Raw genomic sequence first — 60,948 nt, 5'->3', positions numbered from 1 at the left:
GAAATGAGTAGTAAGATTGTAGTACGCTGTAAATAAAACTTTGCAACTTGAACTGTTTCTAGAGAATTCACATATGAAAGCTAAAAGATAAAAGGAAATGCATAATTTATTATTTCAGGTATCAACTGCTAAATTTCTCTTGCCTAGAAACCTGTGAAGTTTGGCATCCAGAACTGCAGCTTCTATAACAAGCTTCTCACTCACATAACATTTTCAAACAGTTCACTAGTTATTTCCTGTATTCTCTGACAGGAATAGCAGCTCAAATGAAATTTGGGGGCTTGGGATTATTTTCAAAATAATCAATGAACCAATGTGAAGTCATTCCAATAAAAACAATAAGCAGCAAGTCCCCAGAATATCAGTTAATTTTGATAATTTAATATGCCATTTATAGTCATCCAAACATCTTACTGAATACGGTTATGTACAAAAACATTGGAAATAATAAAAAAGAACTTTGATGTTATCTTTCAAACATAAAAGTGCAATTAACACAGGAAAAGTGTTTTTAAGATGTTACATTTCTTTATATTAACTGGCTACGTAAGAGCCTCAACAGGTATATTGCCTACTCTAAGGCGAATGAAGATTTTATTTTTTGTTAATTTTGAACAAGCCTGGTAGTTGATGAATAAAGGCTCACTGCCACCATAATTATGGTACATACATTGAAAAATGTATAGCACAATTGTTTTCATAATTTTCAGTTTTTACCAACTTTAACAAAATTAAGTAGAACAACAGTAAGATCCCTAAAGTTCAAAAAATAATTAACACCATAAAACTTTATATCAAGTAAGTGTGCACAAAACAGCCATCCTGAACTGCTTTCACCAGAACACTGCGGACAGCTTTCCAGAGATGTTATTTACCCACAATAAACATTCTTGCTTTACAGTACTGGATGAGTTTTCTGGAATAGGGTTTACATTTACAATCTTCCATGCATTACATATTCACAATTTGGAAAGAAAGGGAAGGCCTTCATACATGTCAGCCTTTAATCTTATCCAATCATGAAACTTCTGCAAAGTCGATTTTTCTTGTGTTAATATTTTTGCAGCTTTTTTCAGTTTTTCTTCATTTCGTTCTAAATAACGAATTCCATCTGTCTGCAGCTGATTGAGTTTCTCTTTCCGACTTTCATCCAGAGGTATGTCTTCATTCATAAGAGGGTTAAATCTGAAGTAAGTATCTGGTGGTAACAGTGCATCCAGCATGGTGTGAACTTCTGTATTTAAAACAAATGTACGAAACTGTTACATTTACAGGAGAGAGACACAGTCCTACAATCTGAACACCAAGTGCTTTGGAGTGACACAATGATTGTAAGTATGTGCTGCTTTGCTAAGTAAACATCTTTCCACAATTGCCTTATCAAAAAAAAAAACAACAAAACAACACACACAAAACACAAAAAAACACCTTTCTCACTAGAATTTTGCAGACAACCCTATACATGGTTTTTTTCTCTGGAAAATGTTTATCTTGTATTCTAGGACAACCTCAGTTATGATAATCAAGAATGATAATTCTAAGAATCTTAAAAAAAAAAAGTACAGTACAGTACCGATGCACCTTAAGACACTAACCTTCTGTATCAGTTGCACTGCTGATAACATTTGTGAGTTTGGCTTTCAGACTCGTGTATGTGACATTCGTCTTTCCTTCACTTTCATATCGACCAGTACCCAGCGATATCAGACACTGCAACGGAACATTTGGCCAAAGGCACTTGCACTCGTGAACTGCCAGTGCAGAAGGATTATTTAGAAGCAAACCTCCATCCTGTAAATCAAAAATAAAGGTTTAGCATTATATATAATACATGGTCGTAAAATAAATTACAATGATAAACTAAACTAGAAATAGCATTAATATACAAAACTATTTCAGTGAAATAGGCATTGATTTCCACCTTCCGTGCAATTGTTCTGTTTGTGCTATGCAGCAGGTTTCCTGGGCTTCTGGACTCTCTCAGAGTACCTCTTAGGTTGCTGGTCAGTTCTACTGGTGTGAGTGTTGTATGGAAGAGAGATGTTCAAACAGTAGTATTCACTGGAAAATCTGAATGAAGTCATGAGTTCATCTTCTGAAGATCTTTAAGCTAAGATAGATAAGCTACTGAGAATTTTTTTAACAACCCAGAAGTCTGCATCTGAAAATGTTTATTACTACTATTACAAGGTTATATTCTGTAACAAAATCCAAACCTGCAGATCCTAAAATAAAAAATGACAAGAGCTAAGGATGCTCTATAAGCACAGTAATTACATAGGATGCTATAGCCTGGATTTAAGACTTGGAAAAACGACAGAATGGTTTAGGTTAGAAGGCACCTATTGAGATCATCTAGTCCAACCCCGCTCCTCAAGCAGGGTCAGCTGGAGCACGTTGCTGAGGGCCACGTACAGTTGGGTATTAAATCTCCACAGATGGAAACTCCAAACTTCTCCAGACAACCTGTTCCAGTATTTGACCACTCTCACAGTCTTCTTCTGTTCAGATGGAATTTAATGTATTTTAATTTATGCCATTGCCTCTTGTCCTTTCAGAGGGTACTACTGGGAAGAATAAGGCTCCCTTTAATTTGTACACATGGGTAAGACACCCTACGTAAGCCTTCTCTTCTCTAGGTTGAACGTTCCCAGCTCTCTCTGTCTCTCCTCATGTGCGAGATGCTCCAATCCCTTTGTGGTCCCACACTGAACTTGCTCCTGTATGCACATGTCTCTCTTATACTGGGGAACTGGATACAGTATGCCAGATGCAGCCTCATCAGGATGGCAAGTGAAGATCATCTCCCCTGACCTGCTGGCACCACCGTTCTTAATGCAGCCCAGGATGCTGTTGGCCTCTTTTGCCACAAGAGTGCATTGCTGGCTCATGTTCAGCTTGTCCACTGGGACCCCAAGGTCCCTCTGCACAGCTGCTTTACAACCAGTCAGTGCCAGCACGGGTTGGTGCCTGGGGCTATTCCTCCCCATACGCAGGATTGCGTTTCTCCTCTTTGAACTTCATGAGAAGTCTCCAGCCTGCTGAGATCCCTCTGAGCAGAGACACAACCATCTGGTGTACCAGTGACTCCACCCAGGTAACGTATGATCCGCAAGCTTCCTGCAGGTGCACTATGTCCCATCATCGAGGTCATTAATGAAAATGTTAAACCATACTGGCACTAGTAGTGACCTCTGGGATACATCTCTAGTGACTTGCTTTCAACTGGCCTTTGTGACACAAACCCCTTGGCCTGGCCATTCAGCTCATCTGCAATCCACCTCACTGTCTATGGTGCTATGGGAAATGATGTCAAAGGCTTTTTTTTTATTGTTAAGGTAAACAATATCCACTGCTCTCCTCTTGTCCACCAAGCTAGTCACCTCATTGTAGAAGGCTATCAGGTTGGTCAATCATGAGACGCCCTTTGTACAGCCATGCTGACTACTCATGAACATGCAGAGGATTTGGGTTTCAAGATTTCTGTAGTAAATTATAGCAGAGACCAAGATTTTTTTTTAGCTATTCAAAAATCAATACAAAAAACCTCAAAATATAGAAGAGAAAGAATATGGACTACTATAAGCATTATGCAAAAGCTCCCTCAACTCCCTACGCCCTATACCTGACAACCATATTACAAGAATAGGAAAAAAAATGAATCAACTCAGCTCAATAAGAGTTTGGAATAAAAACTGTTTTGGAATCAGTGCACGCTTTACTGAAACTCCTTTTAACTACAGCTGTGCTAGATAAGTAAAAACAGGATTACTGAGCTTTGATTTTTTTTTAATTAAGCTTCCATTTCAAACTACAAAAAGATCTTTGAACTCCTTCTGGACTACTGTCCACTTTGCTCAAAACACTGCTAAAATGAATAGTCTTTTCAGTGCCTATTATCCTTACGTTTAAATTAGATTCCACAAAAAAAAACTAAATACAAGGATGTTTTTGTCCTTGATAAAATTCCCCATGAATCTTAATCTGAAATCTTAATACTGATCTTCGTGGTGCTTATTTTCTTTATATCCTAGATGAAGAAATGCTTACCAGATAATTTCCACTAAGTTTGTCAATATAATTTAATTAAACTTGATTTTTTCCACCATGGGAAAGATTAGTGTTATCAAAATACACGATGCAGTTAATACTAGAAAATTACTGCATTTTTGTCAATTTGACAAATAAAAGACCTAAGGAATGTATACTACACATATCAAATGTGCACTATGATGACACTACCAGCTTCATGCAACTACTTCCATACTTCAACATTCTCCAATTTAGGTTTATTGGACTGACAGTAAATATCCACTCCTAGTAATTTTTGGACACCTTTAATATAATTTCTAGCATTTATATAGATATATGTAATTTTTGGCAAGTTTTGAGTAGGACTCAATAAGGAAGGGAACTGATTTCTTTTCTTCACCTGCAAACAGATTACAATTGATAATGACCCAATCAATATCGTGTTTCAAATCAGCTTACTCTGTTAAACAAAGGTGTTCATCCTGTTGCTCTTCTGCTTACAATGATCGACTACTGAAGCAGTAAATAATGTTACTATAAACTGGACTTCTGAGGACTCAATGAAGAAAATACTGCAATAATTTATCTCAGAAAGCTCCAGAAAGCTTAGAACAAATTATGTCAAAGAATGAAATCTCGATGTAAAAAATATTGCACAAGTTGTAAAATTGGTTTCAGTGATCTCACATGTATGTGAATTGTAAGGAAAACTGTAAACAAACAAAAAATCCAGGTCTAAGTTCAAAAAATTGACCTTTCTGATTCTGAATAATTGTTTGCTTTCTTAATCTTCATAAAATTGCACAAAAACTCTTCCTTGAGAAATAAATTGACTATCAATATTGAATGACATTGACTATCAATATGAAAGATTACTTTCTTTAAAATTCAAAGAAATCATGACATATCTTTCTTCGTGTTCGTCCTTGGGACACTGGAATACAATTCCAAGTGATTCAGTCTGCAGTTTCGTACGTAAGATACACTGAGATTACAGGGATCTTCACGGATCTTTGCTAAGGAATTCCCCTGCGTTCAGCCTATCAATTTAATTTGAAGAACCACTGAATTTATTTGGTATCTTTATTTTTTTTCAATTCTATTTAATATTTATATAATTTTATACAAAGTGATACAAATTATTTATAACTGACCAATTAGAATGTTTCTATTTTAAGTGCTTAGCTTTTTAAAGATATATTAACCACAGTGCAGTGTAACCAAGAGACTGAATGGCTGCTAGTAGTATGCAACATCCCTTGAATAACACAATAGCTTCCTCTTCCATTATTACTTTCTATGAGCTTTCTTGCCACTTTGAAAAGTTTCATACAATTAAACAGCTGGAGATAAATGATAAAATAAATTGGCCTTGTTTATTTTATCTATAGGTACAGAGATGCCTGTTGGCCAAAATCTGATTCTTGTCTCTATTTCCAGAAGGACGTCATTCAGTTTATGGGTCCATTCCATTTCAAATGCTATACTTTCTTGGTACAATCTCTCGTCTTTAATCCACCTATTTTTCAAGCTCAGATTTAAGTGTTCCCCACTTAGTAGGAGGGAAGAACTAGGATCTACACAACATGCTTCTGCAGCAGGGAGGAATGACAAACCAAACATGGTAATCCAGAAGGAAGAAGTTTCACCGAGGCATTTAAATGTATTGATGAAGGACATGGACAGAAGGACAACCATGGCTGGGGAATGTACAAACCAAACATTAGTAAAATACTTCGTAGGAAAAACAACAAACTAGGTAGTTGTGATGTGCTATGGGGAAAAAGTATGATATCACTGAAAAGATATGGGAAACTAGGTATCCTAGTGACAAGCTGCACTCAGCACTTCATGTAATGGCAACTTGGATGTGCCTGAGTTTTCACAAATAAAACTATTTACAAAATAATGCGTTTTACAATGTTTGAAAGTATGGCGATTAACAAATGTTGATATTAGCAAGACATGCAAAATGCACTGTGACAGAATGCAGCCTTCAAAGTGTATGAAAATTGTTGTATCCCTCGTGTCCATTATCTATTTTAATTAAACATATTTTCACAACGTTATCTATAATGGAAGAGCAAACATATAATGGATCCATGCTAGGATAGCACAATTCTGCTCTCCCAAAGCCTTCATATAAACAAAATAAAGTAAATAAAAAAGCGTTTTTATACCACATATAGCATCACAAAAATCTTGTTGACATAAAGTGATAGTTCAAATTACACTATAAGCTTCAGATGCGATTCCAGTTCTAGAAAGCAATGCTTTGTGTGGCCCTAAACCTTTTCGCTTCCTAATAAATTCAGTTCCTTTTTGACAGACTAAAGCATTTCCAAGTACTGTGGTGCCCCTTTTATCTACATTACTAGATAAGAGCCATACTACAGCAGTAATCTGTGTACATATAGAAAAAACAATATGAATGGTTTATTAGACATAATACTATATTATCAACACACATTTGCATGCATGAATACTAATGACATATTAGGTTAAAAGCATAACCAGTAGGTCAAGTGAAGTGGTTATTCCCTTTTATTGAGTACTCAGGGGGTCACACTGGGAATATCGTGCCCAGTTTTAGACACCCACTTATGAGATACTGAGAAACTGGAATGCGGAGAGTAAAGAACCACTAAGATGTTTTGGGGGCTGAACATGAAAAGTGAGAAGATTTTGGTTTGCTCAGCCTGGAAAAAGAGAAAGCCAAGAAAGAGTCTAATCAGTCTTTTACTATTGAAAGGGGAGGAACACGCAGCCAGACTCTTTTTAATAAGTGCAGAACAGAGTGCAGATAGAGAAAGCCGTACAATCTCCATTCTTGGATACTTCTGAAATTCAGCTGGGTGAGGCCCTGCCCTGAGAAAGCTGCCCTAACTTTGAAGTGTACCTGCTTTGGAACAGGAGGCTGGACAAAACCACCTCCTGAGGCCTCAACCTCTTTCGATTTTTCCTGAAGTTCTACTCTACTTGAAGAAATAGTACATGAAACATTGTAAAGGCATGTTATTTTAGCTGTAAAATGAACCCATTTTAAAAGCCATTCTTACAAGAAATGGAACTTTGTCAGTACCATCAGAAGTCTTATAAAAACAATATATATGCAAATATGCTTTTTCCACTTGCTGCTCTTAGTTTGGAAATGAACCGAAACTTATAGGAACTCTTTAAATGACTGAAGTGCTGACCGACATCCACAAAAATGTGCAATTATCTGAAGTTCTGACTATGTGCTAGGCAAACAGCCAGAGTAGAGCAGTGCCTCACTGTTTGTTCTCCCATTCTTAGATCGTTTGTCCTTGACTACGTTTCACCGTCTTCTCTCGTTTCATTAGTTCTCAGTGTAATTGCAATCTTTTTCACTTCCCAGACATACATGAGTCACCCCTTTCCTTTGTGTTCTGTGCTGCTGCGGTCAGTGCGCTGGCATCTCCTGTCCACTTCTCCATATTCTGAACTCTGCAAAACCAATCCACACTTAAGGCAACTTCATTTGCTGGCAGCACACTGAGCACAAAGCGCCAGAGTAGGAATGTCACTGCAAGCAAGTGCTGAAGAAGGGTTTATAACTTTCCTAATGACAGTTAACAGTAGAGAAGGCTTTAAAAAAAATCCAGTAAAAATAATTGAGGAATTTAAGAATCAAATCTTAAAACAGAGACATGTATAAACAAGCTTGCTTGTGATAGCAAAGCAATAGTCACTCAGACATTACTTTCAGTCTTTTGCCAAAGGCTTTCCAAGTGGCAAACATACAATTATTATGCTTTACTCAACCTTTTATCAAGTAATTCCTAACTGAAGTTTATGAAATGTTCTCCCCTCCCCATACAGATTTTTCTAGAACTTTCCCAATGCAACTGTAACCTTATTTTTAGGGACTAGTGTTGGTTGGCTAGAGTCTAAAGCTGTAGCTAATATTTTCTACAAGTGTATTTAAAGTTACAAAATAGTCAGGGAAAGCTCCCTTGTCATTTGTCTATCAGATCAAATTATTTAAAGCCCCCCAAATTCTCTTTTTGTAGGCACATGCTCCAATGAAATCTCTTTACTGAAGATACATGGCTTACACAGTTCTAGTGATAAAGAAAAGCCTGGTTAAATATTGTCAATTTTTCCTTCTTTATTTCATAATCAGAAGGAAGACACCAGGAGGTCTCAAAAAAGCAAGTGCTGCAGACCACCTGGAGCCTGGTAACACAGAACCTGCCGAAAGTCCTGTCCCATATAAGTAGGTATGGTGAAAGCACACAAAATCACCACTCAGATATTTATCTCAGTAATTTAAAACCAGTTATTAAACTGATGTTAAATAAAAATCGGTTTGAACCACACTTTACTATGGACTTTAACTGAAATTCAGAATACACCATACGCTCAAAAGCTATCATTACATTTCTTAATTGTGTCAGATTCAAGTTGTGCCTTGTAATTGCTCCCTGTAACATCCTGTGTGCTGAAGTTTCACTTAAGTGATGTTAAGCTTTGTGGAGAAAATAATTTAGCATTGGGTGAAGGATATATGACTTAGGAAAGCCAAGTCTGATATTTGGAAGCCGAGTTTGTTGGCTCCATAGTAACCATTTCACCTCACTGCCTATGCAGACATGCTTTGCATTTTAGTTCACTTTTACAGACTTGCTCTGTTGTTTACTTTCATTGTATTTGTGGAAGAAGTGGAGACAGAATTAGTACAAAGCTATCAGAGGCTAAGACAAGACAGGCTGAGATTCTGAACAGACTTTTTTCAAATTTTTTTCAAAAAAGTGTTTTTCAAATTCCACGTTTAAAATCAACATAATCATGAACAGACACGGATTAAGGCTAGGGCTTATCGTTTCAAATGAGGAGTTTGAAGAGTCTGCACTTTTGCAAGTGATTACTTGGTTGAAAAATTAAAATACTTATTCCAAAAACATTTACTAGAGTTTCCATAGATAAAAAGGTATGTCTTGCCGAGTCAAAAGCAAATTCAATATGTTTACAGGAGTAGCAGCAAATGTTCTCAGAGTAGAAAACAGGAGGGTTGTTTGACTACTTGTACAATCTCCCATACCGGTATCTTCAAGATTCAGATCCCAGTCAGTCCTCTGATTGCACTGGGCTCCCAGCGCTGGCATGATACTATTTGTATATTCACATAGAGAGCGTCATGGCTTGCTCAGCCAAACGTCACTGGGCTACCAAATTACAGTTCTTAATACATACATTGTGAAAAAGGAGAGAGTGTGTATTCAGATTTAACTGGACAATAAGCCAGCTCCCATAGCGTTCAGTACAAGTATACTCTCCTCAGTACAAAAGTTAACGTTTAACAAACCAGGGTAATCATGTAATCTAATATTTCAAACTTTTTTTTGTATTATGGCTTTCCTTTTGTGAGTAATCAGTCAGGGCACTACTAAGGATGACTCCCAGCAAGCACAGGAAATCTTTATGTCCCTGCACAAACTATTTTGACCCTATAAGATATTGTTACAAGCAGTAAAGAGTGCATTAGTAGAACTGTTTCCTCTCTATTGGTAGCAATGGGAGGCAGTGCCAATATTCCTAACACATCTCTAAAAGGTACGGTGTACCAGAACAATTTTGTTTAGCTTCCTTCTAATGGTGGGTCTGATTTAATTTCATGCTTGAAAGATGAGTGAGAAAACTTTTTTAAAATAAATCAGATTATCTCCTGTACAGCATACAATGACGTACAGCTAGCTCTTTATACAAATGCCTCATGCACTTTATTTAAGAAAAGCCACCCTTGCCTCACAGCCATGCTAACAGAGATGTCACTGGGCCATCTATGTACAATTTATAACGTCTTCTGTGCAATGCTGCTTCCTAACAGAGGCCTTGCTTGGTGACAGAGGTTTAATGCACTCCTCTTACACACCAAATTTTTAACTATTACAGAATGAACAGATGTCATTACTTAAGAAGAGGCAGAGATGTTCCCTTAAGTTTCCTCAAATGTCTTCTGGTCATTACTCTATAAGGCTATCAAATTTTTTTTTTCCCCAGACCCTAGAAAAACTAATGCTCAAACAACTGCTCCAGGGGCGACTGGGAAACCGATTCCACTTGAACTGGCTAATAGCAAAAGTCTTTAGAAGGTGCTCGTACAGAAAATTAAAATTAAACATATTTGCATTTATATTGTTAAATGGCACTAATATTACTCCTGTCTTTGACAATTAAAAAGAATTTAAAAGCTGTATTTGTACTTCTGCTACATCAGTTGTAAAAAAGAACACCCTACGCTGAGGGATCACATTACATAAAAGATAAAAATATCTAGTAAAGATTGAAAGTTTATTGAAAAGGTTACTGTTCTCCCATACCGTACTTACTTTTCTAAAAATTAGCAGTGCCATAGTATACTGTTTGTATACACACAAATGTCATGCTAAACGCTTCTGAGAGCTACCAGCACTATTGCCATCACTAAACATTTAGTAATGTATCTTAGGTTTTTTTCCCCCTACACTACCCATGTTTGCTCTTGACATTTCTTTAGAATGAATGGTTGGCTGCGGAAGACTAGGTGATTATCTTAAATTATTAACTCATCCCAGCTAGTCATTAATTCACAGAAAGTGACCAGCTGTTCTGAAGACATTATTGAATTAATGTTTTTATGTCAGATAAAGAAAATGTACTTGCATTGTACTGATGAAGATTTATTAGATATTGGCAGACATCATGAAAAAAATAAAATATAGTCAGATATTTCATTAAAAGCATAAGCCACGTACCACATTTAATTACACTAATTTAGCAATGTCACTAGGATAGTACGTATTTAAACTGGTTCCCAAACAATGAACAAGAGAGGATTACAGACTGCAACCCAAGAAAAAAAAAATAAGCTGTCCTGTGGTTGAATCCATACTAGCCCTAAACACATACCCCAGCTTGAGAAGCACAGGCAGTGTTCAAGATGAGTTTTGCCTTTCATATTGTAATACCCAACTGAAATTGGGCTTCCCATATATATTTTTTTTTTATTTAACAGAAATCTATGCAAGATATCTGAATCATTTAATATAATTTTATTCTTTATTTGTTGACTCAGACATTAGATTTCATTGCAATTGGAACAAAGCAGGTTGATAACTAAAGGATTTGATCTTAAAATGGACAAAACTTGAGAAAAAAGAACTAATTATTGCAGATAATTGCCATGAAGGGTTGGGATTTGGATATGAACTAGTTAGTATTTGCAGCCCCAACGAGGTAGAGAGGGGAGAAAGAACTGAAGGAAAGGTTCTGCACCCAAACAGAAAAATAACTCTTTTGAATAACAGAATCGTATCACACAGAAAACCTGTGGAGAGGGGAAAAAAAAGTACTGAGGGTCAGAAAATGAAAAGGAATGAAAGATTAATTTGTTAGAACTCATAAAAACATTAAGAATTTTTTATGAGTAATCTAAAGACAGAACAGGGAACAACTTAAAAGTGCCTATAACTCATGCTATGTTGAGTTATTTCAGCTGTTCTTTTCTTCATATGTTTTTATAGAGATAGGCACATTGCAGAGGTTGGACAGCGGTTGCAAGGGTCGCTTTCCTTCCCTGTTCTGTGGTAGTATTATGTTCATTACTAATGAAGAGATGATACCATCCTTTTTTAAATAAAGTTTTTTGCAGCTAAACAACACTTTCCTGAGTCCTGTAGGAATTCATTCTCTAAATTAAACACATGCCTGGATGATGAAATATACCATGGATTTATTGAAGGCTTGATACCAAAATTGAATCAGAATTTTTAGATGAAGAAAGTCTGGATTTATCAAGCACCTTACATACCAGACCACTGGAAAGTGATTAAAGAGACTACAGTGGAGAATAACCAGATGGGACAAGAGTCTATGTGAGTGAGGAACTCTTCGGTTGGGGACTGCTTTCTATCAGAAGTACTAGAAGGCTGGTCTGGGTCTCATCCTCTTCACCGTTTTCTCAGAAGTACGTAACTACTAATCAAGTCTGCTACTACAAAGTTAGAGGCTTTGTAAATACAAAGACTTTGGAATAAATACTGAATGACTCTGATGCCTAGGAAAACCCAAATGAGATGACACATGACAAAAGTGCTCATAAACACAAAGCTGTGATCTTCAGAACTAAGCTGGGTTCAGACCAAGAATGAGAAAGATCAGGGTAGAGCACCATATCACAATCATTTAAACCACCTACACGAGGTAGCTGTTGAAAAGGCAACTGTAATTCTACGCTCTATCTTCCTTTGAAAAAAAGGAATTTAATGACACAGCTAAAACATCATCTAGAATACAGTGTTCCAGCTGATCAAATTTGCTTCTCTGAATTTTGCTTCTAATTTAGAAATGCTAATTTTGAATCTGGTGTATCATTCCGCTTTCCACAGTATGTCTTAGGTCATGCCAAAACACACTGAATAGTCCAGTTTCAAGAAACATTACCCAAACTGCAGCAGGTGCAATGAAGGACTATTAGAATGATCAAGGGAACACAGAGCCTATTTTGCAAGACTGAGACAGCTTGGCATAGACAGACTAGCAAAATAAAAAAAGGATAAGAGTACTTTCCATATACACATCAGAAGTGTAAATACTACTAAAAGAACAGTAAATTAAACTGGAAAACAGTACTGGCACAAGGAGAACTTGTGTACACTTGCTATGAACAGAGTGAAAACCAGAATTTTTCTGGCCATTAAAAGATGAAGAAATATCCTTCTCTAAATAACCTTCTACTAGGGCAGCAACAGCAAAGACAGCTTTACATGTTTATGAACTACAGTCATCAAACGCAGTCCATATACTTGGCGACTATGACAGAGGACTGGATTTGACCCAAGGGAAACTTGTTTTCTTCTATGCTCTTATCTTTTTCCCCTCCTGAGGAAATGCCAACTGAAATAAATCTAAAGGGTTCTGCAGCCCAAAATCTAAAATATATGTGCTACTAAAACCAGCAATGCATATATATATACCCAGTAAAACAAAAATTGGAAGATAAACAATCTTTGAAGAGATCTCCAACCTGTTTGAGATTTTCAAAATTAGCACTACAGATAATCCTTGCAATGGAAGAGAAACTCAGCACAGGAAATAGGGCTTAGGGTACCCCACTCAACTAACGTAAGGGGACTTGGTATTAACCAACTTCATGCATATTTTCTATACATGTTAAAAATTATTAACATCACCGTGGTAGGACCTGCATCCATGACAATCAGAGGGCAGTCTCCCAAACTATGCTATGGAAGGCAAATTAGAGTGCATGGCAAGTGGCAAAGCATGAAGTGATTGCCTGCAATACGCATCAGACTGCCATATATCATAAACAAGCTTTCCTTAAGGGGAGAAGTTATCGTGTATGAAGAATAACACTACCTTATTAGGCTTTCCTTTGCAATGACTATCAGGAGGCTATTTCAGACGGAAATATGCCCCCCTTCAAGTCAGCATTAGATGAATATTCAGCCTGACAAAGTAAAAATTACAAGCGATAAAAGAACTGACAGCAAGTTGTCTGTATGATCTCCTAAGAAACGATGGTCAGCAGCATCAGAACTAGCGAGGAGCACCCTACATTGACTGGACAAATTTCTGAATTGACTCAGCTCTTACTATTCCATTGTACCAGTCTCCTGATTTTACAAGGTTTATGTACAGTGAATATTAGCTGGTAAACTGTGTCAGTAAAGGTATATACACTCGGGAGTCTAAACAAAAATATTTAAATATAATACAACTTCTTTGGAAGTGACTGTCTTTTCTTTAATAAGCCCTCTGAAAATTACATTTACAATAACAAAGTATCACTGAACCATGGTAGAAAAAAATTACAATGCTTCCAAGTTAAATGCCTACACGAAATACCCTCTCAATTTTGTTTCACTAAACAAATCTTCCAAAACCAAGCCACTTAGCAAGTCCCTGCAGGGAATCCTGCAGGGAGTCTGCTCTGCAGAGTAACACTGGCACAGTAAACAGCATTTTCATGAAGGCTGGTAAACCGCATCATCAGCATCCACCCTAAGAACTGATAACCAACCCTACAGAATCTGTAAGAGAAAAAGAATTGCATGTATCCATGTAGCTAACGCATTCCAGTAAATTCCTCTTCCTTAACCAGTAGGAGATATTACCTCAAAGGCTGTAGGAAAACGTGTATGGCAACAAGTAGACAGAGAAACAAAGAAATACTTGTTTCTATCATTGTGAGAACAAGATACACCTATTAAACCACAGTCTGTATAAGCTCTGGTGCATACTGATCACCGTGGCATATCCTAAGAATGAAAAGAACTCCAATGTGACCTATATTCTACGTCTTCTTAGAGCCTGGGAAGCACCCTTGAATCTAATTTTAAAAGCTACCATGTAAAACCAATTAGGGCAGGATCCACTAAATAAATCACTTTTGAAGCCTCTCCCGTAACAAGCTACAAAGATGAAATGGCTTGGCAGATTTACCATCTCATAAAAGGAGGGGAAAAGATGAAAAAATACAGCTTCTTGTTTTTCAGACAAGGTGAAACTTGAAATTTTAGTTACATGTTATTGTATTGTGTGCGTGTATATATGTATTTATTTATTTGTAGGTCATATTCTCACCATACGTACTGTTACCCTTACACTAAAGCTCCACTAACAGACTAGCTGCCAATTTTTTAACCACTTCAGTATTTGATTTGCTCCAAGGTCAGAAAACATGGTTATTTGAACACTACTGTAAGTCAACACCAGCATTTCATTAAATGGAATTGTATTGCAGCAATGAAATCATGGGAAAGCACCAAGAAAAAGTCGTTTGTGTTAAACTGAGTATATTTTATTTTTAGAAAAATACATGGCTTTGTTAAATTCCTCTCCCTCCTCCTCATTGCCCTTTTAATTAATCCTGCGGTGCAAATTTAGTTTTTGCTGTAAAACCGAGTAAATGAAGTGTGCATAATGATTTTGTTAAATCTTAAAACTGCTCTATTAATTAATTGGCAATTTGCTCAGCATACCACACTGTCTACTGAAGTGACATTATTGAACAGCTAAAAAGGAAATGCTTTTTACACTACAGAAGAAAAGAGGAATCTAAGAAATATCATCCCTCTGTGAGAAGTAGGGAAAAAAATGACTGGTTTTAATGGGACTGGGGAGAGGTTAAGACTCCCTCAATACTTCCTAAGTAGATTTTAATATAAAAAAGCTGACATGTGGCAATACAGTTTCAATACTGTGACATCATGACTTGGTCTCTCTTGACTTGCACGGTTTCTGGAGAAGCATGTTACAGGGATTAAATCCCTTTGAATACTAATGTGTTCCTCTTTTGAACCACAAAGAATATTAATCCTCCTCCCCTCATCTACCAACAGCTGCACTGTTTTTCCTTCTTGACAGGGTGGAACAAGATAGCATGGCACGATTGACCTGAATGTAAATATTGCTATTTGTTTTCTGAACTGCTTAATTTTGTGGAAATTTGACTAACCTGCCATCAGGTTATCAGCAGGACGAACAAGAAGAGAAGGTTTAGGCACCTAGAAATGTATTTCTTAGCAATTAGATCCAAACAATTATAGAAATAATTAGCTTATTAATAAATTAATGCAGTACAATTCTCTCAAACATTGAGAGTGGCTAACACAGGAAGTCAGACTGGAATGTTCCCAGAGAAAGGCCATGCATGTGCGTACACAAATACGCATGCATGTATAAATATATATAGGTATGGAAATGTCAGTGTTAAAGTGAACAGCCACAGTTCAGCCCAGGCATGATTCCAGCATATATGGCTGGTTATTCATTCTTAAGGATTTTATGCATCTCAACCCTACACAATTCTTAGGCATCTTCTTCGTGCAGTTTCAGGAAGGACACCAATTTCAACAAAGGCTAGGTAACAAAAGAGATTATGCAGACTGACCATAAAAAAATCCACTAAGTTCCCATTATCAAAATAAGTATTTTCATACATTTGAAGAGTCCTAAGTCAGGTCAACTGCCACAGTGCCTTTCATTCAGATATAAACGTACGACTGAGTGATAAATTAATACAAAGCCTGGCTTCCAAATAAAATCCTTTAGAGTCCCAAACTTCAAAATAAGAAACAAATCCCATCATATTTACCATTTTGAGTTTTCACAGACATTTACCAGTACTTCTACCTTTCTCTATTCTTTGAAAGATGTAGGAATATCAACATTGCAGAAGTAGATTATATATAGGTTAATAAGGAACTACCATAGTTTATGTTCAGAAGAGATTACATTGATGACTTAATACAAGTTTCCAATCCATTAAAAAATCCACCAAAGTACCATCACCTTTCTGATACCATAGTACAGCATTGAATCCTCTGGCATACAATTAATGCGCACTATGCTGATGCACTTTACAAAAGTCATGGTACCATTGAGAATGCCTAACAATGGTATGCTTCCTTTATTTCTGTAGTTCAAAAAAAGTATTTCCACATAAACTATAGAATTTAGCATCATACACAGTCTAGCCAAAGAACTTAACATGACTATAACAATGCACTTTTGCAATAATGATGCATAACAAAAATCTAATAGTTATATGAACTACAACCCAGGATTGAGTTATCAACATACTTTAAAAATTCTAAACCTGAAATATTACTAACAAAGCCACTTTGGCTAAATACTGCCTGTATTGGCTAAATACTGACTGTATTTAGGACTCCATTAAAATATATTTATGCATACATACTGTTTTCAATTCATCTTGTGTACTTATTAGAGATAAAACCCTTGGTTACCTTACATTTTCTACTGAGGTACCATTACATCCAAGCACGTAAGTGTAACAGTCTGCTAAAGGCATGGAAGCTCTTCCCCAAGGGCTAAAACGAGGTAATTCAAGGTAGCTTGATTGTGCACTGGTGGAATTGAAATCTGAGATACAAATCAGCACACGAACTGTTATGTTATGTATCATTTGTAATATAGCACCTTGCTAGCCTGTCCCCCATTAAAAAACAAGCACATCCCATGTGCTAAGAAAAATGCAATCTGAGGAAACAAAGCCAGGAAGGCATGGAAGTTGACATCCTTTGGACTCTACAAGAATACAAAAGCATTAAAATTTCATGCTTGGGTGGAAGACAGATCTCTCAGATGATACTAGATAGAAAATTTAGCATATAGTTGTACTACAGTAAGTGGTTTTAATACTGAAAACATACTCAGTTCTCTATAGCTTACAAAGGTCAGCACCTCAAGAAGAATACAAAACCTATAGCCTTGGGAACTCATAGGTGTGAATTCTGTAGAATTAATCTAACCACATCCTAAGCCCTTGTTCTCTAGCAATTAAAATACATCAAGTAGCATTTTAACAAAAGAACATCGAGTTTGTGAAACAGTGTTGGTAAGACGATATGGAATGGCTTGGCCAAAGAATCTCGAGTAAGAAAAAGTGAACTAGATGTCATTCTACCTCTGTGTATCTAAGAATACTGTACCTGACCTCTACTAACATTAATCATAACTTCATGTTCTCTGGTCTAGTAAATTGGACATAAAGTGAATACAGATGGTATCAAATATCCACTTTACTGCATTTCACACAAGTCTGGCAATTCAAAAACAGTATTAAAACAAGTAATTGTCTAAGCACTCTGTAAAAATTAAACATACTATTTAGCTATTCTTCATATAGAAGCACACACAAACTTTGATGTGCTCTCAATTCAAGGGAAGAGGGAGCGAAAGGGTGAGAAGAGGAAGAAAAGTGCCTCACATAGCTTAACCCTGACCCATTCCAGCAGTTAAGGAGCAGCTTGGAACAACTCCAAAGACTCCCTTTCTAGCAGCTCCCTTTCTAGTTCTGCTTGGACAGATGGAAGATAACTATGTTTCGGGGTTTCAAACAGAATATCTGTGTGAGACTCCCTGTTTAGCTTTACAAAAATAAAACACCACTTATTTGCTTATTTCAGGCCGTATTTGATTAAAATGCTTTGGGGATAACCAGATGTAGCATAAACAAGGGGGGAAAAAAAGAAAGAAAAGGGCTCTAAACAGAGTGGAAAAGGAGAATATGCAGAAAATGGAAGTGCTCTCAATCTGGTTGATGCAGTAGAACTATCCTGCCCTCCATGCAAACCCTTGTCCCACAAGCTGTATAGACTTTTTACAGAGCTGGATGTAATTATCCCACCTCCTTCCAGAGGTTCATTCAACATATAGCTTAACTTTTGAAGTTACTGTTTTCAAACAGTGTTTAATGAGTATTTAATGTTTTTGGAATGCACACACGAAATTGCCAACATATGAACAGTTTCCATTAATTAACATTTAAAACTAGATAAATTCATCGAATCTGAACAAGTTAAGGAAATTACATTACATAGTAAAAAGATGTGTTATATGAAAAGAAACTTATTAAGGCCTACAATAAGCTTTGTTATCCTTTCCAAAAGCCTCAGCAACTGCAACAATGTATGTAACAAAAAAGTTGAGCACTGAAAAAAAATACATATATATATAAATGACATGTTGGATACCCTCAAACCTTAGTATGATATATGACTATTAAATATATGCCTCATGCTGCTTATGAGTCTAAAAGCCACGTCCTGCACCTTCCTCAAGTATTTTTACCCTCTGATATGGTGATTTAGCTCTCCTACTTTATCAGTCTAGGCAGAAAATACGCAGACTTGTTTTCACTTTCTTAAGAGGGCAGTTGCAGACAAGTTTCAGAGAACTGTTCTCCCAAGCGTGCTGATTTTTTCAGGTTAAATTCTACCTGGTTTGCTTTTGTATCAGCGCTTCTGTTTATTGACTGTTAATATAATGAAATTTTTATTTACATTCCTTATTTATCTGCTAAACTTTGGTACTACTTATGCACCTTATTATGTTAATGAGATTGCAAAGCCTTTTAATGAACACCATGAGAAATTGTGGACGTGATACAGGTACACTTGTTACTGAAAATATGCTAGTACTGCTTTCCATTAGTTAATGCTAATGCCATCATATTAATTAGCATGATAGGAATGTAATAGATGTTTTCTTTAGATTTAAGTGACAGAATCCTACGCTGTCTTTGTTCAAGGTCTGGGGTTCAGTCATCTATCACAGTTCTTTCTGCCACAGACCTGAAATACATCTTTTCTCAAATAAACACTAATATTTGTAAATAAGTTAAGTATTGTAAAAACAATTCCTTTAAACTCAGAGTTATGGAACAATCAAGGGGCACTGGAGGGCAAGAACAGAAAGGTTAAAAAAATCTAGTAAGTAAAGTTCATTTGCCTCGCTCTTCACCACTCAGGGTCACCAACAAGAGCTATAATAAAGTAAGAAATCATTCACTGTTGACAGGAGACATTGCTTTATCCTCTAGGGAATTTCTTTTGCAGTTGTCTTATGATTTTAATCCAACTGCCAGAGCATCTCCTACTTTTTGCTGTTAAGCTCAGAACCAGTGTAGAGCTTCATAAACTATCAGTACAGGGAATTAAAAGTAGCCCATAAACAGAAGTTATTCACTAATAAAAGGAACACTGAAACACACAACTTGAATTTTTCACACCTTACGGTATCGTTAGATAGTAAGCCATACCATCTGTTTAGTGAAATAATGCTCAATGAAATACCAGTTGTAAGCAGGAAGTCAGAGGCAATTTACAACCCGTATAAAGTTTCCTTCCAGGCAGAGAAGAAAGGAACAGCAGAAGAACTTAAGTTTGCATTAATACCACAAAGATTTTTAAGCCAATACCCTTCCACTTCTATAAGGGCTATACAAATCAAAAGTTTCCTTTCTTACTCCTAAACTGCCCTAGATTTTCTTTCTGCTATGAAGGTATTTGCTTAGTTTTGATTCAGAAATTCAGACAACTTTCTTTTCCAGAAATAATGTTGGAAAATATTTACTAAAGGATGAGATTTCAACTTACCTGATGAAGATCATTGCCCAAGACATATTCCTGGAAGTAACCTGGTGCAGCAGATGACGCTCTGATGGCCTGCCAGAGTTTATATTGACAGCCTCCAATATAATGAGACTTAACCCCAGGAAAGTGATTGTAGTTTCTAAAAACAAATGCTTTGAGTGGTGTTCCTCTGTTTACAATGGTGCTTACTGCAGCTACCTAAGGAGTTAGAAGGAGCAAAACTGAATTATATTAGATAATAGTACGATAATGACAATTTCACAAACTATGAAATTCAATCTATAAATTTAATGAGTCTCTGGAATCCTTTGTACATATTTTATTAACTTTTGTTTATAACACTTATATAAATTTTAAGAACTTAAAGAAACAAAACAATACAACCTCCCTAAAGAGAAAGCTTTTTTAAATCTAACATTGTTTCCACTATTTTGTTTCCACCAAAAAATTTCCACCACTATTTTGTTTCCATCTATCCACTGATATTCAAACAAAAGCTAGTGTCATATATGCCATTAAAAAAGTTTCACCTTCACAAATAGCAGTTAATGCTAACGCTACAAAACAAAGCCAATTCTCCTTATGTGTGCTAGATACACATAAAAACCAATACCTGCATATTTATTTTGTTGAATTATTATTTCAAACTCCAAGTAATTCAAAGTGCTCTAAAAGAACAATCCTAATGAAAGTGAAAAGTGCACTAGAAGTAGGTCTGCACAATTCTCACACAGTAACAAGCAAACAGTAACTTACATATGAAATACATATGTAAGAAACATCAATCAATTTCTTTCTCCTAGGAAACAATTACTTAACATTGCAACCTCTGTTAAAGGATTGCAGGAAAAATCTCTTTCAAAGGGGGAAAAAAAACTTTGGAAGACTTTCTTTCAAGGTTTTTTTGTAAGGACATGGAAACATCATTAAGCCACATACATAAGTTTAAGTGAAAGGCCACAACTGTATTTCCATAAAATGCATGACTGCAAAATTCAGCACATTTTACAGATCTAAATGCATGAGGTGGGAGTACCTATAATTATGGGTGAGCATTAGAATTTGCAAGACCTTTTTGTGATGATGCACCAGACTGCCTGGCCCTGTTTAGAACAATACTCTATAGCAGACAAGTGGGTGTTCAATTCTATTTTGTGTACTGTTCTACAGAGTATTTTTTTTGTGTGTGAAACATTACTCAACAGCAGTAGCAGCTGATGCTGTGATATTGCTGTATTCATTTCCATTCTTCAGCTACATAAGTAGATCATTTAATACACAGCAAGTTCACCTTCATAAAAAGGAAAAACGAAAGTATAACTTCTAGATGAAAATGAGAAGGAAAATGTGTGCATGATTTATATTATATCATTTGATGGAGAAAAAAGTTTCCTGTTTTGTCAAAAGAAAAGCCTGGTTCTCATCACTACAGAAAAGAACACTGATAAGTTTTCTATTAAATTTTCCAAACTGATGCTTGATTATTATCATTTTTTTTTAATACCCATATAGCCCGCTTCTTGAAGCGAAAGCGCAACTTGTAAAATGCCGGGCACCTTTTGGAAAAATCCATCTCTTCATGAATTTAACAGCAGCACAGAGCACACAACTGCACATTTTGATTTTACTGGCCCCGTAAAGAGTGCCAGCACTACAAAGTGATTACTGTGAATAACTAGTTTCAACTCTATTTATATTCACTTTTTATTACTGAAGAACATGGAAGGAAGCCAAAGATCCCAGTTCAAAGATAACTTTCAAGTCAACATAGAATAGCTTCTCCCTCAGAAAGTAACATACCACTCCAGCCTTTTCATGTCCTTGTTTTAGGCATGGAGTAGGAACACAATCAGTCAAGCACATGTTTCTATGTTTAGAAAAATGTGAATGTCTTCCATTTAACAGTAAAGCATTGAATATACTGCTATGACACCAAAACACCTGTTAATTACAGATTGTTCTGAAATATGTGCTATTATATTTCCCTTCTTTCTTCACACCCTATCCTTCACCAAAAATACCCGTGCTTTCTCATCTTTCACTCTTGTGCTGCTGCTGAATATAACACCCCTCCAACTAAATGGTGCCCTTTAGATGATACGGAAAGGGTACAGAACTCAAGCCCTACAAATGTGAATGGAGAAAACCTGGTAATCCAGATAAACTGAAAAGAGACTCCTTCCTGTTACTACACACAGACACCGCATTTGACATGATCTCCAGATCTCCATCTGATCTCCAGATACTAGAATTTTCTTGTATCCAAAAACAAATTTTGCACAACTTCAAGAGGCTAACCTAAGTATCTCTCTGCTTACAAACCTGAAACATACTCTATCTTACAGTGTTAACTAAAACCATGAGAAATTGCTAAAGAAATTTAAGTATCTAATTAATTTTTATTCTTTATAAGCATGGGTTATCTTATACAGATGCTTGCAGAGCTTATCGATACTCTTGCTGTTTATCCAATATTCTTCTAGTGATAATACTCTTACTTGAACTCTTAACAAGTACTTGTGGAGCATACAGTTCGCATTGACCTCAGAACACTGTACTTACCTTTGGACATTTGGAATTTCTTGCAGTTTCAATCAAAAGATTTGAGCCCATTTTTTCTCTACAAATAAATGTAAATAATGGAAAGCGCTCCATCAGTTTAGCATGAACAAAAGACATACATTTTTATAAACCCCAACTTTTATAAGAATTTTGTATTTAGAAAAAACAATGCTTGGATTTCACTTTACTAATCAGAATTCCGCAATTAACTTCAAGAGTTAGTGAAGTTAATTTCAGTTAACCAGTACTTCATAACTACTAGGCTGTTGGAAGTAAGTCTGAAGAGTGACTGAAGTCTTGATTCAGTTACTCACTTTTTGCTACATACTGAAACAAAAAATCAGCAGGATTACTCAACTACTTTATGAGAGGAAAGCAAAGTACTTCACAGCATTAAAGAATCCAAAAATCAATAACCTCATTAGGTAGTTTTACAAGAATGAAAGTAACTCTCCTGAATCGTTTTACATTCTGCAAATAAAAACTAAGAAAAGCTAAAACTAAGAAAAGAAATGATTTAGAAGAAAGTTGTAATCTAATTCTCCATAATAATAACTCAATATACATTTCCCATTCATTTTTCAGGTGGAATTTTTTCATATTCAGTTTTCAAATCACTAACTAGAAGGTAGCCCTCCTGCATAATGCAGGACACTGGAGGATATCGGCATACTAGTTAATAATCTCATAGCAGCATCTATTTCAACTTCCATTTGCTTAGAGTCAAGATATAAAAGCCTATTGAGTGGGTGCTCATCCATAACAATTCCAAGGAGGCTTTCATTTAAGTCAGCAAGTTTTTTCTCCAGTATTAGATTTTAGTTAACTTTTCAAAAAAAAACTCCTAGCTGCTCACTAAATTTCTCCAGTTTTCCCTCAAGATAGTATGAAAGGAAAAAAAAAGTGTATGATGTGAACAGACAAAAGAAGACAGAAAAACTGCAACTATACATCAAGTTCTTCTTGTAAATGCAATTCAATACAACATTACACAGAGTGATGTTAAGATTATACAGTAAGTATAATTTTCTTCACAAAGTAATAAAAATATCTGATTAAAACCATTCTTCAAATTGTAACACAAGGAGTCAATAAGAAACGTTAAAATAAGTTAAAATAATATCTAAGACAATCGATTCCCTGTAACACTGAATAAGAAGTTAAACAAAATTAGTTGTAATTTTCAGAAATGAAGTTTATGCTATACCCCATGAATGAATTCAATATTAGCCTTAGCCTAATGCAACACTAGCTGAATTATTTTCAGCAAGAACACTTCTCCTGGAAGTAATCCCATCAAATGCTAAATGTATGCTGCATATCTGAATATTGGAAATTTATACTCTATTTCAAGCAATGCTGACAAACCTAACTACCATTTACCATGGGAAAAAATACCCTCAGCATAGCTAAGATTTGAATTTAAAACAAAATACAAAATAGTTTTCCCATGCAATTACTTAAAGTTAGATCTGAGCTTCTTATTTCCATAAAGAGATGCTATATGTCCTTTCAATTTCTTTCTTAGTTCTAGGCTGTGAGGAAACCTGCATGAAATCCTACTGTTTCAATGAAGTGTTGTGTAGGTATAGCATCTCCCTTCAACACTGCAGAATTGGGTCAAAAAAGAGTAATTTGTTAATCACTGAATTTTATTTTTAATCTATGAATAATATAATTGCCTTGCTTTTGTCCACTGTCCATGAATAGAATACTTTACCTCCTTCGTGTTATATGCAGCTACAAAGAATAATAGCATTTTAATTAAAGGCCCACAAAATACTTCCACACGAGGTAATCCTGGTCTTTGTAAAAGACTGTCTTTCAGTTGGGCAGGGGAAGAAAAGAGGTATTTATTTGCCTTGCCTCTTTTCTGGGAAAAAGAGGAACTTGAGATATCTCAGAAGAAAAAAGACATGATATTGGTATCGTTAACATTTAACTTTCCTAAAAAATTGTAAACTCACAAAGGTAAAGTGCTTGGAAGCCTATCTTCACTTCAACAAAGCAGCAAGACGTTTAAACCTCAGGCAGCACAGGTCCAGAAGAGAGGCTTTCAATCCCATAAAATGCATTAACCACATTTCCAAAGAAACTTATTATTTATCCAAAGAAGCTTTTTATCATTTTACATTTTGCTCTCAGAGTAAATTGTTTCTATTCTTTCAGAATCAGTGTCAGCTAAAAATTATAAACAACTGGACCATTGTCATAGCTTTGGCTGGGATGGAGTTAATTTTCTTTGTAGAGGCTCACACAACACTGCTTTGGATTTTTGATGAAAACAGTGGTGATAACACACCAATGTTTTTAATTGTTGCAGAGCAGGGCTTATACAGAGCCAAGGACTTTGCAACTTCTTCTGCTGCACTGCCAGTGAGGAGGCTGGGGGTGCACAAGGGACAGAACCAGGACAGCTGACCCAAACTGGCTAAAGGAACGTCCCATACGATGTGGCACCATGCTCAGCAATAAAAGCTGGAGTAAATAAGGAGGAAGACGAGGACATTCAGAGTGATGGTGTTTGTCTTTCCAAGAAACCATTACGTCTGATGAGCCCTGCTTTCCTGGAAGTGGCTGAACACCTGCCTGCTGATGGGAAGCAGCAAATAAATTCCTTCTTTTGCTTCACTCTCTTGTGCAGCTTTTGCTTTACCTAGGAAACTGTTTTTACCTCAACCCATGACTTCTTGCACTTTTACCTTTCTGAACCTCTCCCCCATCATTCCTGGGGAGACTGAACAAGTGGCTGTGTGGTGCTGAGCTGCCTGCCAGGGTTAAACCACAACAACTATCAACATGAATACCAATGAATAAAAGTCATAGAATTTGTAATAAACATTAGCTAATTTCTTCCAGTGATTCTTTCCCCCATATATCCATTAACACACCTGTATACATATCTCTGAACAAGTATCTTTTCATTGCTAACTCTAACAAATTGGATATTTTTCATTGCAATCCTTACAGCTCTTTTCACAGGAAGGGGAAGTGGGCCAAAAACCTCAATAGAGCAGCTAAAATTAAAAATCCCTACTACAGCATATTATTTCATTTCTTGCTATGTCTCCTTAAAAAATAAAAAGGCACAGCAGGTGGCTAGTAAAATCTGTAGCAGATCTGTAATGAGTCAGATCAAGCAGAGTTGGCAAACAGACAGGAATATAATCAGAAATCAGTGCACTAAAGCTTACTTTATTCCCCAGAAACAGAAACCATTACATTAAAGGCTTTAAATGTTTTGGTAAATACGAAAACAGATATTTCAAAAGAATGAGAACACAAACTAATCCTTTTTCTTTGTTTTAAGAATTTGCTTACCATGGAAACAATAACAAAAATGAAGGCTCTCAGACTTGCATTAAAAAATCAGGTCAAAAATAATTTATTTTTACTTACTTGAGCATTTTTTCCCAGATATCGCTGTCATAAAAGGCATGGCTCCAACCCATTTTGACTGTTCCAACAATTACATTCTGCTTAAAAACGTCTGATCCTAACTTGCGATACAGTTCTTCACAATCATCCAGAGGAATATGGAACAACCCCAACATAAAAGCTAATATAGCTCCTGAAAAGAAATATTTTGAAATGTTAAATATAACATGGAGTAAGATTACAATGACAGATTACCATTAACACAGTTCATAGGTTAGCAGAATATCTATCTTGAAAAGGGAAGATCAATTGACATTTATATCACTAAATTACTGTTCAAATATCATAAACTGTGCTTTAGAAGGACATATAGGAGACAGGAAGCATCTACTTTCATAAAGAGAATTTTGGGAAGTTGATAAATAGCATTTTGTTTTGCAGATTTCATCCTTGCAAAAACACACATGGCTGATAGCAAATTAATTCCACTGCTTTATTTGGAAAGAAACGAGTAAGAATAATCTATGCTGTAGTATTTAAAATATTTGGAGCACTGCTTGCTATCTTGCAAACTCCTTGATTGACTGAAGAAAAATTCTAGGAAAATTCTGTAAGACAACAGGAATTTTGACTGTTCTCAAATACATTTGGTGGCAGCCATTTACAATCACTCACTCAGAGAGGCCTTGCAGAGGGATCTAGATAGATAGGAGCATTGGACAATCATCAACAGCATGAAGTTCAACAAAGGAAAATGCTGGGTTCTGCACCTGGGACAGAGCAATGCCAGGCACAGGCTGGGAGACGAGCAGCTGGTGAGCAGATCAGCAGAAAGGGATCTGGGGGTGCTGGTCGACAGCACGCTCAACATGAGCCAGCAGTGTGTCCTAGCTGCCAAGTGGGTAAATCGCGTTTTAGGATGCTTTAAACACAGCACAGCCACCCAGTCCATGAGGTGATTCTCCCTTAAAAGTAGCATTAACATGGCCCCACCCTGAAGATTGCATGCAGTTCTGGTCTCCACAATATAAAAAGTATGTTAAGGGTCTTGAAAGTACCCAGAGGAGAGCACCAAAGCTGGTAAAAGGGCTGCAAGGCATGGCCTGTGAGGAGAGGCTGAAAACACTTGGGTTGTCTACTCTAGAGGCTCAGAGGCAACCTCGTTGCCCAACAACTTCCTGAGGAGAGGAAGTGCAGAGGCAGGTGTTGCTCTTTTTGCCCCCATAACCAACAATGGGATGTGCAGGAATAGCACAAAGCTGCGCCAGAGGAGGTTCAGACTAGGTATTAGGAAAAATTTCTTACCATGAAGGTGGTCAAACACTGGAATGGGCTTCCTAGAGAGGTGGTTGCTGCCCTATGCCTGTCAGTGTTCGAGACATTTAGAGAATGCCCTCAATACTAGGCTTTAACTTTCGGTTAGCTCTGAAGTTTTCAGGCAGTAGGACTGGATCTCTGAAGGTCCCTTCCAAAAGAACTTTTCTATTCATACATACTGCCATCTAGTGTGTGCCTAAAAACGGCATGACCTACCCTTGTAGGAACAAAACAGTTTCCGAAAAGGAAGACTGCAGAATACCATTAAAAAGACTTTTGAAATTTACAATCAATACACTGCTAAAATTCTTAGGTATGTTAAACTGAAAGGGGTGTATACAACCTCTGAATCTAATTGTGCAACGCTGAGATATAACTGAAGCATCAAGAATAAACAGGACTAAGGTCTTTCAAATTTGGAAATGAATGCAATACATTTGAGTAGAGTTAATTTCAAAAGGAATAAGTTCTTGAAATGAATTAAGAATAAAACACACATGCAGAAAGAACTACACAAAGCCATAGATGGCTTTAAAGGACGCACAACTTCCAAGCTTCTGCCCTTCTCACAGACCCCATCTCATGATAGCAGCGTTAATGTATTGACAGTCTCAATTTATTAAAGCATAGCACACATCCTTATTTTAACCTGGGGCTACTTGTCACATTAAAGTTGTGTCAAAAGAAACTTACTCGACTGCAGTATCACAATATTCAACTCAGACCAAACATGTATCAGCAAAGAAAGTTTTCCTAAATCACGCAAATCCTCTGCTACTTTATTTTCTTCTTTAATCTCCAGCACCAATTCTACAATATTATGTATTTACTATTTTCATGAATAGTTTCAAACTGAAGGGCAAATTTCATGCCAAATACCTCACCACCACCAGAGAAACAGCACCAAAACCCTCACTCTGCATCAGTACACAAGTGGCAGTAGGTATTATCAGAGTCAAGTTGCATGATAAAGGGCTTTGCCGAAACCTGCTGCATGGTAACAAGACACTCACAGGAGAGTAAGCTTAAAATCAAAGATAGAGTCCAGGCCCTATCTGATGGCCTAGTGAAAGAGCAGCTCGCACTCTCAGTCTTGACTGCCAACACTTCAGGGGAGAAAAAACAAAACAAAAAAAAAATGGGAGGCTAAGGAGCATATCTTGAAGGATGTGGGTAACAGGTCACTAATAAGACACAAGATAGATAAGAATATAACCTGAAAGAAGAAGTATTTCTTCCTTATTCAGCACTAGTAAGAGTTCAACTGAAATGCTATATGTTGACATGCATGATGTTCAAAAAAAAGTGGACAAACTGAAAAAAATCCACAAAAAAACAACCACGCATCAAGGAAATCTGTCAACAAGGAAAGCCTGAATAAACTGGGTATAGCAAAACCCTTCATATGCATAAGTGGCTAATGCAAAGAGAAAGAAAAACAATGTCCCTGGGGAGTCGAGACAAGAGGAAACATTTGAACTGCAACAGTAGATTGACATTACATTTGGAAGTTTTGTGTCTAAAGACAGCAGAGCACAAGTTTTCTGAAGACATCTGTTGTGATTCAAAATCTGACAACTGTCGGCAGTGAAACATACTTAGTTGATCCATCCCTTGGGAAATGAGATAGCCTCAGGTCAATGTCAGCTCTATAATACCATGACTTGACTTATTTATGAGTTTTCCTGAAACTAGATTTCTGTCAGAAAGGTGTTCAAAAAGCATTTCAAAACTGGAAAGAAAATATGAGGAAAAAAAAGAGACTTTAATACAGAGAGATGCCAACTTTGTTCCAGGACGCTCCTAACCTGCAAATCACCAAAGGCTGGGAGAATGCATAGGGGAACCAGCCCCATGTTGTTCTTGTGAATTCTATATTGCACAGGCTTTACATTAACTTTTCCTCCATAAAACAACATTCAGTGGCTATCACTGTTTCATGGGCTTGCGGATTTTCTGGTGCTTCCATACCCAGGGTATTGTGCTCAGCAGTAGGTAAGTGAGCTAAATATGCAGGGCTCGTTACAGCATCATTACAGCGATCTTCCTGTGTGGCTGCCACATTTATACCCCATGACCAACAGCGTAGACAAGTACAGAGAAGCTAACTACAAAGATAGAGTCTGATGTTGAAGTCACAGCAGACTGATTTCTTAACCTCAAAGGCAAAACAGCTAAAGGATTGTAAGAGACGTGAATAGCACAGCAGAAAAAAAAAGAACTGTAGTGCACAAGGGGTATAGCTCTTAATATACTTAATCACTTAACACAGCACTTTTGTAAACCACCATTCATTCAGCTGCAAGCTTCTGCAAATCCAGTTGGTACGTGTACTGTCAACACAAACTGCAGTGGTAACGTACACAGCTAGCACGTGCTGGCAAACGCGCACAACCTTTCCCAGCCAGGTACTGTCACCCATTGCACATTGGACTGGTGCAGACAAAAACTTGCTTGAGGAAACAAAGCTTACCAGAAAGAGTTAAGTATTAGCAGTTACAAACCCCAATATCTGGTGAGAAGGATTAAGAATAAAGTTAGTTCTAATCAGAGTAGTGGAATTGAATTGAGTAAGAACAGCAGGCTTCTCTAGCAAAGATAAAACATGTTTATCATGATTGAAGATGACAGTTTCACTAACGGAACTTTTTTAATACCTTCCAAAAGAAACATCCCTTCACTGCTAAATAAATTTATCAAGAATTTTTTCAGAGACTATCAAAAAAAGTAAACCAGGCAATGACAGCGTGTTTGCAAACAAATTCTGTCTAGTAGACCTAAACATTCAATCCCTTCTCTACTATTTTGAACCTACTAAGCACATCTTTGGAAACATGAACACTCACTGAACAAATCACTATTTACGCATAGTGATCTGCATTTAATACATTTCAGAACTGAATTGTACTGGAGAATAAGTCTACTGAAAAAGAGAATTTGGGTTTCAAAAGGAAACTGAGCTAGTGAACGTCAGCATACCTCATGTTTTAAAACAGTAATATGCCGCCACCAATCTAGCATAACATCTAAAAAGCAATGATAGTCTTTCTAAAATAAGCTTATGTTTACAGTTTCCTACTTCCAAAGGAGAAGTGACTTATCATTGAGTCACAGAGTAATTAAGGCTGGGAGGGACCTCTAGAGATTGTCCAGTCCAAACTCCTGGTCAAACAGGAGTTTCAATTAGAACAGGTTGCTCAGGACTTGTTCATCCGAGTTTTGAGCGTCTCCAAGGATGGATATTCCAGTCTGTTCAGGCAACTCTTCCCAGTGTCTGACCATCCTTGCAAGGAAAATGCAATTCCAGGTACCTAATAATCGTTTCCTGTACTGCAGCTTGTGCCTGCTGGCTTTTCTCCTACCACTGTGCACCTTCAAGAATAGCCTAGCTTCTCTCTATTTTCACTTCAGCTGAAACAGCAACAAGCCCTCCCTTAGCCTTCTCTTAAGGCTGAACAAACCCAGTTCTTCCAGCCTCTCCTCACACGTCATGTCCTCCATACCCCTAACCATCTAGGTGACCCTGTCAGACTCAACCAGGGTGTCAACGTCTGCCAATGCAAGAGCCAAAACTAAACATAAAGGGGCCAGAGACCTTTAATCTGCTAGGTACATTACAAGCCAGTATGTGATCAGCATTTTTTTTTTTTTTTTTTTTTTTTTTTTGCTACAAGGGCACACTGATGATTCATGTTCGACCTGATCCAACAGGACCAGGTCTTTTACTGCTGAGCTGTTTTCTAGCCAGTCAGCACACACCACGTATATTAGATGAGGTTATTCCACCCCAGATGGATGACTCTGTGCTTGCCTTTGCTGAACCTCAGGCAGTTCCTGTTAAACCATTTCAACCAGCCTATAAAGGCTGATCTGAGCAGCGTCCATCCCTGTATTGACCCTAATATGATATCATCCATGGTTTTAGTACAAATGTACTCTGTGCCATTGTCCAGGTCATTTTAATAAAGATAGGAAAAATTACTGACCCAGTATTAATCTATGAGGAATGTCACCTTATTTTTCTGTAAATCCCATAAACATCTTAAGATATTTGTAACCCTGTGCAAAAAATCGAGGTTTCATATTCACTAAAAAAAGACAAATCAGTTGGAAGTTTTAATTAAAAGCAACAAGCATGTCATGAATCACCCAACGTTTTTGCTCAGAAGAAAAAAAACAACTTTAAAATTACACCTGTACTTTCTCAGCTTACACTCAATGTCAGAAACCTGGCAAATTCTGCAAAAACTACATCTATCTTCAGATGTTCTTGCTGTATTCATAGCAAAATGCCAACTTGTGGATTGACAGTTACCTGTGCTTACACCACAAATGTAGTCAAAAAGATGATGAACTGGCTTTCCAGTAAGTTCTTCTAGTTTCCGTAGTGTTTGAAGTGCAACTAAACCCCTGAAACACAAAAAAACACACACACATATTATGGTAGTTTTATCTTATATAGATTTAATTAAGCATACCTTTGATTAATTAGAACTGATAAGTGCAATAGCAAGAAGCCTGAATATTTCAGGGAATGAAAAAGTATTGGTATCAATACTTTCCAGTCCTATGCTAAAGAACTGCGTATGGCTAAAGCTGCATCAAACCAAGCACCACCTTGCTAACACATCCTGCTGAGATCAGCCCCTCCCTGCTACAAATTATTTACCTTAAAACAAGTTTAAATTTGTATATTTTTCCATAAGCACTTAGAGTTTAAATATTATGATAATCATACATTGTATTAACGTACTAGCCCCATATGTTTAAGATACTGCTATCTAGTGCAAACACCAGGTTTACAGAAAATAATTACACTTAACAAGAAAATCATATAATGGTTGAAGGCAACTATTTCATAATTATTTGCTGGCAGGATGCCAGCATGAAGAAGGCAAATTGAGAATAAAAGTCCTTATAATATCACTGACCTAGAAATCTAACAGAAAAATTAGAATTTTATCAATATATATAAGCAAGCATTCACATTTTTATTAAAAAGTAAACACGCAAACATGCATTATACTTCTGCCACAAGCATAATTATAATCAACTGCATTTACTTATTTGCTCAGTGTTGAGATTTAGTTTTACAGCTCATGTGAGCCTGCACTTGTAAGTGAAAGTATGTGACAGAAAACATCCTTGATAGCATGCTGTTATCTGTGAACCATCTTTCTTTCTACTTTGTGGTCCATGATGAACTTTCAGAACCGTCCAAGCTGAAATTTTGCCATATGCTTACTCCTTATTGAATGCAACTGATTTTGATGCAAATATGGAGAAACAAAAAGTTGGTGAAACTATTTCTGCTATGACTTCATACTCCACTCTCTATCAACAAAAATTTATGAATATTTGAAAAGAAAATTTCTTCAAATGTGCCTGAAAACATAGCTTTTAATAAATGTCAGATTTTAAACACTGCATATGCTTTCCCTGCTATTCTTCACAAATTGTGATAGGTGAATAAATTCATGCAAAACTAGAGTACAGGTAACTGAGGATATGTGGTACATCCATTAAACAAAAGCAGGCGTTGGTAGTAGGTAAAGAAATATAAACCAAAAGCACTGCGAGAAGGGCTTTCACCATTACCCTATTCATTCTTTCATGAGACTAGTCCTGCTAAGGTAGATCATCCTCCAGAAGGGTACAAGAAGAGGTTTTGTCTTATTAAGCTGACGTAAACATTAAAGTACAAAATACTACAAGCAATTCCTGCCAATTTTGAATTACGGAGATGAGCAGACTAACTGAAATGACTGTTTAATTTACTCATTTCCAAAAGAAAGGGTCAGTCCAAGAAGCACTTATGTGCGTAGCCAACTTTAAAAGTAATTTCAGAGGCCCAGGACTATTAATCCATGGGAATTTAAGTACAAATGAATACAGAAGTAAGTACCCATCACTTGAATAGTCAAATGCAACAGAACTGTAAATCGGACTTTGCATGTTTAGTCACAAAATTATCAAAGAGAAACTGAAATTCTATTTACAGTTACACTATGAAGAGATATACAAGCATGTATTAAAAAAAGTTTTACCTTGTTCCTCCTCCATCAATAGCAAGGACTCGAATTCCCCAGCCTTTCACAGGGTCTGTATATCCAATTATTGCTAAAGTCTCTCTAACAGCAGCCTGAAGACTTTCGTCATTTGCTTGTCTCAGTCGCAGTAGGCAGGGGATTACTTTTTCCTATAGTTATGATAAAAGATCTTTGTATTTATCAAAATGCTTATACCAAAAGAATTCACACTCATATTCACTAGTTTCACATTTTAGAATTAATGTAGTATATGAGTTACTGGAAAACTTCTTTAAGCCTATATTTACCCACCTCTATATCTAACAAGGGGAAGAAATGACACCAATATTATGTTGTACACCTCTTTTTGTTAAAAATAACCAGCTCTCTCAACTCAACAATCAAGCTGAAATTAAAATCCTTCTAATAACTATAAAAGCTAAGTTTACTGATATTTTAGGTTTTTAATTATTTAGCCAACAGTTTAGTTTTGTGGACATTAATGTCACATTTCCCAAATAGAAACTCAAGTATTGAGCCCATGAAGTACAGCTAAAAGCACAGATTTTAATGAACAAATATCACACTGTTTCAAAGTAGAAAGTGCCTTCAAAGTATATTAATATCAAAACAAAACTTAAAATTCTTCACACTGACTGATTGCTAAATTTGGAATTATTATCACAAAGATATAAAATATTATAATCAAGATGGGAGTAGTGAGTGCACTCTCTCATAATAAAATATTTCATAACTATTCACGTGCACGTCTGACCAGTGCCCAGCCAGGGTAATTCGCCAGGCCTGAACTCCATCCAGCAATTTTACAATCCCTGTCACCCAACTGTCACATCTTGTGGAAAAACACATGGAACTGACAAACACCTGATTGGGCTAGAACAGCCTACCACCCACCTCCTGTCCTCACTGCATGCAGGAAAGAGAACGAACAGAACTAGATTACGTAAACTTCTTTGATTTCTACACTCCACTCGTGTCCTTTCTATAAAGGGAGCATGCAAAGAAGCATCAAAACTGTTACACGTATGTAGATCAACCGTACAGTACATTCCTGTCTGGTCAATTGCGAAAGAGAACACAGTGTACGACCTTCATCTACCACTAGAATAAGCTATATTATCTACCCACATGACAATGCTGCATGCTTCTAAATTAAACATAGCAATCTTAACAGCCTTAGGCTAGACTACTGATAGTTTGCATAATGAATCTGAATGAAAAAGCTAAAAGATATTCACACCATAATCTTTACAAGAAGAAAATATGCCTAGCCCACAAAAGCACAGAAGTTTTATGTCATTTTATAAGAATACCTCTGTCAGATATTTATTGCTCATCTAAGCATAAAGATTATCTGCACCTTAATTGCAACTCCTCTGCTCTCTGGAAATTCCAGAAGATGATAAGTCAGTTCTTCAACCCTGCTGATACAGATTCTTCGATTAGAGGATCTTCGTAGGGCTTGAACTAAAGCTCGAGTCCTGTTATCAATACTCACTCGTGCAATGATCTAAAACAGACAAGAGTTATACACAGAACATAAAGCTACTCTAAGATACGTATACAATTTGTCAAGACTAATTCCAAAAGGTTATTTTAAGATTTCACAGAAGTCCTGGACAGAGTGTTGTACAAGGATTTCTTAAACAGAAGCAGGCCTTGTTTACCAGGAAACAAATAAAGAATTCTTAGAGCAACCAGACACCAAACAAACTGGCGTCAGGATTTCTAACTGGGAGAATTTTCAGGGCAACTCTGAAATGATTGGACCATGAAAGAGTATGATGTTACTGTCACTAAAACCAAAAAAACAGCTACAGCTACAATGTATATAATTATGAACTATATATACACATGTAAAATACACATCTATACAGACGCATTCTTACATAAAACATTAATATGCATAGAAATAAAATATGTAAAAGCAGGAAACAAAGACTTGCCTTTTCTCTCTGAATGGACAGATGCTTTTCCCTGTCTTCTGCAGTCTTACTCTCTTTTGGTTTGTCTTCCTCATCCTTCTCAGACCCTTCTTGCTCTATCGGTTTACTCTTTTCTGGTGCAGCAACTTTTGTTTCCGACCTTAACTTGGGCACCAACCCACCGATGTAACTGTCTACAAAAGCTTGTACACTGTTACTGGGATAGGAAAGAAAGTTTGCAATACTTTTCTTAGTGGAAACTGGAAGAGCAGTACTTGTCTTTTCAGCATCCTGAGTCTCTGTTTCAGGAGCTAAAGTGGCTGCTGAAGTCACTGTCTTTTCTTCAGTAATTACAGTACTTCCTGATGAACCAAGCTTATTTGTCACTTCACTTTTAGAGTCCTGTAACAAAGCATTCCTCTTTTTCTCTTGATCCATTACGGAATTATTACTGAAGTACCAGTTGATATGGTCAGCTACAAAGTTGTAAGTCTCTCCAAAATTTGTAGATAAGTAGCTTATGTGAAAAAGGTGGGTTTTAGAGGCTGAATCTTCTGAAGTATCTTGATTAGCGCCGCTTGAGTTTTTTAACAGAGACTCCAAGCTTTCATTTGCATCAGTGGATTTCCTGGCAGCTAGGCCTCTGTTGCAATCCTCCTGAGTTCTGGCATCTGTAACTTGTTTACCATTTTCCAGACTGGCACTGAGGTTATTTTCACCTGCATTACTTTTAGTTGTTTTTCCTAGAGTACCTGAGTGTGACTTTAACCGAGCTATCCGCGACACCAGTTCACTGTGAGTGCCAGACACTGCCTTTGAAACAGACTCTATAGTATTCTTAATTCGTGACATGCGACTGTTCACTTTTGTGAGTCCTTTGGAAGAAGAAGTCAACAGTTTAGAAACTCTGTAGTATAAGAAGTCATGGCTGTAAATGTGTTTGTTATACCAAAACGTCCTGCTTCTGGCCCATTTACACTGAGGCTCGCTTGTATGGAAAACTCTAAGATGAATGCCATGATTTATCCTCCAGAAGACTTTAGGTCTATACAAACACAGGTATTTGTTTCTTTGCTTCCACCAAAGACTTTTTGGGTTAATCACAAAAAACAAATATGTATCTAAAGACAAATGAACTGTCATTACTTATAAATAATTACACCTTTCCTACGTTGCTTGTCTACTTCATTCCAGAAAATATATTTCAGTAAATAAGTCCCATATCATGGTGTTTGTTACCTGAAAAAAAAAAAACAAAAACAGAAACCAAACAATGGAAACCCCAAACCAGCAACAAGTTAGACTGAAATCTCAGAGTTGTTTAAAGTAGGTACAGCTTATTCATTGCTCCAGTAAAGACAGACAAACATAATTACGTAATCCTGTTGTGATACCGAGTGCTGAGGACATTCAGTACCATCATCCCAACTATTTAATTTTAACACGATCTTCCTAAAAGGCCCGTTTACGCTCATTTTGAGGAATCATAGAATCATTAAGGTTGAAAAAGACCTTCAGGATGTGACAGCTGTCAAAAACACTTTGTGGCACATAGCAAACTGCTTGCTAGTCCTCCCAATAAGCAGAACGCTGTACCTCCTGCTAAAACCACTTAGTGGCATACAGAAAACTGCTCGCTGGTCCATCCAGCAAGCTACACCTCCTTGGCACCTTACCTCGTGCCAAGAGACAGCCTTCCAAGCGGCGATGACATTACACTGCCATGAAGGACTCCTCCGAGGGTGAACGGGCACCGGTTCTCAGCACGACCCTTCGGTACAAAACCCCAGTTAGGCTGGACGAGGCTTTTACCCCCCTTTCAGAGCCCCCTCAGAGCCCCCTCAGAGCCCCCTCAGAGCCCCCTCAGAGCCCCCTCAGAGCCCCCTCAGAGCCCCCTCAGAGCCCCCTCAGAGCCCCCTCAGAGCCCCCTCAGAGCCCCCTCAGAGCCCAGGCCGCAGCCCCACACCCTGTTGCCCACCTCAGCCCCAACCCTCACCCACGTTGTCCCGGGCTGCTATACGCACCCAGGGCGAGCAGCGCGGTTTATTTATTTATTTTTTTCACCCCTCCCCTCCCACCGAGGCCGGACCCGCCGGGCTCCTGCCAGGCCCGGCCCCCTCCCCCCGCCGGCCGCCCCCACCGCGCCAGCGCAGGAAGCAGCTGGGCCGCGGCACTGCGCATGCGCCGTGCGCAGCCCGCCGGAAGCGGCTGAGGCCAGAGGGGGCGGGGCGGTGCCAGGGGGGGAAAGGGTAAGGCAATGCGGGTGGGGGGTGCTGCGCATGCGCGGGGCGGTGACGTGCGGAGCGGAACGGCCGTCATGGGCGGCGGGGGGGGCGTTGTGAGGGGCGGGCATGCTGTAACGGGGCTCCGCCGGGGGTGCTCGAAGTTAGTGGCGCTGGTCGGGAAGGGTGGAGGATGTCTGGGGTGGTTCGTGGGATCGTTGCCCTGGTCGTCACAGAGGCGGTGGTTCCTGCTGGGGTTTGGATTCCAGTCGCCTGTCTCTGCGCTTACTGATTAAAAAGAGTAAAGTGAATTTCTTTTCCTGGAGTTTTCTTTGCCCGGGGAAATTTATGTTATTTGTGTGTTGTAGTTAGTATCAAAATCAAATGGATTGAATTTCCTCCATCACATCATTTCCAGCTCCTGAATATTGGGTGAATCACAGGATATCCCAAGTTGGAAGGGACCCACAAGGATCATTGAGTCTAACTCCTGGCTCCACACAGGACCACCCAAAAATCAGACCCGGTGTCTGAGAGCACTGTCCAAGTGCTTCTTGAACTCCAGCAGGCTCGGTGCTGTGACCAGTCCCCCGGGCAGCCTGTCCCAGTGCCCAGCCACCCTCTGGGTGCAGACCCTTTCCCTAACCCCCAGCCTGACCCTCCCCTGTCCCAGCTCCATGCCGTTCCCTCAGGTCATGTCGCTGTCCCCAGAGAGTAGAGCTCAGCGCCTGCCCCTCTGTTTCCAGGGGCATATAGCACACTGAATAATTTATAGTTCCTTTTTTGCCCCCTCTCAGATTTTTATGATTCTTAAGAGCAGTACAGAGGCAGTTCTCCCAAAGCACTCCCTCTGTGAAGTGCTCAGTGGCTCTGAGAGCTGTTTGTTGTCCAGGATCCCCATGGCACTGCATACCAGCATGTCACACCCAGTTGCTCAGATCTTCTCTCCAAGGCCTTCTCCAGGTTGCTGCTTTCTGGACTGCATCAATCTTCTGCAGGTGTGGCCTGCACTCCCTTGTCCATAGATGATTACCTGTCTGTTTGTATTATTTAGTGATGGCCTACTCCCGGCAAATGTTTTTAAGACTCGTGGGCTATTCTTCAGTTTGTTGTGTGTTTTCACTATATATGGTAAGGTTTGCTTTTAAACCAAATAGAATCATAGAATCATCCAGGTTGGAAAAGACTTAAAGGTCATTGAGTCCAACTCTCAGCCTGACCTGCTGAGTCCCATCACTAAACCACATCCCTCAGCACTACATCCACCCATCCAAGGATGGGGGCTCCACCACTTCCCTGCGCAGCCTCTTCCCGTGCTTGACCGCCCTCTCCATGAAGACATTCTTCCTGATACCCAATCTAAACCTCCCCTGGTACAACTTGAGACTGTTTGCTTGCATCCTAACACTTGTCACCTGAGAAAGGAGACTGACACCCTCCTCGCTGCAGCCTGCTTTCAGGTAGTTGTAACGCAGGCAGCAGGTAGCCCATCGTTTTATGTGTTTCTTTAGGTAAAGGCCACTTGCTGCTATGAGAACAACACAGTACTGGTAGATTTTAGGCTATGGTACAGGAGTAGTTTCTTTGCCAGTGGTGTTAGGCTAAGCAGCCTCCCCTGCTGCACCTGCCCTTCTGCATGCCCCAGGACTCCTCCTTGTTTGGCTGCCTGGTGAACTGGGGTGGATCTTGTAATATGGCTTAAGAAGCAGTTGCCCATCTAAAGCAACAGTCTGAGCTGGCACTTAGTAGGATAAATTACATTCTTACAGCAACAAGGAGTTAGGCAAAACAAGACCAACAACTTCAGTAAGAAGGAAGTTTGGCCACAGGCTGTCCATGCATATCCTGCCTTTCTTTGACTGGCAAATTATGTGGTGAATAATGCGGTCCCTTTTATCTTTACATAGCTCTTCCCTGAACAGTCACCTTTCTCCCATAAGGTCTTTGTAAAATTCCTTTCTGTGCTTGCTCAGGCGTTCATTTTACCACAGAGATATGTACAACATGTATTTACCACAGAGATATGTACAACATGTATATACTACCGAGATTCATACCTCTCCTAAGGAAAAGATTCAGGGATTTCATATTTCAAGTCTAATTGCAAACCCAGACATTCTTGCCACACAGGTCTCCCCGAGGATGGCTCGACCTGTCTGATCTGACTTGTTCAGAGGCCTGTAATTCATCAGGTTTGCAAAACAACCACACAAATCAGCAAAAAAACTAAGAAAACACTGGACAAGTAGGCATACATTCATGTATTCCCAGGCACAAATTCTGCATCCACACCTTCTCAGACAGTTTTACAGTTTAGCCTTGTCTTTACTGCAGAGGTGACCTTAAGAAGAAATGATTTCAATTAATTTATCTTAAAGATAGACAACTCCACTAAGCTAATTTTGTGAGTTCTCCTAATAGTTAAAAGAGAGTTGATTCATCCCATTTGACTAACTGCCTGCTTTTTAGGTAAGAAAGGTGAATCTATCTGAGGCACTCAGAAGGTGGCTATCTCCAATTACAGTACTTTTCATATAATATGTAAATGAACACATTTATCACATTTTGAGATGTATTTTAATTTTAATAGGATGTACATTAGCTATTTCAAAATTACGCTTGCTTCAATACTTTCTATGAAAAGCCTCAAAGAAGGATTTGTTGTGATTATCAAAATTTTGTTTGCTGATCTCTATTAGATTGCATACCCAGCTTAAGCTTTGTCAGAATGGTCACTTAAAATGTGACAGTTTCCAGTTTAGGATAATACTGAAAGTAGTTTGATTTTAATGAGTGCTGTTACTGTAACTTAATTAAAAAAAAAAAAAAAAAAGGCTTTCAAAGAGGAATTGTTCTTTGGTGTACGTGATTTCTGCCATTTCAAAGCCAGACTATCATCTCCATACTGTGCCCATTTATAACTACGCTATACTTTTAAATTTCAGTAATTATTTCTAGCATTTACAATTATATGTGTCTTGGACTGCTGCTTGTGAAGAAAGTCATCACGCATTGCATTATGAGGCAGTTGGATAAAAATTGGATATTTACTAGAAGTAATTGTTCCAAAATTTGTCTTTCTAGGATTCTCTCTTCTGATCTATGATATATGAAAGTTTTCTATTTCCTTACAGTCTCTTTCACTATAAAAGGTGGAACAGATACACTGAAATTAATAAATCCTGGAATTGTTTACAAAATTAAATTTTACTCTTCATTGTTATTTGACGGGCATTTACATAGGTAACCTGAGACTATGTCTCAAGGATATAAAAAGGGTCTGATTTTTACCCCAGATGGAGCTCTCCCTCCTCTCCCTCTCCCTCTCCCTCTCCCTCTCCCTCTCCCTCTCCCTCTCCCTCTCCCTCTCCCTCTCCCTCTCCCTCTCCCTCTCCCTCTCCCTCTCCCTCTCCCTCTCCCTCTCCCTCTCCCTCTCCCTCTCCCTCTCCCTCTCCCTCTCCCTCTCCCTCTCCCTCTCCCTCTCCCTCTCCCTCTCCCTCTCCTCCATCTTCACCTATCTCCCTCCTCCAGTGCTGCACTTCTTTCTTATTTTGAACAGGTTGAAGCTTCACTGGACCATTCGGTCGACTCTTAACTCTTGGACTGAATTCTCAACTCCGTGACACTCCACACCCTGTGGCATGGATCAGCATCGAAAGTGAGACTCTGTCCATTACTTTGGACTGCTTTCTGGACCCACTTCTGGTGGTGATCATCCTCTTCTGAGACTGGCTTCCTCAATTTGGCCTTTGAGGCTGGTATAACCTTGATGTCCTTTCTGGGGTCTGTTTGATGCATTTGGTACTGATGATTTTATGCATATATATGTATGTATATGATCTGTCATAAGTACATTTTTGATAAGTATAACATAAGTATAGGTTATAGTGTATAGTATAACTGTGCTGTTACAGTATATATAAATTTGTAATCCACAAGTATATTCACTGCCATAGTATTACTGACAAGTTTGTTGCACCTATACTACTAACCTATATTTCCTGCTTTATTAGTGATTTTACTACCTCTAATTGCCTCTACCACCCAACTCTTGCTACTATTAAACCTGAACAGAACAACTTCCGGGGTGAGAATTTAATTCTGAGAACATATTTTTGCACATATATGTATATATATATGCACACTTTCACTGTACATTTGATATAAAGGTATTATAAGTACAATTTATAATATATTATAATATTATTATAATATTATAATATATTATAAGTATGTATGCCATTTGAGCATATACAGACTATTTTTTTAATCGCTTGCCTATTGATTATGGATGGCATTCTGGAAATGCAGCACAATCATCTGTAGTCATCAGCACAATCATCTGTAAGACACTCAAACAAACTGAAAAAAAAAAAATCCCAAGGATTTCAAAGCACTAGGACAAATTAACATAAATTGTTAGAGTAGTATTCTGCTAGTAATGGTATCTGAGATAATTGCTTAAATCTAACATCTTCAATTAAGCCTTAGGGAAAATGCTGTTTTCTGTTTTCATCAACGTAGCATGACAGGCAGAAGCTGTGTAGTGCTCCCATTTTTTCAGCTTTCTAAATGCAGAACACAGGCATTCTGCTTTTTAACGCTAGATGGCAGACAAAAATGAGAAAACATTTCATTTTTTTCAAAGATCCCATATTGAAAAAGTAATTTGCAACTTGAATGAGCATACACTGAAAGTTCTCAAAATAATAAGAATGAAGACTATCGGACACAGATACTTATGACAGTTTGGACACTTCCTGCAGCCTTTCATTTGGATGGATTTTTTTGGCACAAATACTGCAAAAAATCAAGTGGAACATTTCTACATTATTTTCTTATTGCTTTTTTATCTCAGTTACATCCCTTCAATATTTTTCTCTTGTCAAAGAATGACTAAAAATTCTGGAAACCTTAAGAAGGCTTAAAAAACTCAAACAGAAGAAAATTTTTCAGAGACAACTGTCCTTGCTAGTTAGTCTCATGCTTGTGTAATTGCTGTCAGTATATTCAAAAAGGAGGCAATATAAAACCTTATATAAAACTTAGTATTTTTAATCTTACATCAATTTTCTAAAATAATTAGGCTGCTTTGCTCCTTATTGAATCCCAGAAAGTAATACAGAAGTAGCGTTTATTAAGGAGGAAGTTCAATTTCATAGAAATTGCTGTACTAAACATTATGTCATTCGCCTATCAGCCAATTAATATTTTGGGCTGTTACCCCATTCCTGTCCCAGATGTGTCTTCCAAAAGAAGTGTTTGGCAATTCCTTTAGCAGGAGGATCAGAATCCCTGAGAGCACATCCACGTTCAATCATTTGTCAAAATGTAAATTCATCTAGCTGTAGCACCACACTAGTGTGACTGCTCGCAGGCCCTGGGCTGCTGTCTGCACCATGGAGGCAGCATTTGCTCTTTGTGTGTGCACCAGGTTCTATTAGTTAACGCGAGAGTCTCAGATTGCTGTGCAGAAACCTGCTTTGCATTGCCTGTTATGCACAGATGTGTGCTGCATTTGTAGGACTAGTAACCAGTACAGACTTCATGGTGTGCATACACAGTACTGGATCTGTAACAGGTCACAACCAAATCAAACCTGATCTTTCCCTCTTTGTGCTGCTGTTGTGGCTGCACAGGTTCCACGCCAGCCTGGCTGCCTTCAGCAATGCATTGTGCAGAGAATGCAACCGAGTAAACTATAATCAGAGAAGACTCAAGTTATTCTCATTGCGTCTTTCTTATAGGGGTTGTTCCAAATGAGAAAAGTAAATGTACTGGAGCAGAAGGTAAGTGCAAAAGTAAATGTGGCTTTTCTGCCTCATCGTTAGGAAGTCACCTACAAGGATGGCCATAGCTTCTGGTCTTGGTTCATCAGATTCTTCTCATTATACAGTAGTTTTTGGTGTAAAATGCACATACAAGACTAAACACCAGCATGGCCTTCCCCTTCCCATGAGAGTGTTTTAGCCACAAGGCTGTAGAGCTATGTCCCTTTCTCATAGAATCATGGAATGGTTTGAGTTGGAAGGGACTGTTAAAGATTATATCTGGTTCCCATGGTTTCTTCTTGGTTCCTTGAATCTTCCATTCTTTTCTGCATAGTCATCTAGTTTCAACAAGAGGTGAAGAAAGCATTTTATGTTCTGCACTGTGCAAATAAAACAATAAACAAGAAATTATCTTAGGGAATCAGAAGTATGTATTTAAGCCTTTTCAGGCTGAAAATAGCACTGAACCAATTCTCTTGCATCACCCGGGCAAATATTCTGTTCAGAATAGTGTTATACTAGATATTGTCAGTGACCTTATTGCTTTTCCTCTTTTCTCCTATTCCTGCTGTTCCTTCTCTCCCTACCCAGGGATCTTCATTTTCTTACACAGTTTAAAGGAACTGGATGAGTCCCAGTGTGTTCCTTGAAGGAATAGTTGTAAGACACCTTTAGAATTACAGGCTCTGCATTTTCAGTGGGTGAAGATACCAGACTCTTGTTGGGAGTTAAGAACTTAGATTATAGTCTGAATATAGATTTCAGCTATGCATCCTTGTGTTCATTTTCGTACTTTGCTACTTCCAAGCAGTTTCCTGTTTCCCACACAATATAGGGAGTTTGGATCCCTAATCAGGGTTTGTGATTCTATTGGTATATAAAGTTCTTTATAGCTAGCTTTTATTTCCTCTGTCTCCACAGCTCATAGTCACGGTCTCTGGCCTTGACCAGAGCTTTTGTGCATGCTAGAAATCAAGCCGCTAAAAATAAGAATGTAGTAATCAAATAATTATATTGTAATTATGAATAATGCAGGAGATTACTTAGAATTTGTAATTCAGTCCCATGCTAGAGGTCATATTACAAATCCTTTCCAGCCCACTGTGATTACTATAATAGTTGCTCTGTTATTTTTCAGCACTCGAGAACTGATAGAAGTGAATTTCATTACTGCTGCATCTGGTTGAGAGATTGTGTAAGTGTCAGACAACACTCTTGGCATGAATGTAAGAGGTCAAAGCACAGTCTCTTTAGGTACACTGGAATTAATTCACTATCCTCATTGTTTGCTATTGCTGATTCAGTATTGTCTGAATCAGACAATGAGAAACAGACTCACTGCTATTTATTTTATTTTTAATTCAAACATTGAAATAAGTCTGACCTTTGCACCAGGCCATGAAGTACTATACTAGGTTCCATCTTAGCATTTCTCCCTTTGTTCAAAATCTCTGTTTATAACTTCTAATCTGTGGAAGAAGTACTTTGTCATTCTTCTTCAAAACCATTCAATCTCTAAACCAGAGCTCCTTCTCCTGAAGTTACACATTATTTCTCCATTTTTCTTAGCTCTGTCCAGAGCCTCAGTGAGGCTCCTGTGGGTATCCGTATCTGTCAATTGTTTTCCACAGCACTGGTGGCAGGTGAGCTGGCAGGCCATTTAGTATCTTAATGAAGAATCCAGACTGTCTGGAAAGCAGCAAATGAAAAAGATAGGTTTTGGAAGAAGCCTACGTACCTAATTTATAATGATTTATTTATGTCTCAACTTAAAGTAGCCTGATGAAAGTTGTCGAAATACTAGTAAAAGCTTAGTATCGTACCACTAAACACTATTTATTGAAGTTGCATGAATTTTTACAGCTGCTATGAGAAGAAGGTGTTATTTAGAGAATAATCTACAAGCTGTGGAAAACAATTCTACCACCGCAATTCAATTACGTGGATTAAGGAAACCGGTTATAGTCTTCGGGCCAAGTGGGACTCACTCACTGCTGTCAGTAACAGCTTTGAAATCAGAAACATGCACAAAGGATGAGGTCAGCACTGTGAATAATAAAGTTTAAAGTTTTTTTTGAAACAGGTTAAAAAGTTATTCTCTCGAACATAATGTCCTTAGGGATTAAAAAGAGGCACGTAGTAATTTACGTAGTTAGTGTTACTGTTCTGTGACGAGTACCTACAATATAGGACTTCCACGTCAGAGGAGGTCAATATCTATTGTTTTTTCTTCAGCTTTAATGCCCATGGCAAATTCCTACTGCACTTAGTTTAGGAGAGTCTTGCTCCAAAATATTGCCTAAGAGTAATAATAGTAATTTGATGTGTTGCAGTCTAACATTTTGAGGATATAAAGACTTTTTTTTTTGTTATGTAGGTTTTAGTCTTACTGAAGTAACTTTTCCTTCCTTTAAATACACCATTAGCACACTCACCTGAACACAGTTTTACAGAAAATGAAAGGCATCCAGGTTGTGTATAGGGAAGCAGCTTTTGCACATACATACATATATGAGCACACACATGCACACGTGCACACGAAACATAGGCATGTGCGCAACTAAGAGCCTAGTCCACTTTGAAGGGTTTGAATTTCAATTTCACTATATAAATAAGTTTAGCAGGACAGAATGTTGTCTCATGTTCACTACCATGTTAATCTGAAAATTTAAGGTAGTTTATAGTATATCTGGATTGAAAATTGATGAGATTTTGGATTGTCCGGACATATTTTATAATAGTCTTTTGGCTTTCCTAAAAGTTCTGCTTCTTGCTCAGAAGTTCTTTTGTCCAAATCAAAGCTTTATTCTTTCTGAGGAATAGAGTTATTGACACTATTCATCATTTTGTGTCTTATCCTGTGGTGACAAGCGTTAGTAGCTGCCTGTGTTGCAAAATTGAATATATACTCTCTGCAATATTGTTTTCAGTATATTTTTCTCTGTCTTTAGTCATCACCTTTGATTTCTCTGTTGCATTTGAGGCTGCTTTATTTCCATAGCCCCTCTCTAATAACTTTCTGACCATATAGGGCTGGAGTGAATCATTATGCCTGGTCCAAAGAACCTTGTGTGTTAATGAAACTATTAAAAAACTGGTGGTTTTCTTTGTTTGTTTGTTTGGTTTGGTTTCGTTTGGTTTTTGTTTGTTTGTTTTAAAAAGAAACCAGAACTCTAAGAGGATGTACCAATACAGCAGCAAAACGGTGTACATAATTTTGGTCCAGTAAAGATGACTTACAATGAAGTAGTTTATATGCCAAATCTAGGAATAAACCATGTTTTAATATTGAAAAAATATGAATCTACCTTGTTCTAAATGCATCAATACTACAAGCTAAATTCTTGAACAGTACTCATATAATTTTCACTCATCTTGTAAGTGAAAGAATCCATGTGCTAGAAATTGTACTACTTCCAAAAGGAGTTACATTTTTTTGCTACTGGTATACATTTACACTACTTAATGCTTTTCCTAGAATGTATTATCTATCACTACAGCAATTGCAGTGCAACACTATGCTAATTCTTTTTATCTCCCCTATAATATATTACTAAGTAATTTTTTTATATAAAAATATATTAAGAAGTCAATATTTCTACTATATTCTTGATAACTGAATCTTTCACTGCACACTCATCTTTTCAATCCTACAGGCTCTAAGGTAGTTGTTTTTTACATTTGGAGGTTTTAAAAGAAATAGAATCACATCACCACTTAGGAAATCAGCTTTGATTTCTCCAAAATCCTTTGGCGATGTAGCCAACTATGCAAAAATTTACTTTTCTTAATTAATTGGTCTTTGTGATTTAATGAGTACAGTAGCAATAATCTACTAGCTCTCTAGATCTACAGAATCTCACAGGGAAAAGAGGCAGACCTGTGTTTCTTAAGTCAAAACAGACAACAGTGTTTTCCACTTGATCTTTTCTTAAATAGGAATTTTTTAGAACTTGTTTATGCATTCCAGAATAAAAGAGTGCAATCCTATTATCTTCACAAATTGTATTTAATAAATAATGTCTGCCATGAGATGAAACAGCTGATGTTTTTTAGAACGCTTTTTTTGTTGTTGTTGCTTTTAACACTGAAATGCACATAATTCTACTTCAGCATATATTTCTTGCCTGGCTTGGCAAAGAATATCTGCAATACATTGAGCAATTCATGCAGCTTTTGGAAGACAAATATTGTTTAGTCTGGCAAAGATTTTTTTCAGGAGTAAACTTATACCAGCCTATAAATGCTTTAAGAGCAGCTACAGAATTAATGGAACAAAATTCTTCTCAATGGTGGCAGATGATGCAACAGCAGCCAATGTGGGAGTCTCTGAATGAGCATTATGAAATAATTCGTCACCAAGAGCACTGGAAGAAGCTTTCCATAGAGGTAGATTTTCTGTACTTAATGGATTTCAAGACTTGAGTGAAAACTGTGTCTGACCTGAACGAGTGATAATGCCACTTCAATAGGCAGTTATACTCTGGAGAAAGACCTCAAGATGTCCCTTCCAACCAATGTTTCTGTAATTCTGTGATTTTATGATTAAGGTACTCAGGCTAGTACAATCAGTATTGTTGCCATAGGAGAAATTATGGCTGAGATTTGCCTAATCCTAGCTTTGAAAATATCTTCTTAAAAAACAAAGTGACTTGAAGTCATTACCCAGCTACAGGTACAGAAAAAAATGCTTACCTGACTTACATCTTATATAGCCTCAATAAATTAGGATGGATTACCTGACAGTACCACAGATATAAAGTATCAAATGCTAGAGGAAGGATAATGGAAGGAATGATTGTTTGAATAATGTTGGAATTTTGCAAATCACAGAAATAACAAAACAGTGGGCTATATATCATTTCAAAGATAAATTTGAGAACTAATACACTGAGGAAAGTACATGAAAAGATGTTAGAAAGTTAAATATTTCCACAGTCCTTACACAATGGTAGGGTAAATCCTATGCTAAATGAATCTTGGGCAATGTCACTAAGGAAACTCAAAGGGTACTCTACACCTATGTTACTTAGCTGAAGGCTTGATATGTTTTTTGTATGTGATGGGAGTTGAGAGACATAGCTCACATGTAATCCGTAGGTCAGAGGAATTAGTTATTCACCTTTACTCAGCACTTTTTATACTGTGTCTGGAATACTGCCACCAGTTTTGGAGTCCCAGTACAGGAAAGATGCTGATGAGCTTGAGTGAGCTTGGCATGGGCCCATGAAGATGGTTGGAGGGCTGGAAGATATAACTTGTTAGGGGAGGCTGAGTGTGCGGGGCTTCTTCTCTGCACAGGAATGAGGGGGAGAGAGGTGATGCTGACTCCTCTCTTGATCTCAGTAAAGCCCAACAGTAATGGATGTGGTCAAAAAGCTGTTTTAGTAAGGTAGGATATTGGGACTGCAGGTAGCAAGTAAATCTTAAATCTTAGTCCCTTCAGATGTTGGGAACCCCTCTTCTGTGTCGTATCAGAGAGATCTTCCCTGAGCACATTGCACACATCCTGTCTGTGAAGAGGTCCCTCCTCTCTTCCATGCCATGGAGCCTCGTATTTTGTGTAACAAATCATCACATATCTTCTTCTGACAGACTGGAACATCATCTGCATCATACATTCACCACTAAAGCACAGGCTTTAAGTGCAGGGCCCAGTAGAGCACATAAGGAAAGATTTTCCACAGTGACTATAATTGTTAGAACAGGCTACCCAGGGAGGTTGTGGGGTCTGTGCTCTTGGAGGTTTTCAGGACCTGAGTGGACAAACCCTAAGTGAACTGGTCTGAATTAAGTGTTGACCCTGCTTTGAGCAGGAGGTTGGACAAGAGGCCCAAGAGGCATTCCAGTCTGAAGGACACATTTCAGCCGTGTGATTCTGGAGTTGTGAGCAGACACCTCATTTAAGTGCATTAATCTGTGAGCTGAATCCTTCCCTACTAGCTAGCTGACAAACATTAGATGAGAGCCCATACTGAGAAAATCAGCAGAAGTTAATTAAAATGTGTCTTCCCACACTACTGAAAGTAAATAATTTAGGGAAAGAATTTAACTTGGACAGATATGGTTGGGAATGAAGCAAAGCTGGGCAACAGGAGAAGGAACTATCAGAGTAAAAGAACAGCTAAGACTGCTTAAACATTTTCATCTGTTATTCTGTTTTTCTTTTCTCAGAGAGTAATATTCCCAGAGTGGAATCAATTTCAGTATAACATTATCCTAAATGTCAGCTAGCATGGATGAAAAAACTGGAAAGGGCACAATTATAAAGTTATGAAACCATTAACATATATTGAACTAATTATATGCAAGATGGAGTGGAGTCTTACATCACTAGGACAGTTTGTACGAGGAGCACCACCTCCCCTTTTATAAAAATGTCAAAGGCTGACGTGTTGCAGTGTGCTTGCCCTTCAGCCCATGTCCACATACTGGGTCTGACACCCATTACAGCACATGTGCTGCCCAGATGGTGTGTGCTGTGTCCATGTGCACACCTCCGAAGAGCTGTGTGTTCCCAGGGATCTTGTTCTAGGTGTAGGTGATAAAGCACATTTGCTCGAAATACATCTACCCGTACAGTAAGCCCTGTGAAAATCATACAGATTTGATTTGGGTACTATCTTCTGGTTAGTCTTCCGATACTATCCCAGAAGTGACTTGTGTTTCATATTCTATTCTTTTTACGTATAATTCCTTCATCATCTTTCAGATCACAGAGTGTAAATTTATATTCCATGCCTGACCCTGGGCTTGGTTTTTGTTCAGCGTGTTTCTGCTTCAACCCACTTAGTCCCAGCACTGCCTGGATGGAGATGTTTACCCTGTCTCCTGCTAGAAGAACAAAGACAACACCTGGCTTTTTGTTAACTCATGGAGTGAGGATGCCAGGGTAAATGATTTCGGAGCACACACCTGAAATTTTGTCTCCATCTGAAGGCAGAGTTGGAGATCAGCCAGCCTGCTCTGCAGCACAGTGTCTGCAACCAGAATAATTGCCAGGGATTCTTGGGCTGTGGCCAACTCAGTTATTCTCCTGGAAGTTACCAAGTGAAGGGAGTGTGAGGGTAAGTGCAAGAACATTTGTTCACTTACTCTCTTGCCATGCTGTTTTCCGCTAATTGGGATGGATTACAGACCGGGGGGGGGGGAAATAAAAAGAAGCAACCTTAGGAATCCAAGTTTGTTACAAACAGGTTTCTAGTTATGAAAAAGTAATAATAAAAAATCAGGTATATTAGATTAAGTTGTTATGATTCATAGCCTTCACAACACAGTCATAAAGAAAAGCTGTTGTAGACTCAGGCAGCTGCAGCAGTGTTCAGATAAATCTGGGATAAGGACTCTAATAGCTGCTGTCAGTGGCGAAGTTTACCGAAGCTGTTCTGCTTGTCTGTTGTCTGCTCTCACAGTCTTACTCTTGCTTGAGATATTAACATCAGTCCCGTGCTAGGATGGAAGGGGCAAAGAGACGGAGAGAAAAGGGATCTCACTGCCCTTATAAACCTTTGTAGTTCAGCATCCTGTTTATGAATTTTGCCCTACCCCTGTCTGTTGATATGTGAACACATTCAGTTTCAAGATGTCTATTCATCTTTCAGCTGCTTTTATAACATAGTCATGATCACAAAGATAAATCAGTATAGATGTATAGCGTACTATACATGCAGTGTGTATACTTTTAACCTTATCAGTTTCCTCTTCAGAAGAACTTCAAATTACCAGTCCCCTGACCTTATCCAAAAGGATATGAGTGCTCTAGCTTCAGACAAGGTTGCAAACCAATATGTGTTATCTTTCATATTGAATTAATTCCTTTTATTAAATCCATCTTTTTGTGATTAAGAGGACAGACTAAGGGAGAACAAATGAAATTAAATCAAAATTGTTATTCTTATCTGCCACTACCAATATGCAAAAGTTACACTGGAAGATTGAAGAACAATGAAATTCTTGTGGTCATGATATGACTTACTACTCAAAGATAAAAAGGATCAGATAGTGAAAAATGACCTCTCAGCCTTTAGCACTAGGAGTATAGAGACCCTAGGAAACCGTTTCCTTGTACAGACCTTTTCCTCAGTTGGATTTCCCACTGAATTTTCACTTATTTTCCTATTAAATTCTCAGTAGACTCACAGTCCCATTAAAAGTAACTTATTTCACATGTGTTATTTTTCATTTTGCTGAGAAAAAAAAAACAAACAAACAAACATCCAAGGCTTGACCCCATTCTTGAAATAAAAAGATTATTTTTAGGGCAGTTAAAAGCCTTTTTTTTTTTTCTTTTCTTTTCTTTCTTTCTTTCTTATTTTTTTTTCTCAGAATAAGGTGACTTAGATACCCCCCCTCCAAAAAAGAAAAAAAAAAAAAAAACTATGGAAAAATGTATCTCTTTGTCTGTGCTGCGTTTAGGATGTGGTCTTGCCCCAGGAGCCCAGAGGAGCGCAGTTACGATGCATCTGAGCTCAGGGGCCCAACTTTCCATCTACGTCCAAACATTCCTTCTGATTAAGCTGAAGCACACACTCCTGGGTTGCGTAAAAAATATCCGAGCGAACTCTCATGAGTAATATCGTTTGAGCATGATTTTGGCCGCAGCTATTTACAAGTTCGGCTTTTGACTGAAGTGAGTAATTTAATTATGTCGAGCCTGTGAAGTTCTCCTTTTATTTATGTATTTCACCCAATTGTGTGGCTCGCGTTGCTATTGGCTCGGGTCCCTGCAGCCTACCAGATGACTCTGGAGTTACATAAGGCTCGACTCGGAGCCTATATAAAGCCTTTTTGCACTCCAGCAAGAGGCAGAATTTTATCGAGACACAGGTCCAGTGCTTTGGTTCGCACAAGCAGGAGGAGATTCGCTCGAAGATATCCTGAAACCTGAACCTGTGCTGGTTTATTCGCCAGCCAGCACTTCACAGCTGTCAACCTGAGTCGCAAGTAGCAGCTACTGTGAGTAGCTTCCGTGCACTATGAAGAATTTTTCATTTCCTATGCAGGATAGCACACATCAGACTGAAAGTCCTTCTACTCACAGATTCCTGAGTTTGACAAATAAGTCAGATCCCGTTGGAAGACCAGAAAGAGATGAGCAATTAGCTCAAGTAGAGATTGCTGTACTGGGGGTGATATTTCTGACAGCGTCTGTGGGCAATTTTATTCTCATTTTGGTGCTGTGGAGAAGAAGAAAGAAGCTCTCTAGGATGTATGTATTCATGCTTCACCTCAGCATAGCTGACTTAGTGGTAGCCTTTTTTCAAGTACTGCCTCAGCTTATATGGGATATTACAGATGTTTTCATAGGGCCAGATTTCTTGTGCAGAATTATCAAGTATCTACAATTGCTGGGCATGTTTGCCTCCACTTACATGATAGTGGTCATGACAGTGGACAGATATCAAGCAGTTTGCTACCCTATGGTCACTTTCCAAAAGAAGAGAGCTCTGTGGAACATTCCCATTTGCACCAGCTGGTCTATATCCTTGATTCTTAGCCTACCACAGGTATTTATCTTTTCTAAGACTGAAATATCTCCAGGTATCTTTGAATGTTGGGCTGAATTTATTCAACCGTGGGGCCCTAGGGCATACGTGACTTGGATTTTTGTAGTTATATTCTTCATTCCCTCAGCCGTCCTTATCACATGCCAGGTTAAGATCTGCAAAATAATCAAAAGAAATATATATGTGAAAAAACAGAATGAATATGAAGTAACAAATCAGAAGCAAGTCCTGCCATCCCGAGCAAGCAGTGTGAACTGTATTTCAAAGGCTATGATCAAGACTGTAAAAATGACAGTGGTGACAGTTGTTGCATATGTTCTCTGCTGGTCACCTTTCTTCATTGCACAGCTGTGGTCTGTGTGGTTCCCAAGTGTCATTACTGAAGGTAAGATACTCTCCATCCTCATTAATAACTTCATAGCAGGCTAGCACATAGCTTTAGATGTGGACTTTGCTTTTGTGTAAAAGTTATCTGTGATCATTTGGCTATGATTAAAAATAAATTACCGTATTGTTTATCTACTGTATAGACTTAGATACAGAGAACTTCATATATTATGTGTTGAAAACATCATGTAAGTAAGGGTGTGTGTGTTTTGAGTGGTGAATGATTCTGTGATTAACAAACAGCACAGTGAAAGTAATGCTCTGGCAAGGGTTCAGTTCAGACTTTTGGAGGTTTCAGATACTATCACGGCAGTATTTGGGGCTCTTGAGATGAAAAGAAATGGTTAATTATTCAATGTAATAAAATAAATATTTCTTATTTAATGTATAGAACAGTGGTGTTCTAAGAAATCTGATTTTTTGAATGTTGAAATCATGTTGATGAGTATCTGTAGTACACTATAAGACAATTAAAAGTCATGAAACAGCTCTTTATAAAGAAAAAAAAAAAAGCCTAGTAGATGTATCAAAGAACACCATGCTGGAAACAAGATTAATCATGTCAAACTTATACTTGCCTCTTTGTGAAAGGCAGGCTCTCTGGTAGGTGAGTTTATTTAAGTTCACCTATTGAAAACTTAAAGATATTAACCCTAAAATATATAAATAATAGCTGTGTCTGATAAAAAAAAATAAATCTGATCTTTGTTTTAAGAATTCTTTCTATCAGTGTGAATTTGAGTATTACTCTACATATATTTATATCAATATCTGTTTGTATGTGTCTGTATAGCAAGTTAGCAATTGCTTTTAAATGTAATGCAGCTACATCAAAAAAGAGCTGTAAAGAACTATTTAACTCTGAAATGCATACAATACAGTATGCTTTATACCTTAGACAGTTAAAAATGGCATTGAAAACATGGGATTTTCCCAATATTACTGTAACATTAATATATGAGCAAGTACACCATAAAGCAGCAGATTGTGAAAATGTTACTTGCATGAATGCTTTATTTACTCTGTTATCCCTTTAACTACTTCATTCCAGGTTCAGCATTCACCATTATCATGCTTCTCGGCAATTTAAATAGTTGTACCAACCCGTGGATTTACATGTATTTTTGTGGCCACATCCCATATTGCACAAATAAGCAGCTGGAGAACACCTCAGCTCAAGAAGAGTCGGTGATCACAGGAAGCATTCATCTTGTAGACAGAGACCCTGAGGAAAACATTACTTCTGCATAAATGTTGAATGCTTTTTCTTGTTTTGTTACATTTGCCATGTTTGCAGGACATATCAATATTTCACCATCGTATCTTGTTTTGTGGATAAGGAAGCTGGAAAATTGCCTTTTGTTGTATAAATATATTTTTCTGCAGTTCTGTAGCATATGCAGAAGTTTCTGTGTTGTGCAAACTTGAATCAATACTTCCATCACCACTGTGTTATCAAAATGAATTCTTGTAAAGACTGGCAAAGATACATAAAGTATCTCAGATATTTCACGTCAAAAACTACTTCTGTGATTCTGGATTTCTAAGTAGCAATTTTCTATAACTTAACCCAACAAACTGAGACATACTTGGAAAGGAATCTGACATAATTAGACTTGAATATGTTTTTAAATTGAATTGTTTGTCATTGTAACGTGATTGGGGGACAGCTTGACAAATCTTGAGAAATAAGCAGAAAGTCTTTTTTTTTTTTTTTTGCCAGCTGTAATTAATACCTGTTTTTATTAACTCCATATATACATGTATAAAATTCTGAGTAGCTTACTGTCCTTTTTAAAAAAGAATTCAGTTTCCTTGTGACACTGACAACCTACTTCAGTGTCTGATGCTGTTGTGAATCACAGAAGGTCAGTAGCACAGTGACGTTCCAGGTTTGTGGCTTCCTATTACAAAGCCATCAACACGGGATTTGATCTCCCATGCATTTCTTGATGTGCAAGCAGTTAGCTGAAACTCTCCACACATTTTAAAATGTATACATGCCTTAAATAAAAATAAGCACTAGGAGTGTACACTCCCATTTGGCATTCTGCGTATTTTTATGCAGGTTGTATTCAGACCTGTTTGTTCTGGCATGTGATTTATTGACAGAATGTGCTCAGAACCTCTTCAGGTTCTAATTCAATCATTTCACCTTTGTGGTAAAAATAAATCTGCATATCTTTATTTCAAAACGCCATTCGCTTGCTAGTGTGTGGGTGTTTTATGCAGGTAGCTATTTATTCCCCTCCCAATGTCTACAATCTAATCCCAGCAGAATGGAAGGAATATTAGCAAGGCTCTTTCAGGTGTGACCAGAGCTGCATTCACAGAGATTATTGGTGATGCTTGCATATCATCTGCCTACATTATATCAATGCTATATCAGTGCTATTCATGCATCATTTTTATGATTGCTAGCAATCTCAAACTCGTATTTCAATGGAAAAGCAAAAGTTTTTTTTTTAATAACCTTTGAGTTGTACTCAAAGTAATACTGAGTAAATACTGATTGAATTGTGAGAAGCGGCAATGTATAATAATAGTTACACTTCAGGTTAATATGTGCTGATATGATTGAATATCCTCTCATTTCTATTTCCCACATAGTTAGACCAGAAAGGGGTACCGCTGTTCTTTAAGGTGGAGAAAGCTAGTGTCCCAGTCCAAATGGCTAGAAAAGTCTCTAGCAAGAAGGAAGAGAAAGAGGCTGGGTGAAGATAGTGCCAGAGCCAGACAGGAATGGGATGAATCTGTATAAAGACTCTATTATAACTGAAATTTTAATTTTTTATTCACCATTTTCCTCCCCTCTTTTTAATTAATGTTTAGTAATTCTACCCCTCAACATGTTCCCAGTTAGATCAATTACCAAACTTAAGTGACAATTTCCTTATTTGGGGTACAAAGGTCCAAAATGTAATCCGTACTATTGATGGGATATTTGTTGTATTAAACCATTCTCTTTCCAAGACTTTATTTCAAATTAGCTCTCAGTTAGGTTGTCCCTGTTGACTTAATCCAGTGGTTAAAGATATATTTTTTTTTGGTCTTTCTGCTTCCTTCAATTACAGTTAGTTATATAGTAAAACATGCAGTGTTATAGTGAAGTGTAAATATAAATGCTTCAAGGAATGACCTGTGTCCTAGTTCTACTGAATTTGCAGCAAAACGCATTGAAAGCCTCAAAAGGTATATATTTTCATGGAAACATGTATTCAGATTATGTGCAAATAGTCACCCAGATCCAGAACTGACATAAGTCACAGTACTGTCCACAGACTGCTATGGAGCCATTTCCGTTTACACCAGGTGAGCTGGTCTCTGAGAGTAAAAAAATGTAACTTCTGCTGCTTACATTTCTGTGTCACTCATATACTTGTTATTGGATTTATAAATAATTTGGTAGAGCTTGATTTCTCAAATAACTAGCTCAATGTCTTCTATAAAACTCTTAGAGCAATATTAGACGTCAATATTTCAGATATCTTGATCATGTACTGAATGAAATGCCACAAATTCTTTAAAACAATCAATGAAGGATCACTGTCTGTAATGTTCAAAATAATGATATTTTAGGCCCTCAAATGTTTTATTTCTCATTTTTTTAATTCCCCCCCTCTCCCCCCCACAAGGATCAGTCCAGATGCTAAGAATAGAAATAAAGGTTATTGTACCACAATGTCAAACTACAGGATATGAACACTTCTACATTTATTCAATCATGATGTATTTGAACAGCAGTTATTCCTGCTTATTTATTCATTCATTTATTTATTTATTTATTTATAGCAAAGTGGATTTGGCTGCATTTTCCAGATCCTGATCATCATCCACTCTTTGCTTGTTCACCTATACTTGGGGGAAGATAAACTAAAATGAACTGTGCAAGGGAGAACCCCTCAGAAAACCCAGACTGCCCCAATGGCTTGCTCTGCCTGCCCCAAGGGCATCACTGCGCCCTGACTGATAGCTTTTTTTTTTTTTTTTTTCATTTTTCGCCTGATTAAGTTCTTTGCAGGACTTCCTTTACATTTTAAAGAAGAAGACATTTAAAAATATTATAAACTTTTTTCTTTTGCAAATTTGGCAATTTTTTTCTTGAGAGTTATATTTTGAATATCTTGTGCTCTCATTTGCCTTTGCATTTTGATTCTTTAGCTGGACTGTATCTTTTCTAATTCACTGTCACTTAGATTTCCAATAGGCATCAGTGTCTCATTAAGAGGGATGACTGACACATTCCCGTAGTCTGGCCAGGGTGTTTAATCCATACAGCAGAATCAGAGACTTGAATGTACAAGTCTCTTCAGGCACTATGGAAGCACATGAAAATGAAAAAAATCCAGTTATCAAATGAAAGCATTCCTCACCAATGCTTAGATTCTAATTTCTCCTGTAAATAATTTCTGAAAGAGAAATGCAGAGTTTACAAGTTCACACTCCTAAAGTAAATAACTATGTTGTTGATACAGGCAGTGCTATATAGCTTCTGGGTATCTGTTTTTTATTTTGCTGTTGTTGTTTTGTTTTGTTTTTTAACTTGCCAGGATTTTATTACCAATTAGGAAAGGTGCAGTCCAGTAAAATACTCAAGTTCTTTCCTAAAAATGATTGTGTTTTGTTACACAGGTAACAAGAATCCAAGATCTATCAATTACATGTGCATTTACTACAGGAAAAAAAATAGAAGGAAAATCCAGCATATTTTCCTGTCTTCATGGTATATTTTTATAATTCGGTTAGTCTACAGAACCACTGCTGTGTTTTCATTGCCTGTCTCAGTTCAGATACTTGAAAGTGGTGAATACTGAAATCAGAGGTTTTGGACATTAATATTTATCTTTAATTTTGCAATAAAATGATGCTGACAAATTTTAAGGGTGGTGCCAAACCAATGTCCTGCCAATTTCTCTTTGATCGCGTAGTTCTGACAATAATAACTGATTATCTGGTCAAATAAAGTTCTCCTGTCTCCATGTTACTGGGGGAAGACTGGCAGCATAATGTACAGACCCAAGCTGGAATTGGCAGAGTTTGTTATGTGAGGCAGATGTGGCATGCAGACACGGCTGTACTGTCTAGTTCCCAAACACATGGTTGGGATAAAAGTATCCTGAGGAGCAGGCACAAGTTAGCTATTCTTAGCTGAATAGTATCATGAGCAAAGGCAAAGGAAGAAGATCCAGCTACTCAGTTCTTGAAAACCAATTAGTGTTGGATTATTCAAAATAAAACAAACAAAAAAGAATAAGCGAGTAAGCCACTTTCTGTTGTCTTCATAAGCTAGGAACTTGGCCCTGAATAGCCTGGGTATCTACGGGAAGCGTACATGATTGCAAACCAAAGGAATCATATATGCAGTGACACAGGATTGCAAAGGAAAAAACTTCAAATGGCAATTGTATGAGAGTAACTGGTCACAAATTTATTTACTACTGTATTGGCTGATCCATACAGATTTGAACTGAAGGCGAATTGCATTGTTAGAAAACCAGAAATAAAACCTGACATAATTTACACCACCACACCAAAACTCCAGCTGCCGTCCTAAAACCCTGCTGCCCAGTCCAACGTGTGCCAACCACAGGCTTCTCTGCGCCCTCATGGTCCCAGGCAGGGCCTCGTGATCTGCAGTACTGTGCCTGAACTGTACCTGCCCAAATCTCTTGTAAAGGTGCCTCGGGCTGCTTTCACTTGACCTCTCTGAAACAAAAGGATAAAAGCTGCATCTTATTCTTGGGCTTGTACAAGGCTTCTGCTATTGACACTTGAGGGCTTTCTGAGGATCAGCTCACTAAGAAAGCAAATTCTGGTCATCTTTACAAGCCCTCTGTAAAATCTATATTAATTTGTACTTCATTTTTACAGGAACAAAAGAAATAATGGGCTTTGAGTGAAACTAAGCAAGCCATAACCCCCCTCCCTTCCTGCTTTCTTTTATTGCCAGCACAGCAGACCAAAGCATATGCCTTCTACCATTAAGTGACAGCAACTAGCCTATTTTATCACTCAGTCAATAATGAACTTTGGATGTAATGAAACTTTAACGCTTCTTGAATTTCCATCCAAGTGTTGGATGGAGTGTTGGATGGAGTCTCTAGAGATGCAGTGCAAACATATCCAAGTGCTATAGCAGTCATCAAATGCTTTTTATATCATGTGTGACACTCTGAAAGAGCTTCAGAATTGGGGATTTATGCTTCTTGTATCCCCTGTTCTGTACTCACTAGCGCTTATGATTAATATTTAAAATTGTACATTACTCATATTTGAGCAGCAAATCTGAATTCTGATGCAACAACCCAGGAATCAGTGGGACCTTGTGGAGGAAACATCTCAATACGGTCCTGAAAAAAAGTTTTGGAAAAAAAAAATTGGTCCTGAAGCTCTATGGAATTTTTGGCTGGGAAAATGGGTGCTACTAGTGACAGGATGCATCACTGTGTATCACAGTAACTATTTTTTCAAGAGAACTGATGTAGTAACAGAGAGAAATAACAGATATGAGAAAGATCTGATATTATTGTAATCATCGGCATCAGCATCATAATTATCATAACTATTATTTAAATGAAATCAGCATATAACCTACCTTCAGTTTTAAACAAAATACAGACTTGGCAGAGTACAACATATTTAGAGCAGTTCTGAAGCTGAGGTAGTATGAAAGACATGATTTCAATCACAAAGGCAACTTTTATCTCTGATGTTGCTACTTTATTTAGACAATAAAGCATGGATATTTTATACTGTTCCAAGATTAATGTTCTAGTCATCAAATTCCATGAAGCTACACAAAGGGAAATTTTGTCACAAAACACTAAATTTTTTTTCCATGTTTTTATACTTGGTCATGTACACGTTAAATCAAAGTTGTTGCTTATAGATGCTGGTCTTGTACTCCTTAGTTTATTTTTGAGTTCAGTTTTTATCTATATCATCACCTTTGAAGGGAGACTAGGAATAAATTATCTGCTAGCTATCACAGTCTACTGGAAGTGTTTGCCCATGTCTCTAAGTGTGTTAATAGATGTCTGGCCTCAAATGATTTAATGCTAAGTGGCTCCAGCTTTTGACTTACTGATGGGAAAAATTGTACTTCATCATAGAGAATACAAGCCTTCTGGCAAGATGTTATGATGTGAACACGCTGCTTATTGATACATTTAATACAAATTCCAGTCTGCTGGTGATGTGATTTATATTCCCAATCCTCTGTTGACAAGATTGATACAATCTCATGTTCTGAGGTGGCATGTATTCAGCTGTAACTATCTGTTCACAAAAAATGTTAGCAAAACCTCAGGAAAGAAATCCACATTTTCTTCTCAGCACCTGGGTATCTTGGAGTTTATTGCATTTGCTGTAGAAGAAAAGATTAAAAACTCCACCGTAACATTTGAGCTTGATATGTTTTTCCATTCCCACAGAGTAGTAATACTGGATTGTATGACACACACACATAGACTGTATTAAAGGAATGAGATGATGGAAAATCTAACACTTAGAGCTCCAGAAGTGCCTGAATGTCAGTATGCACAGGCTTAATGCACTGCTTAATCACATGGAGCTGCTGTTAGGCTGCTCGGCTGCTGCTCCCGCAGACTCTAGATGGAGCATGCCCAGCATGGAGAATTTCCTGGCTGTTTCTCTCTGATGAGGATGTGTGAGATCAAATAGGAGTAAGATACGGTATAAAAGTCCCCCTCAGCGTGCAGTAAAAGTGCACATGCAAGAATGGTACACAGTGGATGGTGGAAGCATATTGTGTTTATTTAGACTGCTAACAGTGACAACAAAAGATGATCAGAAATGGACCACATGTATTACTAACGAGGATGTCTGCCTGTAGACACACGCACTCAAACA

The 60,948-nt window shown here is 37.7% G+C and overlaps 2 protein-coding genes and 1 long non-coding RNA gene across 10 annotated transcripts in view; 1 reads left to right on the top strand and 2 right to left on the bottom strand.

Moving 5' to 3' along the window:
- Window positions 1-359: 359 nt before the first annotated feature.
- Window positions 360-37,362, bottom strand: PNPLA8 (patatin like phospholipase domain containing 8). Of its 6 annotated transcripts, none has more exons than XM_048065920.2 (11): window positions 37,215-37,361; window positions 36,867-36,961; window positions 35,212-36,429; window positions 34,626-34,775; window positions 33,263-33,414; window positions 31,531-31,625; window positions 25,920-26,091; window positions 22,521-22,578; window positions 19,962-20,156; window positions 1,596-1,791; window positions 360-1,234 (listed from the first exon to the last, which is right to left on the bottom strand). In XM_048065920.2, exons 3-11 carry the CDS (start codon window positions 36,331-36,333, stop codon window positions 960-962), a joined length of 2,415 nt encoding a protein of 804 aa, XP_047921877.1. In that variant the 5' UTR covers window positions 36,334-36,429; window positions 36,867-36,961; window positions 37,215-37,361; the 3' UTR covers window positions 360-959. The 6 variants fall into 6 exon arrangements, with proteins under 6 accessions (XP_047921877.1, XP_047921879.1, XP_047921878.1 ...); XM_048065922.2 differs by having other exon boundaries at window positions 35,212-36,065; window positions 37,215-37,360; XM_048065921.2 differs by having other exon boundaries at window positions 37,187-37,224.
- Window positions 37,363-51,587: 14,225 nt separating this feature from the next.
- LOC106047885 (arg8-vasotocin receptor-like) lies at window positions 51,588-59,349 on the top strand. Its single transcript, XM_013199607.3, has 2 exons — window positions 51,588-53,074; window positions 54,128-59,349. The coding sequence occupies exons 1-2, from the start codon at window positions 52,159-52,161 to the stop codon at window positions 54,325-54,327; spliced, it is 1,116 nt and encodes a 371-aa protein (XP_013055061.2). The 5' UTR covers window positions 51,588-52,158; the 3' UTR covers window positions 54,328-59,349.
- Window positions 52,718-60,948, bottom strand: part of LOC106047896 (uncharacterized) — a 16,256-nt gene continuing 8,025 nt past the window's right edge. Inside the window, exons 3-4 of one of the 3 annotated variants that reach the window (XR_001214015.3) lie at window positions 54,181-54,301; window positions 52,763-52,844 (exon numbers count right to left, since the gene is read on the bottom strand). This is a non-coding gene — a long non-coding RNA (uncharacterized lncRNA). Of the gene's footprint in view, window positions 52,845-54,180; window positions 54,302-58,646; window positions 58,783-59,342; window positions 59,427-60,948 lie in introns of those variants that run through there. The other 2 variants (XR_001214006.3, XR_001214009.3) reach the window with 2 other exon arrangements.

Source organism: Anser cygnoides, chromosome 1 (genome assembly GCF_040182565.1).
Source record: "Anser cygnoides isolate HZ-2024a breed goose chromosome 1, Taihu_goose_T2T_genome, whole genome shotgun sequence".
NCBI lineage: Eukaryota > Metazoa > Chordata > Aves > Anseriformes > Anatidae > Anser > Anser cygnoides.
Note: the sequence above shows the minus strand (reverse complement) of the source record. Positions and strands in the feature narration are given on the sequence as shown.

Bases quoted from the DNA above. Each gene is read 5' to 3' on its own strand.
- PNPLA8 (XM_048065920.2), bottom strand. From the start codon at position 36,333: ATGACAGTTCATTTGTCTTTAGATACATATTTGTTTTTTGTGATTAAC. The intron at 22,579-25,919 runs GTAAGTAAAAAT...ATTTATTTGTAG, and splicing joins ATCTGGGAAAAAATGCTCAA to AGAAAAAATGGGCTCAAATC. The intron at 20,157-22,520 runs GTAAGTACAGTG...CTAACTCCTTAG, and splicing joins GAAATTCCAAATGTCCAAAG to GTAGCTGCAGTAAGCACCAT.
- LOC106047885 (XM_013199607.3), top strand. From the start codon at position 52,159: ATGAAGAATTTTTCATTTCCTATGCAGGATAGCACACATCAGACTGAA. The intron at 53,075-54,127 runs GTAAGATACTCT...ACTTCATTCCAG, and splicing joins CCCAAGTGTCATTACTGAAG to GTTCAGCATTCACCATTATC.